Raw genomic sequence first — 72,089 nt, 5'->3', positions numbered from 1 at the left:
CACCATGTGTAAAAAAGCTAAAAATTGTGCAAAACAGAGGGCGCAACTAAAAATTTGCCTAAATTGGCTCGTTGGGTCAGTGTGTGCAACTACGAATTTGAACAAAAAAGCGTCTTCTGTTAAAAAGGTAAAGAAAACAACACCCTGATAAATATTCTCACAGTGTGACCTAAAGATTGTGTAGAAAAAGGGAGGACAACTGTTAATTTTCCTTTATTGGTTTGTGTGGTCAATAATTACCAAGGAACTTCCATTTGCTTTTTTAGATAAAACTTGTGCAAAAAAGCCTGCGCAACTGTGCTGTTGTTTGAAACTGGCTCCAAGTCACACTGCGCAACTGTCGTTTTTGCTTCCAATTTGCCTGTTTTGTTGAAACGCAAAAACTCGTGCAAGACACCGTGCGCAACTGTCCTCTTGCTTGAAATTGGCGTCAAAACACTCTGCGTAAGCGCTGTTTTCCTTGAAATTGGTGCCATGCGTTAAAAAGCTAAAAATTGTGTAAAACAGAGCGTGCAACTGTAAATTTACCTAAATTAGCTTGTTTGGTCAGAAACGTAAGGACATTTTGGAATTTTCAATAGTTGTGCAAAACAGTGTCCTCAATTACGAATTACTAGAAATAAGCGTCATTTGTCAAAAATTTAAAGAAAACAACAACCTGACAAAATATTCTCTCCGTTTCACCCGAAGCCTGCGCGAAAAAGAGCGCACAACTGTAAGTATACTTAAATTGGTATGTAGGGTAAATAATATCTAACGAACTTTGATTTGCTGTTTTAGATAAGACTTCTGCTCAACAGCCTGCGCAACTGTGCTATTGATTGACCTTGTCTCTAAATCACACTGCAGAAGTGTCGTTTTGCTTCAAATTGGCCCCTATTGTTAAGAAGATAAGACTTGCGCCAAACACCTTGCGCAACTGTCCTGTTGCTCAAAATTGGCGAAAAGTCAGAAAAGTGTGGAGAACTTAAGAAGGTCGTTTTCAATTAAACTTGTGCAAAACAGCGTGCGCAACCTTGCTGTTCCTCGAAATTGGCGTCAAAACACGCTGCGCAACTGTCGTTGTGCTGGTGTCAAAAACGTGAACAAAACAACAACCAGAATAAATATTCTCACAATTTTACCTAAAGCTTATGAAGCACAATTGACCTAAATTGGTTTCTGTGGTCAATAATATCCAACAAACTTCAATATGGTTTTTAAGATAAGACGAGTGCAAAACAGAGTGCACAACTGGTTTGTTGCTACAAATCACACAAGGCAAACCACACTGCGCAACTGTCGTTTTGTCTAAAGTTTTCGCCTAAAGTTAAAAAGCCAAACCTTGTGAAAAGACCGTGCGCAACTATCCCGTATTGTTAGGAAGCTAAAACCTGTGCCAAACACCGTGCGCCACTGTCCTGTTGCTCGAAATTGGAGAAAAGTCAAAAACGTGCGGATAATTTTGAAATGTCGTTTTTGATTAAACTTGTCCAAAACAGCGTGCGCAATGTGCTGTTGCTCGAAATTGGCGTTAAAAGACTTTGCGCAACTGTCGTTTTCCTTAAAATTGGCACTATGTGTAAAAAAGCTAAAAATTGTGCAAAACAGAGGGCGCAACTAAAAAGTTGCCTAAATTGGCTCGTTGGGTCAGTGTGCGCAACTACGAATTTGAACAAAAAAGCGTCTTCTGTTAAAAAGGTAAAGAAAACAACACCCTGATAAATATTCTCACAGTGTGACCTAAAGCTTGTGTAGAAAAAGGGAGGACAACTGTTAATTTTCCTTTATTGGTTTGTGTGGTCAATAATATCCAAGGAACTTCCATTTGCTTTTTAAGATAAAACTTGTGCAAAAGAGCGTGCGCAACTGTGCTGTTGTTTGAAACTGGCTCCAAGTCACACTGCGCAACTGTCGTTTTTGCTTCCAATTTGCCTGTTTTGTTGAAACGCAAAAACTTGTGCAAGACACCGTGCGCAACAGTCCTCTTGCTTGAAATTGGCGTCAAAACACTTTGCGTAAGCGTTGTTTTTTTTGAAATTGGTGCCTTGCGTTAAAAAGCTAAATATTGTGTAAAACAGAGCGTGCAACTGTAAATTTACCTAAATTGGCTTCTTAGGTCAGAAACGTAAGGACACTTTTAAATTTCCAATGGTTGTGCAAAACAGTGTGCGCAACTACCAATTGCTAGAAATTAGCGTCATTTGTCAAAAATTTAAAGAAAACAACAACCTGTCAAAATATTCTCACCGTTTGACCTGAAGCTTGCGCGAAAAAGAGCGCACAACTGTAAGTATACTTAAATTGGTATGTAGGGTAAATAATATCTAACGAACTTTGATTTGCTGTTTTAGATAAAACTTGCGCTCACCAGCCTGCGCAACTGTGCTATTGATTGACCTTGTCTCTAAATCACACTGCAGAAGTGTCGTTTTGCTTCAAATTGGCCCCTATTGTTAAGAACCTAAGACTTATGCCAAACACCTTGCGCCACTGTCCTGTTCCTCGAAATTGGAGAAAAGTCAAAAACGTGTGGGAAACGTCGAAATGTCGTTTTCGATTAAGCTTGTGCAAAACAGCGTGCGCAATGAGCTGTTGCTCGAAATTGGCGTTAAAACACTATGCGCAGCTGTCGTTTTGCTTGTGTCAAAAACGTGAAGAAAACAACAACGAGAATAAATTTTCTCAAAATTTTACCTAAAGCTTATGAAGCTTAATTGACCTAAATTGGTTTGTGTGGTCAATAATATCTAACAAACTTTGATATGCTTTTTAAGATAAGACGAGTGCAAAACAGAGTGCACAACTGGTTTGTTGCTCCAAGTCACACAAGGCAAACCACACTGCGCAACTGTCGTTTTGTCTAAAGTTTTCGCCTAAAGTTAAAAAGCTAAATTTTGTGCAAAAGACCGTGCGCCAATATCCCGTATTGTTAGGAAGCTAAAACCTGTGACAAAAACCGTGCGCTACTGTCCTGTTGCTCGAAATGGTAAAAAAGTCAAAAACGGGCGGATAATTTCGAAATGTCGATTTCGATTAAGCTTGTCCTAAAAAGCGTGCACAATGTGCTGTTGCTCGAAATTGGCGTTAAAACACTTTGCGTAACTGTCGTTTTGCTTGAAATTGGTGCCATGTGTAAGAAAGCTGAAAAATGTGCTAAACGGAGGGCGCAACTAAAAATTTGCCTAAATTGGCTCGTTAGGTCAGTGTGCGCAACTACGAATTTGAACAAAAAAGCGTCTTCTGTTAAAAAGGTAAAGAAAACAACACCCTGATAAATATTCTCACAGTGTGACCTAAAGCTTGTGTAGAAAAAAGGAGGACCACTGTAAATTTCCCTTAATTGGTTTGTGTGGTCAATAATATCCAAGGAACTTCCATTTGCTTTTTTAGATAAAACTTGTGCAAAAAAGCGTGAGCAACTGTGCTGTTGTTTGAAACTGGCTCACAGTCACACGGCGCAACTGTCGTTTTTGCTTCCAATTTGCCCGTATTGTTGAAAAGCACAAACTTGTGCAAGACACCGTGCGCAACAGTCCTCTTGCTTGAAATTGGCGTCAAAACACTCTGCGTAAGCGTTGTTTTTTTTTTTTAAATTGGTGCCTTGCGTTTAAAAGCTAAAAATTGTGTAAAACAGAGCGTGCAACTGTAAATTTACCTAAATTAGCTTGTTAGGTCAGAAACGTAAGGACACCTTTAAATTTCCAAAGGTTGTGCAAAACAGTGTGCGCAACTACGAATTGCTTGAAATTAGCGTCATTTGTCAAAAATTTAAAGAAAACAACAACCTGACAAAATATTCTCACCGTTTGACCTGAAGCTTGCGCGAAAAAGAGCGCACAACTGTAAGTATACTTAAATTGGTATGTGAGGTAAATAATATCCAACGAACTTTGAGTTGCTGTTTTAGATAAAACTTGCGCTCAACAGCCTGCGCAACTGTGCTGTTGTTTGACCTTGGTTCTAAATCACACTGCGCAACTGTCGTTTCGCTTCAAATTGGCCTGTCTTGATAAGAAGCTAAATCTTATGCCAAACACCAAAACTGCAACTGTCCTGTTGCTCAAAATTGGCGAAAAGTCAAAAACGTGCGGAGAACTTTAAAATGTCGTTTTCAATTAAGCTTGTGCAAAACGGCGTGCGCAACCTTACTGTTGCTCGAAATTGGCGTCAAAACACTCGGCGGCACTGTCGCTTTGCTTGTGTCAAAAACGTGAAGAAAACAACAACCAGAATAAATATTCTCACAATTTTACCTAAAGCTTATGAAGCACACTTAACCTAAATTGGTTTCTGTGGTCAATAATATCCAACAACCTTCGGTATGCTTTTTAAGATAAGACGAGTGCAAAACAGAGTGCACAACTGGTTTGTTGCTTCAAATCACACAAGGCAAACCACACTGCGCAACTGTCGTTTCGTCTAAAGTTTGCACCTAAAGTTAAAAAGCTAAACCTTGAGCAAAAGACCGCGCACAACTATCCCGTCTTGTTAGGAAGCTGAAAGCTGTGCCAAACACCGTGCGCCACTGTCCTGTTGCTCGAAATTGGAGAAAAGTCAAAAACGTGCGGAAAACGTCGAAATGTCGTTTTCGATTAAGCTTGTCCAAAACAGCGTGCGCAATGTGCTGTTGCTCGAAATTGGCGTTAAAACACATTGCGTAACTGTCGTTTTCCTTGAAATTGGCGCCATGTGTAAAAAAGCTAAAAATTGTGCAAAACAGAGCAAGCAACTAATAATTTGCCTAAATTGACTCGTTGGGTCAGAAACGTAAGGACACTTTTAAATTTCCAGTGGTTGTGCAAAACAGTTTGCGCAACTACCAATTGCTTGAAATTAGCGTCATTTGTCAAAAATTTAAAGAAAACAACAACCTGACAAAATATTCTCACCGTTTGACGTGAAGCTTGCGCAAAAAAGAGCGCACAACTGTAAGTATACTTAAATTGGTATGTAGGGTAAATAATATCGAACGAACTTTGATTTGCTGTTTTAGATAAAACTTGTGCTCACCAGCCTGCGCAACTGTGCTATTGATTGACCTTGTCTCTAAATCACACTGCAGAAGTGTCGTTTCTCTTCAAATTGGCCCCTACTGTTAAGAACCTAAGACTTATGCCAAACACCTTGCGCAACTGTCCTGTTGCTCAAAATTGGCGAAAAGTCAAAAACGTGCGGAGAACTTAAGAAGGTCGTTTTCAATTAAACTTGAGCAAAACAGCGTGCGCAACCTTGCTGTTCCTCGAAATTGGCGTCAAAACACTGTGCGCAACTCTCGTTTGCTGGTGTCAAAAACGTGAAGAAAACAACAACCAGAATAAATATTCTCAGAATTTTACCTAAAGCTTATGAAGTACAATTGACCTAAATTGGTTTGTGTGGTCAATTATATCCAACAAACTTCGATATGCTTTTTAAGATAAGACGAGTGCAAAACAGAGTGCACAACTGGTTTGTTGCTCCAAATCACACAAGGCAAACCACACTGGGCAACTGTCGTTTTGTCTAAGCTTTGCGCCTAAAGTTAAAAAGCTAAACCTTGTGCAAAAGACCGTGCGCAACTATCCCGTATTGTTAGGAAGCTAAAACCTGTGCCAAACACCGTGCGCCACTGTCCTGTTGCTCGAAATTGGAGAAAAGTCAAAAACGTGCGGATAATTTTGAAATGTCGTTTACGATTTAGCTTGTCCAAAACAGCGTGCGCAATGTGCTGTTGCTCGAAATTGGCGTTAAAAGACTTTGCGCAACTGTCGTTTTGCTTGAAATTGGCACCATGTGTAAAAAAGCTAAAAATTGTGCAAAACAGAGGGCGCAACTAAAAATTTGCCTAAATTGGCTCGTTGGGTCAGTGTGCGCAACTACGAATTTGAACAAAAAAGCGTCTTCTGTTAAAAAGGTAAAGAAAACAACACCCTGATAAATATTCTCACAGTGTGACCTAAAGGTTGTGTAGAAAAAGGGAGGACAACTGTAAATTTTTCTTTATTGGTTTGTGTGGTCAATAATTACCAAGGAACTTCCATTTGCTTTTTTAGATAAAACTTGTGCAAAAAAGCCTGCGCAACTGTCCTGTTGTTTGAAACTGGGTCCAAGTCACACTGCGCAACTGTCGTTTTTTGCTTCCAATTTGCCTGTTTTGTTCAAACGCAAAAACTTGTGCAAGACACCTTGCGCAACTGTCCTCTATCTTGAAATTGGCGTCAAAACACTCTGCGTAAGCGCTGTTTTCCTTGAAATTGGTGCCATGCGTTAAAAAGCTAAAAATTGTGTAAAACAGAGCGTGCAACTGTAAATTTACCTAAATTAGCTTGTTTGGTCAGAAACGTAAGGACATTTTGGAATTTTCAATAGTTGTGCAAAACAGTGTCCTCAATTACGAATTGCTAGAAATAAGCGTCATTTGTCAAAAATTTAAAGAAAACAACAACCTGACAAAATATTCTCTCCGTTTTACCCGAAGCCTGCGCGAAAAAGAGCGCACAACTGTAAGTATACTTAAATTGGTATGTAGGGTAAATAATATCTAACGAACTTTGATTTGCTGTTTTAGATAAAACTTCTGCTCAACAGCCTGCGCAACTGTGCTATTGATTGACCTTGTCTCTAAATCACACTGCAGAAGTGTCGTTTTGCTTCAAATTGGCCCCTATTGTTAAGAAGATAAGACTTGCGCCAAACACCTTGCGCAACTGTCCTGTTGCTCAAAATTGGCGAAAAGTCAGAAACGTGCGGAGAACTTAAGAAGGTCGTTTTCGATTAAACTTGTGGAAAACAGCGTGCGCAACCTTGCTGTTCCTCGCAATTGAGGTCAAAACACTCTGCGCAACTGTCGTTGTGCTGGTGTCAAAAACGTGAACAAAACAACAACCAGAATAAATATTCTCACAATTTTACCTAAAGCTTATGAAGCACAATTGACCTAAATTGGTTTCTGTGGTCAATAATATCCAACAAACTTCAATATGGTTTTTAAGATAAGACGAGTGCAAAACAGAGTGCACAACTGGTTTGTTGCTCCAAATCACACAAGGCAAACCACACTGCGGAACTGTCGTTTTGTCTAAAGTTTGCGCCTAAAGTTAAAAAGCCAAACCTTGTGAAAAGACCGTGCGCAACTATCCCGTATTGTTAGGAAGTAAAACCTGTGCCAAACACCGTGCGCCACTGTCCTGTTGCTCGAAATTGGCGAAAAGTCAGAAACGTGCGGAGAACTTCGAAATGTCGTTTTCGATTAAGCTTGTGCAAAACAGCGTGCGCAATGAGCTGTTGCTCGAAATTGGCGTTAAAACACTCTGCGCAACTGTCGTTTTGCTTGTGTCAAAAACGTGAACAAAACAACAACCAGAATAAATATTCTCACAATTTTAGGTAAAGCTTATGAAGCACAACTGACCTAAATTGGTTTCTGTGGTCAATTATATCCAACAAACTTCGATATGCTTTTTAAGATAAGACGAGTGCAAAACAGAGTGCACAACTGGTTTGTTGCTCCAAATCACACAAGGCAAACCACACTGCGCAACTGTCGTTTTGTCTAAGCTTTGCGCCTAAAGTTAAAAAGCTAAACCTTGTGCAAAAGACCGTGCGCAACTATCCCGTATTGTTAGGAAGCTAAAACCTGTGCCAAACACCGTGCGCCACTGTCCTGTTGCTCGAAATTGGAGAAAAGTCAGAAACGTGCGGAAAACTTCGAAATGTCGTTTTCGATTAAGCTTGTGCAAAACAGCGTGCGCAATGTGCTGTTGCTCGAAATTGGCGTTAAAACACTCTGCGCAACTGTTGTTTTGCTTGAAATTGGTGCCATGTGTAAGAAAGCTGAAAATTGTGTTAAACGGAGGGCGCAACTAAAAATTTGCCTAAATTGGCTCGTTAGGTCAGTGTGCGCAACTACGAATTTGAACAAAAAAGCGTCTTCTGTTAAAAAGGTAAAGAAAACAACACCCTGATAAATATTCTCACAGTGTGACCTAAAGGTTGTGTAGAAAAAGGGAGGACCACTGTAAATTTTCCTTAATTGGTTTGTGTGGTCAATAATATCCAAGGAACTTCCATTTTCTTTTTTAGATAAAATTTCTGCAAAAAAGCGTGCGCAACTGTGCTTTTGTTTGAAACTGGCTCCAAGTCACACTGCGCAACTGTCGTTTTTGCTTCCAATTTGCCCGTATTGTTTAAAGGCTAAAACTTGTGCAAGACACCGTGCGCAACTGTCCTCTCGCTTGAAATTGGCGTCAAAACACTCTGCGTAAGCGTTGTTTTTTTTTAAAATTGATGCCTTGCGTTAAAAAGCTAAAAATTGTGTAAAACAGAGCGTGCAACTGTAAATTTACCTAAACTGGCTTGTTAGGTGAGAAACTTAAGGACATTTTGAAATTTCCAATGGTTGTGCAAAACAGTGTGCCCAACTACGAATTGCAAGAAATTAGCGTCATTCGTTAAACATTTGAAGAAAACAACAACCTGACAAAATATTCTCACCGTTGGACCTGAAGCTTGCGCAAAAAAGAGCGCACAACTGTAAGTATACTTACATTGCTATGTGGGGTAAATAATATCCAACGAACTTTGATTTGCTGTTTTAGATAAAACTTGTGCTCAACAGCCTGCGCAACTGTGCTGTTGTTTGACCTTGGTTCTAAATCACACTGCGCAACTGTCGTTTCGCTTCAAATTGGCCTGTCTTGATAAGAAGCTAAAACTTATGCCAAACACCAAAATTGCAACTGTCCTGTCGCTCAAAATTGGCGAAAAGTCAAAGACGTGCGGAGAACTTAAGAAGGTCGTTTTCAATTAAACTTGTGCAAAACAGCGTGCGCAATGTGCTGTTGCTCGAAATTGGCGTTAAAACACTCGGCGCAACTATCGTTTTTCTTGTGTCAAAAACGTGAAGAAAACAACAACCAGAAGAAATATTCTCACAATTTTAGGTAAAGCTTATGAAGCACAATTGACCTAAATTGGTTTGTGTGGTCAATAATATCTAACAAACTTTGATATGCTTTTTAAGATAAGACGAGTGCAAAACAGAGTGCACAACTGGTTTGTTGCTCCAAATCATACAAGGCAAACGACACTGCGCAACTGTCGTTTTGTCTAAAGTTTTCGCCTAAAGTTAAAAAGCTAAACCTTGTGCAAAAGACCGTGCGCAACTATCCCGTATTGTTAGGAAGCTACAACCTGTGCCAAACACCGTGCGCCACTGTCCTGTTGCTCGAAGTTGGAGAAAAGTCAAAAACGTGCGGATAATTTCGAAATGTCGTTTTCAATTAAGCTTGTCCAAAACAGCGTGCGCAATGTGCTGTTGCTCGAAATTGGCGTTAAAAGACTTTGCGCAACTGTCGTTTTGCTTGAAATTTGCGCCTTGTGTTAAAAAGCTATAAATTGTGCAAAACAGAGAACGCAACTAAAAATTTGCCTAAATTAGCTCGTTGGGTCAGTGTGCGGAACTACGAATTTGTACAAAAAAGCGTCTTCTGTTAAAAAGGTAAAGAAAACAACACCCTGATAAATATTCTCACAATGTGACCTAAAGCTTGTGTAGAAAAAGGGAGGACAACTGTAAATTTTCCTTTATTGGTTTGTGTGGTCAATAATATCCAAGGAACTTCCATTTGCTTTTTTAGATAAAACTTGTGCAAAACAGCGTGCGCAACCTTGCTGTTCCTCGAAATTGACGTCAAAACACTCTGCTAACTGTCGTTGTGCTTGTGTCAAAAACGTGAACAAAACAACAACCAGAATAAATATTCTCACAATTTTAGCTAATGCTTATGAAGCACAATTGACCTAAATTGGTTTCTGTGGTCAATAATACCCAACAAAATTCAATATGGTTTTTAAGATAAGACGAGTGCAAAACAGAGTGCACAACTGGTTTGTTGCTCCAAATTACACAAGGCAAACCATACTGCGCAACTGTCGTTTTGTCTCAACTTTGCGCCTAAAGTTAAAAAGCTAAACCTTGTGCAAAAGACCGTGCGCCACTATCCCGTATTGTTAGGAAGCTAAAACCTGTGCCAAACACCGTGCGCCACTGTCCTGTTGCTCGAAATGGTAGAAAAGTCAAAAACGGGCGGATAATATCGAAATGTCGATTTCGATTAAGCTTGTCCAAAAAAGCGTGCACAATCTGCTGTTGCTCGAAATTGGCGTTAAAACACTTTGCGTAACTGTCGTTTTGCTTGAAATTTGGGCCATGTGTAAAAAAGCTAAAAATTGTGCAAAACAGAGGGCGCAACTAAAAATTTGCCTAAATTGGCTCGTTAGGTCAGTGTGCGCAACAACGAATTTGAACAAAAAAGCGTCTTCTGTTAAAAAGGTAAAGAAAACAACACCCTGATAAATATTCTCACAGTGTGACCTAAAGCTTCTGTAGAAAAAGGGAGGACAACTGTCAATTTTCCTTTGTTGGTTTGTGTGGTCAATAATATCCAAGGAACTTCCATTTGCTTTTTTAGATAAAACTTCTGCAAAAAAGCGTGCGCACCTGTGCTGTTGTTTGAAACTGGCTCCAAGTCACACTGCGCAACTGTCGTTTTTGCTTCCAATTTGCCCGTATTGTTGAAACGCAAAAACTTGTGCAAGACACCGTGCGCAACTGTCCTCTTGCTTGAAATTGGCGTCAAAACACTTTGCGTAAGCGTTTTTTTTTTTTTAAATTGGTGCCTTGCGTTTAGAAGCTAAAAATTGTGTAAAACAGAGCGTGCAACTGTAAATTTACCTAAATTAGCTTGTTAGGTCAGAAACGTAAGGACACTTTTAAATTTTCAATGGTTGTGCAAAACAGTGTGCGCAACTACGAATTGCTTGAAATTAGCGTCATTTGTCAAAAATTTAAAGAAAACAACAACCTGACAAAATATTCTCACCGTTTGACCTGAAGCTTGCGCGAAAAAGAGCGCACAACTGTAAGTATACTTAAATTGGTATGTGAGGTAAATAATATCCAACGAACTTTGAGTTGCTGTTTTAGATAAAACTTGTGCTCAACAGCCTGCGCAACTGTGCTGTTGTTTGACCTTGGTTCTAAATCACACTGCGCAACTGTCGTTTCGCTTCAAATTGGCCTGTCTTGATAAGAAGCTAAATCTTATGCCAAACACCAAAACTGCAACTGTCCTGTCGCTCAAAATTGGCGAAAAGTCAAAAACGTGCGGAGAACTTTAAAATGTCGTTTTCAATTAAACTTGTGCAAAACATCGTGCGCAACCTTGCTGTTGCTCGAAATTGGCGTCAAAACACTCGGCGCCAACTGTCGTTGTGCTGGTGTCAAAAACGTGAAGGAAACAACAACCAGAATAAATATTCTCACAATTTTACCTAAAGCTTATGAAGCACAATTGACCTAAATTGGTTTCTGTGGTCAATAATATCCAACAAACTTCAATATGGTTTTTAAGATAAGACGAGTGCAAAACAGAGTGCACAACTGGTTTGTTGCTCCAAATCACACAAGGCAAACCACACTGCGCAACTGTCGTTTTGGCTAAAGTTTGCGCCTAAAGTTAAAAAGCCAAACCTTGTGAAAAGACCGTGCGCAACTATCCCGTATTGTTAGGAAGCTAAAACCTGTGCGAAACACCGTGCGCCACTGTCCTGTTGCTCGAAATTGGAGAAAAGTCAAAAACGTGCGGAGAACTTCGAAATGTCGTTTTCGATTAAGCTTGTGCAAAACAGCGTGCGCAATGTGCTGTTGCTCGAAATTGGCGTTAAAACACTCTGCGCAACTGTCGTTTTGCTTGTGTCAAAAACGTAAAGAAAACAACAACCACAAGAAATATTCTCACAATTTTAGGTAAAGCTTATGAAGCACAATTGACCTGAATTGGTTTCTGTGGTCAATAATATCCGACAAACTTCGATAGGCTTTTTAAGATAAGAGAAGTGCGTGCGCAACCTTGCTGTTGCTCGAAATTGGCGTCAAAATACTCTGCACAACTGTCGTTTTGCTTGTGCCAAAAACGTGAACAAAACAACAACCAGAATAAATATTCTCAAAATTTTACCTAAAGCTTATGAAGCACAATTGACCTAAATTGGTTTGTGTGGTTAATAATATCTAACAAACTTTGATATGCTTTTTAAGATAAGACGAGTGCAAAACAGAGTGCACAACTGGTTTGTTGCTCCAAATCACACAAGGCAAACGACACTGCGCAACTGTCGTTTTGTCTAAAGTTTTCGCCTAAAGTTAAAAAGCTAAACCTTGTGCAAAAGACCGTGCGCCAATATCCCGTATTGTTAGGAAGCTAAAACCTGTGCCAAACACCGTGCGCCACTGTCCTGTTGCTCGAAATTGGAGAAAAGTCAAAAACGTGCGGATAATTTCGAAATGTCGTTTTCGATTAAGCTTGTCCAAAACAGCGTGCGCAATGTGCTGTTGCTCGAAATTGGCGTTAAAAGACTTTGCGCAACTGTCGTTTTGCTTGAAATTTGCGCCTTGTGTTAAAAAGCTAAAAATTGTGCAAAACAGAGAACGCAACTAAAAATTTGCCTAAATTGGCTCGTTAGGTCAGTGTGCGCAACAACGAATTTGAACAAAAAAGCGTCTTCTGTTAAAAAGGTAAAGAAAACAACACCCTGATAAATATTCTCACAGTGTGACCTAAAGGTTGTGTAGAAAAAGGGAGGACAACTGTAAATTTTCCTTTGTTGGTTTGTGTGGTCAATAATATCCAAGGAACTTCCATTTGCTTTTTTAGATAAAACTTCTGCAAAAAAGCGTGCGCACCTGTGCTGTTGTTTGAAACTGGCTCCAAGTCACACTGCGCAACTGTCGTTTTTGCTTCCAATTTGCCCGTATTGTTGAAACGCAAAAACTTGTGCAAGACACCGTGCGCAACTGTCCTCTTGCTTGAAATTGGCGTCAAAACACTTTGGGTAAGCGTTTTTTTTTTTTTTAAATTGGTGCCTTGCGTTTAAAAGCTAAAAATTGTGTAAAACAGAGCGTGCAACTGTAAATTTACCTAAATTAGCTTGTTAGGTCAGAAACGTAAGGACACTTTTAAATTTTCAATGGTTGTGCAAAACAGTGTGCGCAACTACGAATTGCTTGAAATTAGCGTCATTTGTCAAAAATTTAAAGAAAACAACAACCTGACAAAATATTCTCACCGTTTGACCTGAAGCTTGCGCGAAAAAGAGCGCACAACTGTAAGTATACTTAAATTGGTATGTGAGGTAAATAATATCCAACGAACTTTGAGTTGCTGTTTTAGATAAAACTTGTGCTCAACAACCTGCGCAACTGTGCTGTTGTTTGACCTTGGTTCTAAATCACACTGCGCAACTGTCGTTTCGCTTCAAATTGGCCTGTCTTGATAAGAAGCTAAATCTTATGCCAAACACCAAAACTGCAACTGTCCTGTCGCTCAAAATTGGCGAAAAGTCAAAAACGTGCGGAGAACTTTAAAATGTCGTTTTCAATTAAACTTGTGCAAAACAGCGTGCGCAACCTTGCTGTTGCTCGAAATTGGCGTCAAAACACTCGGCGCAACTGTCGTTGTGCTGGTGTCAAAAACGTGAACAAAACAACAACCAGAATAAATATTCTCACAATTTTACCTAAAGCTTATGAAGCACAATTGACCTAAATTGGTTTCTGTGGTCAATAATATCCAACAAACTTCAATATGCTTTTTAAGATAAGACGAGTGCAAAACAGAGTGCACAACTGGTTTGTTGCTCCAAATCACACAAGGCAAACCACACTGCGCAACTGTCGTTTTGTCTAAAGTTTGCGCCTAAAGTTAAAAAGCCAAACCTTGTGAAAAGACCGTGCGCAACTATCCCGTATTGTTAGGAAGCTAAAACCTGTGCCAAACACCGTGCGCCACTGTCCTGCTGCTCGAAATTGGAGAAAAGTCAAAAACGTGCGGAGAACTTCGAAATGTCGTTTTCGATTAAGCTTGTGCAAAACAGCGTGCGCAATGTGCTGTTGCTCGAAATTGGCGTTAAAACACTCTGGGCAACTGTCGTTTTGCTTGTGTCAAAAACGTGAAGAAACTAACAATGAGAATAAATATTTTCACAATTTTAGGTAAAGCTTATGAAGCACAATTGACCTTAATTGGTTTCTGTGGTCAATAATATCCGACAAACTTCGATATGCTTTTTAAGATAAGAGAAGTGCGTGCGCAACCTTGCTGTTGCTCGAAATTGGCGTCAAAATACTCTGCACAACTGTCGTTTTGCTTGTGTCAGAAACGTGAAGAAAACAACAACCAGAATAAATATTCTCAAAATTTTACCTAAAGCTTATGAAGCACAATTGACCTAAATTGGTTTGTGTGGTCAATAATATCTAACAAACTTTGATATGCTTTTTAAGATAAGACGAGTGCAAAAAAGAGTGCACAACTGGTTTGTTGCTCCAAATCACACAAGGCAAACGACACTGCGCAACTGTCGTTTTGTCTAAAGTTTTCGCCTAAAGTTAAAAAGCTAAACCTTGTGCAAAAGACCGTGCGCCAATATCCCGTATTGTTAGGAAGCTAAAACCTGTGCCAAACACCGTGCGCCACTGTCCTGTTGCTCGAAATTGGAGAAAAGTCAAAAACGTGCGGATAATTTCGAAATGTCGTTTTCGATTAAGCTTGTCCAAAACAGCGTGCGCAATGTGCTGTTGCTCGAAATTGGCGTTAAAAGACTTTGCGCAACTGTCGTTTTGCTTGAAATTGGCGCCTTGTGTTAAAAAGCTTAAAATTGTGCAAAACAGAGAACGCAACTAAAAATTTGCCTAAATTAGCTCGTTGGGTCAGTGTGCGCAACTACGAATTTGTACAAAAAAGCGTCTTCTGTTAAAAAGGTAAAGAAAACAACACCCTGATAAATATTCTCACAGTGTGACCTAAAGCTTCTGTAGAAAAAGGGAGGACAACTGTCAATTTTCCTTTGTTGGTTTGTGTGGTCAATAATATCCAAGGAACTTCCATTTGCTTTTTTAGATAAAACTTCTGCAAAAAAGCGTGCGCACCTGTGCTGTTGTTTGAAACTGGCTCCAAGTCACACTGCGCAACTGTCGTTTTTGCTTCCAATTTGCCCGTATTGTTGAAACGCAAAAACTTGTGCAAGACACCGTGCGCAACTGTCCTCTTGCTTGAAATTGGCGTCAAAACACTTTGCGTAAGCGTTTTTTTTTTTTTAAATTGGTGCCTTGCGTTTAGAAGCTAAAAATTGTGTAAAACAGAGCGTGCAACTGTAAATTTACCTAAATTAGCTTGTTAGGTCAGAAACGTAAGGACACTTTTAAATTTTCAATGGTTGTGCAAAACAGTGTGCGCAACTACGAATTGCTTGAAATTAGCGTCATTTGTCAAAAATTTAAAGAAAACAACAACCTGACAAAATATTCTCACCGTTTGACCTGAAGCTTGCGCGAAAAAGAGCGCACAACTGTAAGTATACTTAAATTGGTATGTGAGGTAAATAATATCCAACGAACTTTGAGTTGCTGTTTTAGATAAAACTTGTGCTCAACAGCCTGCGCAACTGTGCTGTTGTTTGACCTTGGTTCTAAATCACACTGCGCAACTGTCGTTTCGCTTCAAATTGGCCTGTCTTGATAAGAAGCTAAATCTTATGCCAAACACCAAAACTGCAACTGTCCTGTCGCTCAAAATTGGCGAAAAGTCAAAAACGTGCGGAGAACTTTAAAATGTCGTTTTCAATTAAACTTGTGCAAAACATCGTGCGCAACCTTGCTGTTGCTCGAAATTGGCGTCAAAACACTCGGCGCCAACTGTCGTTGTGCTGGTGTCAAAAACGTGAAGGAAACAACAACCAGAATAAATATTCTCACAATTTTACCTAAAGCTTATGAAGCACAATTGACCTAAATTGGTTTCTGTGGTCAATAATATCCAACAAACTTCAATATGGTTTTTAAGATAAGACGAGTGCAAAACAGAGTGCACAACTGGTTTGTTGCTCCAAATCACACAAGGCAAACCACACTGCGCAACTGTCGTTTTGGCTAAAGTTTGCGCCTAAAGTTAAAAAGCCAAACCTTGTGAAAAGACCGTGCGCAACTATCCCGTATTGTTAGGAAGCTAAAACCTGTGCGAAACACCGTGCGCCACTGTCCTGTTGCTCGAAATTGGAGAAAAGTCAAAAACGTGCGGAGAACTTCGAAATGTCGTTTTCGATTAAGCTTGTGCAAAACAGCGTGCGCAATGTGCTGTTGCTCGAAATTGGCGTTAAAACACTCTGCGCAACTGTCGTTTTGCTTGTGTCAAAAACGTAAAGAAAACAACAACCACAAGAAATATTCTCACAATTTTAGGTAAAGCTTATGAAGCACAATTGACCTGAATTGGTTTCTGTGGTCAATAATATCCGACAAACTTCGATAGGCTTTTTAAGATAAGAGAAGTGCGTGCGCAACCTTGCTGTTGCTCGAAATTGGCGTCAAAATACTCTGCACAACTGTCGTTTTGCTTGTGCCAAAAACGTGAACAAAACAACAACCAGAATAAATATTCTCAAAATTTTACCTAAAGCTTATGAAGCACAATTGACCTAAATTGGTTTGTGTGGTTAATAATATCTAACAAACTTTGATATGCTTTTTAAGATAAGACGAGTGCAAAACAGAGTGCACAACTGGTTTGTTGCTCCAAATCACACAAGGCAAACGACACTGCGCAACTGTCGTTTTGTCTAAAGTTTTCGCCTAAAGTTAAAAAGCTAAACCTTGTGCAAAAGACCGTGCGCCAATATCCCGTATTGTTAGGAAGCTAAAACCTGTGCCAAACACCGTGCGCCACTGTCCTGTTGCTCGAAATTGGAGAAAAGTCAAAAACGTGCGGATAATTTCGAAATGTCGTTTTCGATTAAGCTTGTCCAAAACAGCGTGCGCAATGTGCTGTTGCTCGAAATTGGCGTTAAAAGACTTTGCGCAACTGTCGTTTTGCTTGAAATTTGCGCCTTGTGTTAAAAAGCTAAAAATTGTGCAAAACAGAGAACGCAACTAAAAATTTGCCTAAATTGGCTCGTTAGGTCAGTGTGCGCAACAACGAATTTGAACAAAAAAGCGTCTTCTGTTAAAAAGGTAAAGAAAACAACACCCTGATAAATATTCTCACAGTGTGACCTAAAGGTTGTGTAGAAAAAGGGAGGACAACTGTAAATTTTCCTTTGTTGGTTTGTGTGGTCAATAATATCCAAGGAACTTCCATTTGCTTTTTTAGATAAAACTTCTGCAAAAAAGCGTGCGCACCTGTGCTGTTGTTTGAAACTGGCTCCAAGTCACACTGCGCAACTGTCGTTTTTGCTTCCAATTTGCCCGTATTGTTGAAACGCAAAAACTTGTGCAAGACACCGTGCGCAACTGTCCTCTTGCTTGAAATTGGCGTCAAAACACTTTGGGTAAGCGTTTTTTTTTTTTTTAAATTGGTGCCTTGCGTTTAAAAGCTAAAAATTGTGTAAAACAGAGCGTGCAACTGTAAATTTACCTAAATTAGCTTGTTAGGTCAGAAACGTAAGGACACTTTTAAATTTTCAATGGTTGTGCAAAACAGTGTGCGCAACTACGAATTGCTTGAAATTAGCGTCATTTGTCAAAAATTTAAAGAAAACAACAACCTGACAAAATATTCTCACCGTTTGACCTGAAGCTTGCGCGAAAAAGAGCGCACAACTGTAAGTATACTTAAATTGGTATGTGAGGTAAATAATATCCAACGAACTTTGAGTTGCTGTTTTAGATAAAACTTGTGCTCAACAACCTGCGCAACTGTGCTGTTGTTTGACCTTGGTTCTAAATCACACTGCGCAACTGTCGTTTCGCTTCAAATTGGCCTGTCTTGATAAGAAGCTAAATCTTATGCCAAACACCAAAACTGCAACTGTCCTGTCGCTCAAAATTGGCGAAAAGTCAAAAACGTGCGGAGAACTTTAAAATGTCGTTTTCAATTAAACTTGTGCAAAACAGCGTGCGCAACCTTGCTGTTGCTCGAAATTGGCGTCAAAACACTCGGCGCAACTGTCGTTGTGCTGGTGTCAAAAACGTGAACAAAACAACAACCAGAATAAATATTCTCACAATTTTACCTAAAGCTTATGAAGCACAATTGACCTAAATTGGTTTCTGTGGTCAATAATATCCAACAAACTTCAATATGCTTTTTAAGATAAGACGAGTGCAAAACAGAGTGCACAACTGGTTTGTTGCTCCAAATCACACAAGGCAAACCACACTGCGCAACTGTCGTTTTGTCTAAAGTTTGCGCCTAAAGTTAAAAAGCCAAACCTTGTGAAAAGACCGTGCGCAACTATCCCGTATTGTTAGGAAGCTAAAACCTGTGCCAAACACCGTGCGCCACTGTCCTGCTGCTCGAAATTGGAGAAAAGTCAAAAACGTGCGGAGAACTTCGAAATGTCGTTTTCGATTAAGCTTGTGCAAAACAGCGTGCGCAATGTGCTGTTGCTCGAAATTGGCGTTAAAACACTCTGGGCAACTGTCGTTTTGCTTGTGTCAAAAACGTGAAGAAACTAACAATGAGAATAAATATTTTCACAATTTTAGGTAAAGCTTATGAAGCACAATTGACCTTAATTGGTTTCTGTGGTCAATAATATCCGACAAACTTCGATATGCTTTTTAAGATAAGAGAAGTGCGTGCGCAACCTTGCTGTTGCTCGAAATTGGCGTCAAAATACTCTGCACAACTGTCGTTTTGCTTGTGTCAGAAACGTGAAGAAAACAACAACCAGAATAAATATTCTCAAAATTTTACCTAAAGCTTATGAAGCACAATTGACCTAAATTGGTTTGTGTGGTCAATAATATCTAACAAACTTTGATATGCTTTTTAAGATAAGACGAGTGCAAAAAAGAGTGCACAACTGGTTTGTTGCTCCAAATCACACAAGGCAAACGACACTGCGCAACTGTCGTTTTGTCTAAAGTTTTCGCCTAAAGTTAAAAAGCTAAACCTTGTGCAAAAGACCGTGCGCCAATATCCCGTATTGTTAGGAAGCTAAAACCTGTGCCAAACACCGTGCGCCACTGTCCTGTTGCTCGAAATTGGAGAAAAGTCAAAAACGTGCGGATAATTTCGAAATGTCGTTTTCGATTAAGCTTGTCCAAAACAGCGTGCGCAATGTGCTGTTGCTCGAAATTGGCGTTAAAAGACTTTGCGCAACTGTCGTTTTGCTTGAAATTGGCGCCTTGTGTTAAAAAGCTAAAAATTGTGCAAAACAGAGAACGCAACTAAAAATTTGCCTAAATTAGCTCGTTGGGTCAGTGTGCGCAACTACGAATTTGTACAAAAAAGCGTCTTCTGTTAAAAAGGTAAAGAAAACAACACCCTGATAAATATTCTCACAGTGTGACCTAAAGCTTGTGTAGAAAAAGGGAGGACAACTGTAAATTTTCCTTTATTGGTTTGTGTGGTCAATAATATCCAAGGAACTTCCATTTGCTTTTTTAGATAAAACTTGTGCAAAACAGCGTGCGCAACCTTGCTGTTCCTCGAAATTGACGTCAAAACACTCTGCTAACTGTCGTTGTGCTTGTGTCAAAAACGTGAACAAAACAACAACCAGAATAAATATTCTCACAATTTTAGCTAATGCTTATGAAGCACAATTGACCTAAATTGGTTTCTGTGGTCAATAATATCCAACAAAATTCAATATGGTTTTTAAGATAAGACGAGTGCAAAACAGAGTGCACAACTGGTTTGTTGCTCCAAATTACACAAGGCAAACCATACTGCGCAACTGTCGTTTTGTCTCAACTTTGCGCCTAAAGTTAAAAAGCTAAACCTTGTGCAAAAGACCGTGCGCCACTATCCCGTATTGTTAGAAAGCTAAAACCTGTGCCAAACACCGTGCGCCACTGTCCTGTTGCTCGAAATGGTAGAAAAGTCAAAAACGGGCGGATAATATCGAAATGTCGATTTCGATTAAGCTTGTCCAAAAAAGCGTGCACAATCTGCTGTTGCTCGAAATTGGCGTTAAAACACTTTGCGTAACTGTCGTTTTGCTTGAAATTTGCGCCATATGTAAAAAAGCTAAAAATTGTGCAAAACAGAGGGCGCAACTAAAAATTTGCCTAAATTGGCTCGTTAGGTCAGTGTGCGCAACAACGAATTTGAACAAAAAAGCGTCTTCTGTTAAAAAGGTAAAGAAAACAACACCCTGATAAATATTCTCACAGTGTGACCTAAAGGTTGTGTAGAAAAAGGGAGGACAACTGTCAATTTTCCTTTGTTGGTTTGTGTGGTCAATAATATCCAAGGAACTTCCATTTGCTTTTTTAGATAAAACTTCTGCAAAAAAGCGTGCGCACCTGTGCTGTTGTTTGAAACTGGCTCCAAGTCACACTGCGCAACTGTCGTTTTTGCTTCCAATTTGCCCGTATTGTTGAAACGCAAAAACTTGTGCAAGACACTGTGCGCAACTGTCGTCTTGCTTGAAATTGGCGTCAAAACACTCTGCGTAAGCGTTGTTTTTTTTTTAAATTGGTGCCTTGCGTTTAAAAGCTAAAAATTGTGTAAAACAGAGCGTGCAACTGTAAATTTACCTAAATTAGCTTGTTAGGTCAGAAACGTAAGGACACTTTTAAATTTTCAATGGTTGTGCAAAACAGTGTGCGCAACTACAAATTGCTTGAAATTAGCGTCATTTGTCAAAAATTTAAAGAAAACAACAACCTGACAAAATATTCTCACCGTTTGAACTGAAGCTTGCGCGAAAAAGAGCGCACAACTGTAAGTATACTTAAATTGGTATGTGAGGTAAATAATATCCAACGAACTTTGAGTTGCTGTTTTAGATAAAACTTGCGCTCAACAGCCTGCGCAACTGTGCTGTTGTTTGACCTTGGTTCTAAATCACACTGCGCAACTGTCGTTTCGCTTCAAATTGGCCTGTCTTGATAAGAAGCTAAATCTTATGCCAAACACCAAAACTGCAACTGTCCTGTCGCTCAAAATTGGCGAAAAGTCAAAAACGTGCGGAGAACTTTAAAATGTCGTTTTCAATTAAACTTGTGCAAAACAGCGTGCGCAACCTTGCTGTTGCTCGAAATTGGCGTCAAAACACTCGGCGCAACTGTCGTTTTACTTGTGTCAGAAACGTGAAGAAAACAACAACCAGAATAAATATTCTCACAATTTTACCTAAAGCTTATGAAGCACACTTAATCTAAATTGGTTTCTGTGGTCAATAATATCCAACAACCTTCGGTATGCTTTTTAAGATAAGACGAGTGCAAAACAGAGTGCACAACTGGTTTGTTGCTCCAAATCACACAAGGCAAACCACACTGCGCAACTGTCGTTTTGTCTAAGCTTTGCGCCTAAAGTTAAAAAGCTAAGACTTGTGCAAAAGACCGTGCGCAACTATCCCGTATTGTTAGGAAGCTAAAACCTGTGCCAAACACCGTGCGCCACTGTCCTGTTGCTCGAAATTGGAGAAAAGTAAAAAACGTGCGGATAATTTCGAAATGTCGTTTTCGATTAAGCTTGTGCAAAACAGCGTGCTCAATGTACTGTTGCTCGAAATTGGCGTTAAAACACTCTGCGCAACTGTCGTTTTGCTTGAAATTGGCACCATGTGTAAAAATGCTAAAAATTGTGCAAAACAGAGGGCGCAACTAAAAATTTGCCTAAATTAGCTCGTTGGGTCAGTGTGCGCAACTACGAATTTGTACAAAAAAGCGTCTTCTGTTAAAAAGGTAAAGAAAACAACACCCTGATAAATATTCTCACAGTGTGACCTAAAGCTTGTGTAGAAAAAGGGAGGACAACTGTAAATTTTCCTTTATTGGTTTGTGTGGTCAATAATATCCAAGGAACTTCCATTTGCTTTTTTAGATAAAACTTCTGCAAAAAAGCCTGCGCAACTCTGCTGTTGTTTGAAACTGGCTCCAAGTCACACTGCGCAGCTGTCGTTTCTGCTTCCAATTTGCCTGTTTTGTTGAAACGCAAACACTTGTGCAAGACACCGTGCGCAACTGTCGTCTTGCTTGAAATTGGCGTCAAAACACTCTGCGAAAGCGCTGTTTTCCTTGAAATTCGTGCCATGCGTTAAAAAGCTAAAAATTGTGTAAAACAGAGCGTGCAACTGTAAATTTACCTAAATTAGCTTGTTTGGTCAGAAACGTAAGGACATTTTGAAATTTTCAATAGTTGTGCAAAACACTGTGCTCAATTACGAATTGCTAGAAATAAGCGTCATTTGTCAAAAATTTAAAGAAAACAACAACCTGACAAAATATTCTCTCCGTTTTACCCGAAGCCTGCGCGAAAAAGAGCGCACAACTGTAAGTATACTTAGATTGGTATGTAGGGTAAATAATATCTACCGAACTTTGATTTGCTGTTTTAGATAAAACTTGTGCTCAACAGCCTGCGCAACTGTGCTATTGATTGACCTTGTCTCTAAATCACACTGCAGAAGTGTCGTTTTGCTTCAAATTGGCCCCTATTGTTAAGAATATAAGACTTGCGCCAAACACCTTGCGCAACTGTCCTGTTGCTCAAAATTGGCGAAAAGTCAGAAACGTGCGGAGAACTTAAGAAGGTCGTTTTCAATTAAACTTGTGCAAAACAGCGTGCGCAACCTTGCTGTTGCTCGAAATTGGCGCCAAAACAGTCGGCGCAACTGTCGTTTTGCTTGTGTCAAAAACGTGAACAAAACAACAACCAGAATAAATATTCTCACAATTCTACCTAAAGCTTATCAAGCACAATTGACCTAAATTGGTTTGTGTGGTCAATATTATCCAACAACCTTCGGTATGCTTTTTAAGATAAGACAAGTGCAAAACAGAGTGCACAACTGGTTTGTTGCTCCAAATCACACAAGGCAAACCACACTGCGCACCTGTCGTTTTGTCTAAAGTTTGCGCCAAAAGTTAAAAAGCCAAACCTTGTGCAAAAGACCGTGCGCAACTATCCCGTATTGTTAGAAAGCTAAAACCTGTGGCAAACACCGTGCGCCACTGTCCTGTTCCTCGAAATTGGAGAAAAGTCAAAAACGTGTGGGAAACGTCGAAATGTCGTTTTCGATTAAGCTTGTGCAAAACAGCGTGCGCAATGAGCTGTTGCTCGAAATTGGCGTTAAAACACTCTGCGCAACTGTCGTTTTGCTTGTGTCAAAAACGTGAACAAAACAACAACCAGAATAAATATTCTCAAAATTTTACCTAAAGCTTATGAAGCACAATTGACCTAACTTGGTTTGTGTGGTCAATAATATCTAACAAACTTCGATATGCTTTTTAAGATACGACGAGTGCAAAACAGAGTGCCCAACTGGTTTGTTGCTCCAAATCACACAAGGCAAACCACACTGCGCCACTGTCGTTTCGTCTAAAGTTTTCGCCTAAAGTTAAAAAGCTAAACCTTGTGCAAAAGACCGTGCGCCACTATCCCGTATTGTTAGGAAGCTAAAACCTGTGCCAAACACCGTGCGCCACTGTCCTGTTGCTCGAAATTGGAGAAAAGTCAAATACGTGCGGATAATTTTGAAATGTCGTTTTCGATTAAGCTTGTCCAAAACAGCGTGCGCAATGTGCTGTTGCTCGAAATTGGCGTTAAAAGACTTTGCGCAACTGTCGTTTTGCTTGAAATTGGCCTCAAAACACTCTGCGTAAGCGTTGCTTTCCTTCAAATTAGTGCCTTGCGTTAATAAGCTAAAAATTGTGTAAAACAGAGCGTGCAACTGTAAATTTACCTAAATTGGCTTCTTAGGTCAGAAACGTAAGGACATTTTGAAATTTCCAATGTTTCTGCAAAACAGTGTGCCCAACTACGAATTGCAAGAAATTAGCGTCATTTGTCAAAAATTTAAAGAAAACAACAACCTGACAAAATATTCTCACCGTTTGACCTGAAGCTTGCGCGAAAAAAAGCGCACAACTGTAGGTATACTTAAATTGGTATGTAGGGTAAATAATATCTAACGAACTTTGATTTGCTGTTTTAGATAAAACTTTTGCTCAACAGCCTGCGCAACTGTGCTATTGATTGACCTTGTCTCTAAATCACACTGCAGAAGTGTCGTTTTGCTTCAAATTGGCCCCTATTGTTAAGAAGATAAGACTTGCGCCAAACACCTTGCGCAACTGTCCTGTTGCTCAAAATTGGCGAAAAGTCAGAAACGTGCGGAGAACTTAAGAAGGTCGTTTTCAATTAAACTTGTGCAAAACAGCGTGCGCAACCTTGCTGTTGCTCGAAATTGGCGTCAAAACACTCGGCGAAACTGTCGTTTTGCTTGTGTCAAAAACGTGAACAAAACAACAACCAGAATAAATATTCTCACAATTCTACTTAAAGCTTATGAAGCACAATTGACCTAAATTGGTTTCTGTGGTCAATAATATCCAACAAACTTCGATATGCTTTTTAAGATAAGACAAGTGCAAAACAGAGTGCACAACTGGTTTGTTGCTCCAAATCACACAAGGCAAACCACACTGCGCACCTGTCGTTTTGTCTAAAGTTTACGCCAAAAATTAAAAAGCCAAACCTTGTGCAAAAGACCGTGCGCAACTATCCCGTATTGTTAGGAAGCTAAAACCTGTGCCAAACACCGTGCACCACTGTCCTGTTGCTCGAAATTGGAGAAAAGTCAAAAACGTGTGGGAAACGTCGAAATGTCGTTTTCGATTAAGCTTGTGCAAAACAGCGTGCGCAATGAGCTGTTGCTCGAAATTGGCGTTAAAACACTATGCGCAACTGTCGTTTTGTTTGTGTCAAAAACGTGAATAAAACAACAACCAGAATAAATATTCTCAAAATTTTACCTAAAGCTTATGAAGCACAATTGACCTAACTTGGTTTGTGTGGTCAATAATATCTAACAAACTTCGATATGCTTTTTAAGATACGACGAGTGCAAAACAGAGTGCACAACTGGTTTGTTGCTCCAAATCACACAAGGCAAACCACACTGCGCAACTGTCGTTTTGTCTAAAGTTTTCGCCTAAAGTTAAAAAGCTAAACCTTGTGCAAAAGACCGTGCGCCACTATCCCGTATTGTTAGGAAGCTAAAACCTGTGCCAAACACCGTGCGCCACTGTCCTGTTGCTCGAAATTGGAGAAAAGTCAAATACGTGCGGATAATTTTGAAATGTCGTTTTCGATTAAGTTTTTTCAAAACAGCGTGCGCAATGTGCTGTTGCTCGAAATTGGCGTTAAAAGACTTTGCGCAACTGTCGTTTTGCTTGAAATTGGCCTCAAAACACTCTGCGTAAGCGTTGCTTTCCTTCAAATTAGTGCCTTGCGTTAATAAGCTAAAAATTGTGTAAAACAGAGCGTGCAACTGTAAATTTACCTAAATTGGCTTCTTAGGTCAGAAACGTAAGGACATTTTGAAATTTCCAATGTTTCTGCAAAACAGTGTGCCCAACTACGAATTGCAAGAAATTAGCGTCATTTGTTAAAAATTTAAAGAAAACAACAACCTGACAAAATATTCTCACCGTTTGACCTGAAGCTTGCGCGAAAAAAAGCGCACAACTGTAGCTATACTTAAATTGGTATGTAGGGTAAATAATATCTAACGAACTTTGATTTGCTGTTTTAGATAAAACTTGTGCTCAACAGCCTGCGCAACTGTGCTATTGATTGACCTTGTCTCTAAATCACACTGCAGAAGTGTCGTTTTGCTTCAAATTGGCCCCTATTGTTAAGAAGATAAGACTTGCGCCAAACACCTTGCGCAACTGTCCTGTTGCTCAAAATTGGCGAAAAGTCAGAAACGTGCGGAGAACTTAAGAAGGTCGTTTTCAATTAAACTTGTGCAAAACAGCGTGCGCAACCTTGCTGTTGCTCGAAATTGGCGTCAAAACACTCGGCGAAACTGTCGTTTTGCTTGTGTCAAAAACGTGAACAAAACAACAACCAGAATAAATATTCTCACAATTCTACTTAAAGCTTATGAAGCACAATTGACCTAAATTGGTTTCTGTGGTCAATAATATCCAACAAACTTCGATATGCTTTTTAAGATAAGACAAGTGCAAAACAGAGTGCACAACTGGTTTGTTGCTCCAAATCACACAAGGCAAACCACACTGCGCACCTGTCGTTTTGTCTAAAGTTTACGCCAAAAATTAAAAAGCCAAACCTTGTGCAAAAGACCGTGCGCAACTATCCCGTATTGTTAGGAAGCTAAAACCTGTGCCAAACACCGTGCACCACTGTCCTGTTGCTCGAAATTGGAGAAAAGTCAAAAACGTGTGGGAAACGTCGAAATGTCGTTTTCGATTAAGCTTGTGCAAAACAGCGTGCGCAATGAGCTGTTGCTCGAAATTGGCGTTAAAACACTATGCGCAACTGTCGTTTTGTTTGTGTCAAAAACGTGAACAAAACAACAACCAGAATAAATATTCTCAAAATTTTACCTAAAGCTTATGAAGCACAATTGACCTAACTTGGTTTGTGTGGTCAATAATATCTAACAAACTTCGATATGCTTTTTAAGATACGACGAGTGCAAAACAGAGTGCACAACTGGTTTGTTGCTCCAAATCACACAAGGCAAACCACACTGCGCAACTGTCGTTTTGTCTAAAGTTTTCGCCTAAAGTTAAAAAGCTAAACCTTGTGCAAAAGACCGTGCGCCACTATCCCGTATTGTAAGGAAGCTAAAACCTGTGCCAAACACCGTGCGCCACTGTCCTGTTGCTCGAAATTGGAGAAAAGTCAAATACGTGCGGATAATTTTGAAATGTCGTTTTCGATTAAGCTTGTCCAAAACAGCGTGCGCAATGTGCTGTTGCTCGAAATTGGCGTTAAAAGACTTTGCGCAACTGTCGTTTTGCTTGAAATTGGCCTCAAAACACTCTGCGTAAGCGTTGCTTTCCTTCAAATTAGTGCCTTGCGTGAATAAGCTAAAAATTGTGTAAAACAGAGCGTGCAACTGTAAATTTACCTAAATTGGCTTCTTAGGTCAGAAACGTAAGGACATTTTGAAATTTCCAATGTTTCTGCAAAACAGTGTGCCCAACTACGAATTGCAAGAAATTAGCGTCATTTGTTAAAAATTTAAAGAAAACAACAACCTGACAAAATATTCTCACCGTTTGACCTGAAGCTTGCGCGAAAAAAAGCGCACAACTGTAGGTATACTTAAATTGGTATGTAGGGTAAATAATATCTAACGAACTTTGATTTGCTGTTTTAGATAAAACTTGTGCTCAACAGCCTGCGCAACTGTGCTATTGATTGACCTTGTCTCTAAATCACACTGCAGAAGTGTCGTTTTGCTTCAAATTGGCCCCTATTGTTAAGAAGATAAGACTTGCGCCAAACACCTTGCGCAACTGTCCTGTTGCTCAAAATTGGCGAAAAGTCAGAAACGTGCGGAGAACTTAAGAAGGTCGTTTTCAATTAAACTTGTGCAAAACAGCGTGCGCAACCTTGCTGTTGCTCGAAATTGGCGTCAAAACACTCGGCGAAACTGTCGTTTTGCTTGTGTCAAAAACGTGAACAAAACAACAACCAGAATAAATATTCTCACAATTCTACTTAAAGCTTATGAAGCACAATTGACCTAAATTGGTTTCTGTGGTCAATAATATCCAACAAACTTCGATATGCTTTTTAAGATAAGACAAGTGCAAAACAGAGTGCACAACTGGTTTGTTGCTCCAAATCACACAAGGCAAACCACACTGCGCACCTGTCGTTTTGTCTAAAGTTTACGCCAAAAATTAAAAAGCCAAACCTTGTGCAAAAGACCGTGCGCAACTATCCCGTATTGTTAGGAAGCTAAAACCTGTGCCAAACACCGTGCACCACTGTCCTGTTGCTCGAAATTGGAGAAAAGTCAAAAACGTGTGGGAAACGTCGAAATGTCGTTTTCGATTAAGCTTGTGCAAAACAGCGTGCGCAATGAGCTGTTGCTCGAAATTGGCGTTAAAACACTATGCGCAACTGTCGTTTTGTTTGTGTCAAAAACGTGAACAAAACAACAACCAGAATAAATATTCTCAAAATTTTACCTAAAGCTTATGAAGCACAATTGACCTAACTTGGTTTGTGTGGTCAATAATATCTAACAAACTTCGATATGCTTTTTAAGATACGACGAGTGCAAAACAGAGTGCACAACTGGTTTGTTGCTCCAAATCACACAAGGCAAACCACACTGCGCAACTGTCGTTTTGTCTAAAGTTTTCGCCAAAAGTTAAAAAGCTAAACCTTGTGCAAAAGACCGTGCGCCACTATCCCGTATTGTTAGGAAGCTAAAACCTGTGCCAAACACCGTGCGCCACTGTCCTGTTGCTCGAAATTGGAGAAAAGTCAAAAACGTGCGGATAATTTCGAAATGTCGATTTCGATTAAGCTTGTCCAAAAAAGCGTGCACAATGTGCTTTTGCTCGAAATTGGCGTTAAAACACTTTGCGTAACTGTCGTTTTGCTTGAAATTTGCGCCATGTGTAAAAAGGCTAAAAATTGTGCAAAACAGAGGGCGCAACTAAAAATTTGCCTAAATTGGCTCGTTGGGTCAGTGTGCGCAACAACGAATTTGAAATAAAAAGCGTCTTCTGTTAAAAAGGTAAAGAAAACAACACCCTGATAAATATTCTCACAGTGTGACCTAAAGCTTGTGTAGAAAAAGGGAGGACAACTGTAAATTTTCCTTTGTTGGTTTGTGTGGTCAATAATATCCAAGGAACTTCAATTTGCTTTTTTAGATAAAACTTGTGCAAAACAGCGTGCGCAACCTTGCTGTTCCTCGAAATTGACGTCAAAACACTCTGCTAACTGTCGTTGTGCTTGTGTCAAAAACGTGAACAAAACAACAACCAGAATAAATATTCTCACAATTTTAGCTAATGCTTATGAAGCACAATTGACCTAAATTGGTTTCTGTGGTCAATAATACCCAACAAAATTCAATATGGTTTTTAAGATAAGACGAGTGCAAAACAGAGTGCACAACTGGTTTGTTGCTCCAAATTACACAAGGCAAACCATACTGCGCAACTGTCGTTTTGTCTCAACTTTGCGCCTAAAGTTAAAAAGCTAAACCTTGTGCAAAAGACCGTGCGCCACTATCCCGTATTGTCAGGAAGCTAAAACCTGTGCCAAACACCGTGCGCCACTGTCCTGTTGCTCGAAATGGTAGAAAAGTCAAAAACGGGCGGATAATATCGAAATGTCGATTTCGATTAAGCTTGTCCAAAAAAGCGTGCACAATCTGCTGTTGCTCGAAATTGGCGTTAAAACACTTTGCGTAACTGTCGTTTTGCTTGAAATTTGGGCCATGTGTAAAAAAGCTAAAAATTGTGCAAAACAGAGGGCGCAACTAAAAATTTGCCTAAATTGGCTCGTTAGGTCAGTGTGCGCAACAACGAATTTGAACAAAAAAGCGTCCTCTGTTAAAAAGGTAAAGAAAACAACACCCTGATAAATATTCTCACAGTGTGACCTAAAGCTTCTGTAGAAAAAGGGAGGACAACTGTCAATTTTCCTTTGTTGGTTTGTGTGGTCAATAATATCCAAGGAACTTCCATTTGCTTTTTTAGATAAAACTTCTGCAAAAAAGCGTGCGCACCTGTGCTGTTGTTTGAAACTGGCTCCAAGTCACACTGCGCAACTGTCGTTTTTGCTTCCAATTTGCCCGTATTGTTGAAACGCAAAAACTTGTGCAAGACACCGTGCGCAACTGTCCTCTTGCTTGAATTTGGCGTCAAAACACTCTGCGTAAGCGTTGTTTTTTTTTTAAATTGGTGCCTTGCGTTTAAAAGCTAAAAATTGTGTAAAACAGAGCGTGCAACTGTAAATTTACCTAAATTAGCTTGTTAGGTCAGAAACGTAAGGACACTTTTAAATTTTCAATGGTTGTGCAAAACAGTGTGCGCAACTACGAATTGCTTGAAATTAGCGTCATTTGTCAAAAATTTAAAGAAAACAACAACCTGACAAAATATTCTCACCGTTTGACCTGAAGCTTGCGCGAAAAAGAGCGCACAACTGTAAGTATACTTAAATTGGTATGTGAGGTAAATAATATCCAACGAACTTTGAGTTGCTGTTTTAGATAAAACTTGTGCTCAACAGCCTGCGCAACTGTGCTGTTGTTTGACCTTGGTTCTAAATCACACTGCGCAACTGTCGTTTCGCTTCAAATTGGCCTGTCTTGATAAGAAGCTAAATCTTATGCCAAACACCAAAACTGCAACTGTCCTGTCGCTCAAAATTGGCGAAAAGTCAAAAACGTGCGGAGAACTTTAAAATGTCGTTTTCAATTAAACTTGTGCAAAACAGCGTGCGCAACCTTGCTGTTGCTCGAAATTGGCGTCAAAACACTCGGCGCCAACTGTCGTTGTGCTGGTGTCAAAAACGTGAACAAAACAACAACCAGAATAAATATTCTCACAATTTTACCTAAAGCTTATGAAGCACAATTGACCTAAATTGGTTTCTGTGGTCAATAATATCCAACAACCTTCGGTATGCTTTTTAAGATAAGACGAGTGCAAAACAGAGTGCACAACTGGTTTGTTGCTCCAAATCACACAAGGCAAACCACACTGCGCAACTGTCGTTTTGTCTAAAGTTTGCGCCTAAAGTTAAAAAGCTAAACCTTGTGCAAAAGACCGTGCGCCACTATCCCGTATTGTTAGGAAGCTAAAACCTGTGCCAAACACCGTGCGCCACTGTCCTGTTGCTCGAAATGGTAGAAAAGTCAAAAACGGGCGGATAATATCGAAATGTCGATTTCGATTAAGCTTGTCCAAAAAAGCGTGCACAATCTGCTGTTGCTCGAAATTGGCGTTAAAACACTTTGCGTAACTGTCGTTTTGCTTGAAATTTGCGCCATGTGTAAAAAAGCAAAAAATTGTGCAAAACAGAGGGCGCAACTAAAAATTTGCCTAAATTGGCTCGTTAGGTCAGTGTGCGCAACAACGAATTTGAACAAAAAAGCGTCTTCTGTTAAAAAGGTAAAGAAAACAACACCCTGATAAATATTCTCACAGTGTGACCTAAAGCTTGTGTAGAAAAAGGGAGGACAACTGTCAATTTTCCTTTGTTGGTTTGTGTGGTCAATAATATCCAAGGAACTTCCATTTGCTTTTTTAGATAAAACTTCTGCAAAAAAGCGTGCGCACCTGTGCTGTTGTTTGAAACTGGCTCCAAGTCACACTGCGCAACTGTCGTTTTTGCTTCCAATTTGCCCGTATTGTTGAAACGCAAAAACTTGTGCAAGACACCGTGCGCAACTGTCCTCTTGCTTGAATTTGGCGTCAAAACACTCTGCGTAAGCGTTGTTTTTTTTTTAAATTGGTGCCTTGCGTTTAAAAGCTAAAAATTGTGTAAAACAGAGCGTGCAACTGTAAATTTACCTAAATTAGCTTGTTAGGTCAGAAACGTAAGGACACTTTTAAATTTTCAATGGTTGTGCAAAACAGTGTGCGCAACTACGAATTGCTTGAAATTAGCGTCATTTGTCAAAAATTTAAAGAAAACAACAACCTGACAAAATATTCTCACCGTTTGACCTGAAGCTTGCGCGAAAAAGAGCGCACAACTGTAAGTATACTTAAATTGGTATGTGAGGTAAATAATATCCAACGAACTTTGAGTTGCTATTTTAGATAAAACTTTTGCTCAACAGCCTGCGCAACTGTGCTGTTGTTTGACCTTGGTTCTAAATCACACTGCGCAACTGTCGTTTCGCTTCAAATTGGCCTGTCTTGATAAGAAGCTAAATCTTATGCCAAACACCAAAACTGCAACTGTCCTGTCGCTCAAAATTGGCGAAAAGTCAAAAACGTGCGGAGAACTTTAAAATGTCGTTTTCAATTAAACTTGTGCAAAACAGCGTGCGCAACCTTGCTGTTGCTCGAAATTGGCGTCAAAACACTCGGCGCAACTGTCGTTTTACTTGTGTCAAAAACGTGAAGAAAACAACAACCAGAATAAATATTCTCACAATTTTACCTAAAGCTTATGAAGCACACTTAACCTAAATTGGTTTCCGTGGTCAATAATATCCAACAACCTTCGGTATGCTTTTTAAGATAAGACGAGTGCAAAACAGAGTGCACAACTGGTTTGTTGCTCCAAATCACACAAGGCAAACCACACTGCGCAACTGTCGTTTTGTCTAAGCTTTGCGCCTAAAGTTAAAAAGCTAAACCTTGTGCAAAAGACCGTGCGCAACTATCCCGTATTGTTAGGAAGCTAAAACCTGTGCCAAACACCGTGCGCCACTGTCCTGTTGCTCGAAATTGGAGAAAAGTCAAAAACGTGCGGAAAACTTCGAAATGTCGTTTTCGATTAAGCTTGTGCAAAACAGCGTGCGCAATGTGCTGTTGCTCCAAATTGGCGTTAAAACACTCTGCGCAACTGTCGTTTTTCTTGAAATTGGCACCATGTGTAAAAAAGCTAAAAATTGTGCAAAACAGAGGGCGCAACTAAAAATTTGCCTAAATTGGCTCGTTGGGTCAGTTTGCGCAACTACGAATTTGAACAAAAAAGCGTCTTCTGTTAAAAAGGTAAAGAAAACAACACCCTGATAAATATTCTCACAGTGTGACCTAAAGCTTGTGTAGAAAAAGGGAGGACAACTGTTAATTTTCCTTTATTGGTTTGTGTGGTCAATAATTACCAAGGAACTTCCATTTGCTTTTTTAGATAAAACTTGTGCAAAAAAGCCTGCGCAACTGTGCTGTTGTTTGAAACTGGCTCCAAGTCACACTGCGCAACTGTCCTTTTTGCTTCCAATTTGCCTGTTTTGTTGAAACGCAAAAACTTGTGCAAGACACCGTGCGCAACTGTCCTTTTGCTTGAAATTGGCGTCAAAACACTCTGCGTAAGCGCTGTTTTCCTTGAAATTGGTGCCATGCGTTAAAAAGCTAAAATTGTGTAAAACAGAGCGTGCAACTGTAAATTTACCTAAATTAGCTTGTTTGGTCAGAAACGTAAGGACATTTTGAAATTTCCAATAGTTGTGCAAAACACTGTGCTCAATTACGAATTGCTAGAAATAAGCGTCATTTGTCAAAAATTTAAAGAAAACAACAACCTGACAAAATATTCTCTCCGTTTTACCCGAAGCCTGCGCGAAAAAAAGGGCACAACTGTAGGTATACTTAAATTGGTATGTAGGGTAAATAATATCGAACGAACTTTGATTTGCTGTTTTAGATAAAACTTGTGCTCAACAGCCTGCGCAACTGTGCTATTGATTGACCTTGTCTCTAAATCACACTGCAGAAGTGTCGTTTTGCTTCAAATTGGCCCCTATTGTTAAGAAGATAAGACTTGCGCCAAACACCTTGCGCAACTGTCCTGTTGCTCAAAATTGGCGAAAAGTCAGAAACGTGCGGAGAACTTAAGAAGGTCGTTTTCAATTAAACTTGTGCAAAACAGCGTGCGCAACCTTGCTGTTGCTCGAAATTGGCGTCAAAACACTCTGCGCAACTGTCGTTTTGCTTGTGTCAAAAACGTGAACAAAACAACAACCAGAATAAATATTCTCACAATTCTACCTAAAGCTTATGAAGCACAATTGACCTAAATTGGTTTGTGTGGTCAATAATATCCAACAAACTTCAATATGCTTTTTAAGATAAGACGAGTGCAAAACAGAGTGCACAACTGGTTTGTTGCTCCAAATCACACAAGGCAAACCACACTGCGCACCTGTCGTTTTGTCTAAAGTTTGCGCCAAAAGTTAAAAAGCCAAACCTTGTGCAAAAGACCGTGCGCCACTATCCCGTATTGTTAGGAAGCTAAAACCTGTGCCAAACACCGTGCGCCACTGTCCTGTTGCTCGAAGTTGGAGAAAAGTCAAAAACGTGCGGATAATTTCGAAATGTCGTTTTCGATTAAGCTTGTCCAAAACAGCGTGCGCAATGTGCTGTTGCTCGAAATTGGCGTTAAAACACTTTGCGCAACTGTCGTTTTGCTTGAAATTGGCGCCTTGTGTTAAAAAGCTAAAAATTGTGCAAAACAGAGAACGCAACTAAAAATTTGCCTAAATTAGCTCGTTGGGTCAGTGTGCGCAACTACGAATTTGTACAAAAAAGCGTCTTCTGTTAAAAAGGTAAAGAAAACAACACCCTGATAAATATTCTCACAGTGTGACCTAAAGCTTGTGTAGAAAAAGGGAGGACAACTGTAAATTTTCCTTTATTGGTTTGTGTGGTCAATAATATCCAAGGAACTTCCATTTGCTTTTTTAGATAAAACTTGTGCAAAAAAGCGTGCGCAACTGTGCTGTTGTTTGAAACTGGCTCCAAGTCACACTGCGCAACTGTCGTTTTTGCTTCCAATTTGCCCGTATTGTTGAAACGTTAAAACTTGTGGAAAACACCGTGCGCCAAAACGCTCTGCTCAACTGTCGTTTTGCTTCTGTCAAAACGTGAAGAAAACAACAACCAGACTAAATATTCTCAAAATTTTACCTCAAGCTTATAAAGAAAAACAAAGAAAAACTACAAATTGACCTAAGTTGGTTTGTGTGGTAAATAATATCCAACAACCTTCGATTTGATTTTTAGATAAGAGGAGTGCAAAACAGAGTGCACAACTGGTTTGTTGCTCCAAATCACACAAGGCAAACCACACTGCGCAAATGTCGTTTTGTCGAAAGTTTGCGCCTAAAGTTAAAAAGCTAAACCTTGTGCAAAAGACCGTGCGCAACTATCCCGTATTGTTAGGAAGCTAAAACCTGTGCGAAACACCGTGCGCCACTGTCCTGTTGCTTGAAATTGGAGAAAAGTCAAAAACGTGCGGACAACTTCGAAATATCGTTTTCGATTGAGCTTGTGCACAACAGCGTGCGCAAATGTGCTGTTGCTCGAAATTGGCGTTAATTCACTCCGCGCAACTGTCTTTTTTCTTGAAATTGGCGCCATGTGTAAAAAAGCTAACAAGTGTGCAAAACGGAGGGTTTAACTAAAAATTGCCTAAATAGGCTCGATAGGTCAGCGTGCGTAACTACGAATTTAAAGAAAAAAGCGTCTTCTTTTTAACAGGTAAAGAAAACAACACCTTAATAAATATTCTCACAGTTTGACCTAAAGCTTGTGTAGAAAAAGGGAGGACAACTGTAAATCTACCTTAATTGGTTTTTGTGGTCAATAATATCCAAGGAACTTCCATTTGCTTTTTTAGATAAAAACTTATGCAAAAAAGCGTGCGCAACTGTGCTGTTGTTTGAAACTGGCTCCAAGTCACACTGCGCAACTGTCGTTTTTGCTTCCAATTTGCCCGTATTGTTGAAACGCAAAAACTTGTGCAAGACACCGTGCGCAACAGTCCTCTTGCTTGAAATTGGCGTCAAAACACTCTGCGTAAGCGTTGCTTTCCTTCAAATTAGTGCCTTGCGTTAATAAGCTAAAAATTGTGTAAAACAGAGCGTGCAACTGTAAATTTACCTAAATTGGCTTGTTAGGTCAGAAACGTAAGGACATTTTGAAATTTTCAATGTTTCTGCAAAACAGTGTGCCCAACTACGAATTGCAAGAAATTAGCGTCATTTGTCAAAAATTTAAAGAAAACAACAACCTGACAAAATATTCTCACCGTTTGACCTGAAGCTTGCGCGAAAAAGAGCGCACAACTGTAAGTATACTTAAATTGGTATGTGGGGTAAATAATATCCAACGAACTTTGATTTGCTGTTTTAGATAAAACTTGTGCTCAACAGCCTGCCCAACTGTGCTGTTGTTTGACCTTGGTTCTAAATCACACTGCGCAACTGTCGTTTCGCTTCAAATTGGCCTGTCTTGAAAAGAAGCTAAATCTTATGCCAAACACCTTGCGCAACTGTCCTGTTGCGCAAAATTGGCGAAAAGTCAAAAACGTGCGGAGAACTTTAAAATGTCGTTTTCAATTAAACTTGTGCAAAACAGCGTGGGCAACCTTGCTAATGCTCGAAATTGGCGTCAAAACACTCGGCGCCACTGTCGTTTTGCTGGTGTCAAAAACGTGAACAAAACAACAACCAGAATAAATATTCTCACAATTCTACCTAAAGCTTATGAAGCACAATTAACCTAAATTGGTTTCTGCAGTCAATAATATCCGACAAACTTCGATATGCTTTTTAAGATAAGAAGAGTGCAAAACAGAGTGCACAACTGGTTTGTTGCTCCAAATCACACAAAGCAAACCACACTGCGCAACTGTCGTTTTGTCTAAAGTTTGCGCCTAAAGTTAAAAGCCAAACCATGTGAAAAGACCGTGCGCAACTATCCCGTATTGTTAGGAAGCTAAAACCTGTGCCAAACACCGTGCGCAACTGTGCTCTTGCTTGAAATTGGCGTCAAAACACTCTGCGTAAGCGTTGTTTTTTTGTTAAGTTCTCCGCACGTTTTTGACTTTTCGCCAATTTTGAGCAACAGGACAGTTGCCCAAGGTGTTTGGCATAAGTCTTAGGTTCTTAACAGTAGGGGCCAATTTGAAGCAAAACCACACTTCTGCAGTGTGATTTAGAGACAAGGTCAATCAATAGCACAGTTGTGCAGGCTGGTGAGCACAAGTTTTATCTAAAACAGCAAATCAAAGTTCGTTCGATATTATTTACCCTACATACCAATTTAAGTATACTTACAGTTGTGCGCTCTTTTTCGCGCAAGCTTCAGGTCAAACGGTGAGAATATTTTGTCAGGTTGTTGTTTTCTTTAAATTTTTGACAAATGACGGTAATTTCAAGCAATTCGTAGTTGCGCACACTGTTTTGCCCAACCATTGGAAATTTAAAAGTGTCCTTACGTTTTTGACCCAACGAGCCAATTTAGGCAAATTTTTAGTTGCACGCTCTGTTTTACACAATTTTTAGCTTTCAAACGCAAGGCACCAATTTACAAAAAAAACAGCGCTTACGCACAGTGTTTTGACGCCAATTTCAAGCAAGAGGACAGTTGCGCACGGTGTCTTGCACAAGTTTTTGCGTTTCAACAATACGGGCAAATTTACAGTTGCACGCTCTGTTTTACACAATTTTTAGCTTTTTAACGCATGGCACCAATTTCAAGGAAAACAGCGCTTACGCAGAGTGTTTTGACGCCAATTTGAAGCAAGAGGACAGTTGCGCACGGTGTCTTGCACAAGTTTTTGCGTTTCAACAAAACAGGCAAATTGGAACCAAAAACGACAGTTGCGCAGTGTGACTTGGAGCCAGTTTCAAACAACAGCACAGTTGCGCAGGCTTTTTTGCACAAGTTTTATCTAAAAAAGCAAAGGGAAGTTCCTTGGTAATTATTGACCACACAAACCAATAAAGGAAATTTTACAGTTGTCCTCCCTTTTTCTACACAAGCTTTAGGTCACACTGTGAGAATATTTATCAGGGTGTTGTTTTCTTTACCTTTTTAACAGAAGACGCTTTTTTGTTTAAAATCGTAGTTGCGCACACTGACCCAACGAGCCAATTTAGGCAAATTTTTAGTTGCGCCCTCTGTTTTGCACAATTTTTAGCTTTTTTACACATGGTGCCAATTTCAAGCAAAACGACAGTTGCGCAGAGTGTTTTAACGCCAATTTGGAGCAACAGCACATTGCGCGCGCTGTTTTGCACAAGCTTAATCGAAAACGACATTTCGAAGTTTTCCGCACGTTTTTGACTTTTCTCCAATTTCGAGCAACAGGACAGTGGCGCACGGTGTTTGGCACAGGTTTTAGCTTCCTAACAATACGGGATAGTTGCGCACGGTCTTTTGCACAAGGTTTAGCTTTTTAACTTTAGGCGCAAAGCTTAGACAAAACGACAGTTGCCCAGTGTAGTTTGCCTTGTGTGATTTGAAGCAACAAACCAGTTGTGCACTCTGTTTTGCACCCGTCTTATCTTAAAAAGCGTACCGAAGGTTCTTGGATATTATTGACCACAGAAACCAATTTAGGTTAAGTGTGCTTCATAAGCTTTAGGTAAAATTGTGAGAATATTTATTCTGGTTGTCGTTTCCTTCACGTTTTTGACACAAGCAAAACGACAGTGGCGCCGAGTGTTTTGACGCCAATTTCGAGGAACAGCAAGGTTGCGCACGCTTTTTTGCACAAGTTTAATTCAAAACGACATTTTAAAGTTCTCCGCACGTTTTTGACTTTTCGCCAATTTTGAGCGACAAGACAGTTGCAGTTTTGGTGTTTGGCATAAGATTTAGCTTCTTATCAAGACAGGCCAATTTGAAGCGAAACGACAGTTGCGCAGTGTGATTTAGAACCAAGGTCAAACAACAGCACAGTTGCGCAGGCTTTTGAGCACAAGTTTTATCTAAAACAGCAACTCAAAGTTCGTTGGATATTATTTACCTCACATACCAATTTAAGTATACTTACAGTTGTGCGCTCTTTTTCGCGCAAGCTTCAGGTCAAACGGTGAGAATATTTTGTCAGGTTGTTGTTTTCTTTAAACAGAGCAAGCAAGTAAAAATTTGCCTAAATTGGCTTGTTAGGTCAGAAACGTAAGGACACTTTTAAATTTCCAATGGTTGTGCAAAACAGTGTGCGCAACTACGAATTGCTTGAAATTACCGTCATTTGTCAAAAATTTAAAGAAAACAACAACCTGACAAAATATTCTCACCGTTTGACCTGAAGCTTGCGCGAAAAAGAGCGCACAACTGTAAGTATACTTAAATTGGTATGTAGGATAAATAATATCGAACGAACTTTGATTTGCTATTTTAGATAAAACTTGTGCTCACCAGCCTGCGCAACTGTGCTATTGATTGACCTTGTCTCTAAATCACACTGCAGAAGTGTCGTTTTGCTTCAAATTGGCCCCTACTGTTAAGAACCTAAGACTTATGCCAAACACCTTGCGCAACTGTCCTGTTGCTCAAAATTGGCGAAAAGTCAAAAACGTGCGGAGAACTTAACAAGGTCGTTTTCAATTAAACTTGAGCAAAACAGCGTGCGCAACCTTGCTGTTCCTCGAAATTGGCGTCAAAACACTGTGCGCAACTCTCGTTTGCTGGTGTCAAAAAAGAGAAGAAAACAACAACCAGAATAAATATTCTCATAATTTTACGTAAAGCTTATGAAGTACAATTGACCTAAATTAGTTTGTTTGGTCAATTATATCCAACAAACTTCGATATGCTTTTTAAGATAAGACGAGTGCAAAACAGAGTGCACAACTGGTTTGTTGCTCCAAATCACACAAGGCAAAGCACACTGCGCAACTGTCGTTTTGTCTAAGCTTTGCGCCTAAAGTTAAAAAGCTAAACCTTGTGCAAAAGACCGTGCGCAACTATCCCGTATTGTTAGGAAGCTAAAACCTGTGCCAAACACCGTGCGCCACTGTCCTGTTGCTCGAAATTGGAGAAAAGTCAAAAACGTGCGGAAAACTTCGAAATGTCGTTTTCGATTAAGCTTGTCCAAACAGCGTGCGCAATGTGCTGTTGCTCGAAATTGGCGTTAAACGACTTTGTGCAACTGTCGTTTTGCTTGAAATTGGCACCATGTGTAGAAAAGCTAAAAATTGTGCAAAACAGAGAACGCAACTAAAAATTTGCCTAAATTAGCTCGTTGGGTCAGTGTGCGGAACTACGAATTTGTACAAAAGAGCGTCTTCTGTTAAAAAGGTAAAGAAAACAACACCCTGATAAATATTCTCACAGTGTGACCTAAAGCTTGTGTAGAAAAAGGGAGGACAACTGTAAATTTTCCTTTATTGGTTTGTGTGGTCAATAATATCCAAGGAACTTCCATTTGCTTTTTTAGATAAAACTTGTGCAAAAAAGCGTGCGATACTGTGCTGTTGTTTGAAACTGGCTCCAAGTCACACTGCGCAACTGTCGTTTTTGCTTCCAATTTGCCTGTTTTGTTGAAACGCAAAAACTTGTGCAAGACACCGTGCGCAACTGTCCTCTTGCTTGAAATTGGCGTCAAAACACTCTGCATAAGCGCTGTTTTCTTTGAAATTGGTGCCATGCGTTAAAAAGCTAAAAATTGTGTAAAACAGAGCGTGCAACTGTAAATTTACCTAAATTAGCTTGTTTGGTCAGAAACGTAAGGACATTTTGAAATTTCCAATAGTTGTGCAAAACAGTGTCCTCAATTACGGATTGCTAGAAATAAGCGTCATTTGTCAAAAATTTAAAGAAAACAACAACCTGACAAAATATTCTCTCCGTTTTACCCGAAGCCTGCGCGAAAAAGAGCGCACAACTGTAAGTATACTTAAATTGGTATGTAGGGTAAATAATATCTAACGAACTTTGATTTGCTGTTCTAGATAAAACTTCTGCTCAACAGCCTGCGCAACTGTGCTATTGATTGACCTTGTCTCTAAATCACACTGCAGAAGTGTCGTTTTGCGTCAAATTGGCCCCTATTGTTAAGAAGATAAGACTTGCGCCAAACACCTTGCGCAACTGTCCTGTTGCTCAAAATTGGCGAAAAGTCAGAAACGTGCGGAGAACTTAAGAAGGTCGTTTTCAATTAATCTTGTGCAAAACAGCGTGCGCAACCTTGCTGTTCCTCGAAATTGGCGTCAAAACACTCTGCGCAACTGTCGTTGTGCTGGTGTCAAAAACGTGAAGAAAACAACAACCAGAATAAATATTCTCACAATTTTACCTAAAGCTTATGAAGCACAATTGACCTAAATTGGTTTCTGTGGTCAATAATATCCAACAAACTTCAATATGGTTTTTAAGATAAGACGAGTGAAAAACAGAGTGCACAACTGGTTTGTTGCTCCAAATCACACAAGGCAAACCACACTGCGCAACTGTCGTTTTGTGTAAAGTTTGCGCCTAAAGTTAAAAAGCCAAACCTTGTGCAAAAGACCGTGCGCCACTATCCCGTATTGTTAGGAAGCTAAAACCTGTGCCAAACACCGTGCGCCACTGTCCTGTTGTTCGAAATTGGAGAAAAGTCAAAAACGTGCGGAGAACTTCGAAATGTCGTTTTCGATTAAGCTTGTGCAAAACAGCGTGCGCAATGTGCTGTTGCTCGAAATTGGCGTTAAAACACTCTGCGCAACTGTCGTTTTGCTTGTGTCACAAACGTGAAGAAAACAACAACCAGAAGAAATATTCTCACAATTTTAGGTAAAGCTTATGAAGCACAATTGACCTAAATTGGTTTCTGTGGTCAATAATATCCGACAAACTTCGATATGCTTTTGAAGATAAGAGAAGTGCGTGCGCAACCTTGCTGTTGCTCGAAATTGGCGTCAAAATACTCTGCACAACTGTCGTTTTGCTTGTGTCACAAACGTGAAGAAAACAACAACCAGAAGAAATATTCTCACAATTTTAGGTAAAGCTTATGAAGCACAATTGACCTAAATTGGTTTCTGTGGTCAATAATATCCGACAAACTTTGATATGCTTTTTAAGATAAGAGAAGTGCGTGCGCAACCTTGCTGTTGCTCGAAATTGGCGTCAAAATACTCTGCACAACTGTCGTTTTGCTTGTGTCAAAAACGTGAAGAAAACAACAACCCGAATAAATATTCTCAAGATTTTACCTAAAGCTTATGAAGCACAATTGACCTAAATTGGTTTGAGTGGTCAATAATATCTAACAAACTTTAATATGTTTTTTAAGATAAGACGAGTGCAAAACAGAGTGCACAACTGGTTTGTTGCTCCAAATCACATAAGGCAAACCACACTGCGCAACTGTCGTTTTGTCTAAAGTTTTCGCCTAAAGTTAAAAAGCTAAACCTTGTGCAAAAGACCGTGCGCCAATATCCCGTATTGTTAGGAAGCTAAAACCTGTGCCAAACACCGTGCGCCACTGTCCTGTTGCTCGAAATTGGAGAAAAGTCAAAAACGTGCGGATAATTTCGAAATGTCGTTTTCGATTAAGCTTGTCCAAAACAGCGTGCGCAATGTGCTGTTGCTCGAAATTGGCGTTAAAAGACTTTGCGCAACTGTCGTTTTGCTTGAAATTGGCTCCTTGTGTTAAAAAGCTAAAAATTGTGCAAAAGAGAGAACGCAACTAAAAATTTGCCTAAATTAGCTCGTTGGGTCAGTGTGCGGAACTACGAATTTGTACAAAAAAGCGTCTTCTGTTAAAAAGGTAAAGAAAACAACACCCTGATAAATTTTCTCTCAGTGTGACCTAAAGCTTGTGTAGAAAAAGAGAGGACAACTGTAAATTTTCCTTTATTGGTTTGTGTGGTCATTAATATCCAAGGAACTTCCATTTGCTTTTTTAGATAAAAGTTGTGCAAAACAGCGTGCACAACTTTGCTGTTCCTCGAAATTGGCGTTAAAACACTCTGCGCAACTGTCGTTCTGCTTGTGTCAAAAACGTGAACAAAACAACAACCAGAATAAATATTCTCACAATTTTAGCTAATGCTTATGAAGCACAATTGACCTAAATTGGTTTCTGTGGTCAATAATATCCAACAAACTTCAATATGGTTTTTAAGATAAGACGAGTGCAAAACAGAGTGCACAACTGGTTTGTTGCTCCAAATTACACAAGGCAAACCATACTGCGCAACTGTCGTTTTGTCTCAACTTTGCGCCTAAAGTTAAAAAGCTAAACCTTGTGCAAAAGACCGTGCGCCACTATCCCGTATTGTTAGGAAGCTAAAACCTGTGCCAAACACCGTGCGCCACTGTCCTGTTGCTCGAAATGGTAAAAAAGTCAAAAACGGGCGGATAATTTCGAAATGTCGATTTCGAATAAGCTTATCCAAAAAAGCGTGCACAATGTGCTGTTGCTCCAAATTGGCGTTAAAACACTTTGCGTAACTGTCGTTTTGCTTGAAATTTGCGCCATGTGTAAAAAAGCTAAAAATTGTGGAATACAGAGGGCGCAACTAAAAATTGGCCTAAATTGGCTCGTTAGGTCAGTGTACGCAACAAAGGATTTGAACAAAAAAGCGTCTTCTGTTAAAAAAGAAAAGAAAAGAGGAGTGCAAAACAGAGTGCACAACTGGTTTGTTGCTCCAAATCACACAAGGCAAACCATACTGCGCAACTGTCGTTTTGTTTAAACTTTGCGCCTAAAGTTAAAAAGCTAAATCTTGTGCAAAGGACCGTGCGCCACTATCCCGTATTGTTAGGAAGCTAAAACCTGTGCCAAACACCGTGCGTCACTGTCCTGTTGCTCGAAATTGGAGAAAAGTCAAAAACGTGCGGATAATTTTGAAATGTCGTTTTCGATTAAGCTTGTCCAAAACAGCGTGCGCAATGTGCTGTTGCTCCAAATTGGCGTTAAACGACTTTGTGCAACTGTCGTTTTGCTTGAAATTGGCACCATGTGTAAAAAAGCTAAAAATTGTGCAAAACAGAGGGCGCAACTAAAAATTTGCCTAAATTGGCTCGTTGGGTCAGTGTGCGCAACTACGAATTTGTACAAAAAAGCGTCTTCTGTTAAAAAGGTAAAGAAAACAACACCCTGATAAATATTCTCACAGTGTGACCTAAAGCTTGTGTAGAAAAAGGGAGGACAAATGTAAATTCTTTTTTATTGGTTTGTGTGGTCAATAATATCCAAGGAACTTCCATTTGCTTTTTAAGATAAAACTTGTGCAAAAAAGCCTGCGCAACTGTGCTGTTGTTTGAAACTGGCTCCAAGTCACACTGCGCAACTGTCGTTTTTGCTTCCAATTTCCCGGTTTTGTTGAAACGCAAAAACTTGTGCAAGACACCGTGCGCAACTGTCCTCTTGCTTGAAATTGGCGTCAAAACACTTTGCGTAAGCGTTGTTTTTTTTTGAAATTGGCGCCTTGCGTTAAAAAGCTAAAAATTGTGTAAAACAGAGCGTGCAACTGTAAATTTACCTAAATTGGCTTGTTAGGTCAGAAACGTAAGGACACTTTTAAATTTCCAATGGTTGTGCAAAACAGTGTGCAGAACTACCAATTGCTTGAAATTAGCGTCATTTGTCAAAAATCTAAAGAAATCAACAACCTGACAAAATATTCTCACCGTTTGACCTGAAGCTTGCGAAAAAGAGCGCACAACTGTAAGTATACTTAAATTGGTATGTGGGGTAAATAATATCCAACGGACTTTGATTTGCTTTTTTAGATAAAACTTGCGCTCAACAGCCTGCGCAACTGTGCTGTTGTTTGACCTTGGTTCTAAATCACACTGCGCAACTGTCGTTTCGCTTCAAATTGGCCTGTCTTGATAAGAAGCTAAAACTTATGCCAAACACCTAGCGCAGCTGTCCTGTTGCTCAAAATTGGCGAAAAGTCAAAAACGTGCGGAGAACTTTAAAATGTCGTTTTCCATTAAACTTGTGCAAAACAGCGTGTGCAACCTTGCTGTTTCTCGAAATTGGCGTCAAAACACTCGGCGCAACTGTCGTTTTGCTTGTGTCAAAAACGTGAACTAAACAACAACCAGAATAAATATTCTCACAATTCTACCTAAAGCTTATGAAGCACAATTGACCTAAATTGGTTTGTGTGGTCAATATTAGCCAACAAACTTCGATATGCTTTTTAACATAAGACGAGTGCAAAACAGAGTGCACAACTGGTTTGTTGCTCCAAATCACACAAGGCAAACCACACTGGGCAACTGTCGTTTTGTCTAAAGTTTGCGCCAAAAGTTAAAAAGCCAAACCTTGTGCAAAAGACCGTGCGCAACTATCCCGTATTGTTAGGAAGCTAAAACCTGTGCCAAACACCGTGCGCCACTGTCCTGTTGCTCGAAATTGGAGAAAAGTCAAAAACGTGTGGGAAACGTCGAAATGTCGTTTACGATTAAGCTTGTGCAAAACAGCGTGCGCAATGAGCTGTTGCTCAAAATTGGCGTTAAAACACTATGCGCAACTGTCGTTTTGCTTGTGTCAAAAACGTGAACAAAACTACAACCAGAATAAATATTCTCAAAATTTTACCTAAAGCTTATGAAGCACAATTGACCTAACTTGGTTTGTGTGGTCAATAATATCTAACAAACTTCGATATGCTTTTTAAGATAAGACGAGTGCAAAACAGAGTGCACAACTTGTTTGTTGCTGCAAATCACACAAGGCAAACGACACTGCGCAACTGTCGTTTTGTCTAAAGTTTTCGCCTAAAGTTAAAAAGCTAAACCTTGTGCAAAAGACCGTGCGCCACTATCCCGTATTGTTAGGAAGCTAAAACCTGTGCCAAACACCGTGCGCCACTGTCCTGTTGCTCGAAATTGGAGAAAAGTCAGAAACGTGCGGATGATTTCGAAATGTCGTTTTCGATTAAGCTTGTCCAAAACAGCGTGCGCAATGTGCTGTTGCTCGAAATTGGCGTTAAAAGACTTTGCGCAACTGTCGTTTTGCTTGAAATTGGCGCCTTGTGTTAAAAAGCTAAAAATTGTGCAAAACAGAGAACGCAACTAAAAATTTGCCTAAATTAGCTCGTTGGGTCAGTGTGCGGAACTACGAATTTGTACAAAAGAGCGTCTTCTGTTAAAAAGGTAAAGAAAACAACACCCTGATAAATATTCTCACAGTGTGACCTAAAGCTTGTGTAGAAAAAGGGAGGACAACTGTAAATTTTCCGTTATTGGTTTGTGTGGTCAATAATATCCAAGGAACTTCCATTTGCTTTTTTAGATAAAACTTGTGCAAAAAAGCGTGCGCAACTGTGCTGTTGTTTGAAACTGGCTAAAAGTCACACTGCGCAACTGTCGTTTTTGCTTCCAATTTGCCTGTTTTGTTGAAACGCAAACACTTGTGCAAGACACCGTGCGCAACTGTCCTCTTGCTTGAAATTGGCGTCAAAATACTTTGCGTAAGCGTTGGTTTTTTTGAAATTGGTGCCTTGCGTTAAAAAGCTAAATATTGTGTAAAACAGAGCGTGCAACTGTAAATTTACCTAAATTGGCTTGTTAGGTCAGAAACGTAAGGACACTTTTAAATTTCCAATAGTTGTGCAAAACAGTGTGCGCAACTACTAATTGCTAGAAATTAGCGTCATTTGTCAAAAATTTAAAGAAAACAACAACCTGACAAAATATTCTCACCGTTTGACCTGAAGCTTGCGCGAAAAAGAGCGCACAACTGTAAGTATACTTAAATTGGTATGTAGGGTAAATAATATCTAACGAACTTTGATTTGCTGTTTTAGATAAAACTTGTGCTCACCAGCCTGCGCAACTGTGCTATGGATTGACCTTGTCTCTAAATCACACTGCAGAAGTGTCGTTTTGCTTCAAATTGGCCCGTATTGTTAAGAACCTAAGACTTATGCCAAACACCTTGCGCAACTGTCCTGTTGCTCAAAATTGGCGAAAAGTCAAAAACGTGCGGAGAACTTAAGAAGGTCGTTTTCAATTAAACTTGTGCAAAACGGCGTGCGCAACCTTGCTGTTCCTCGAAATTGGCGTCAAAACACTGTGCGCAACTGTTGTTGTGCTGGTCTCAAAAACGTGAACAAAACCACAACCAGAATAAATATTCTCACAATTTTACCTAAAGCTTATGAAGCACACTTAACCTAAATTGGTTTCTGTGGTGAATAATATCCAACAAACTTCAATATGCTTTTTAAGATAAGACGAGTGCAAAACAGAGTGCACAACTGGTTTATTGCTGCAAATCACACAAGGCAAACCACACTGCGCAACTGTCGTTTTGTCTAAAGTTTGCGCCTAAAGTTAAAAAGCTAAACCTTGAGCAATAGACCGTGCGCAACTATCCCGTACTGTTAGGAAGCTGAAAGCTGTGCCAAACACCGTGCGCCACTGTCCTGTTGCTCGAAATTGGAGAAAAGTCAAAAACGTGCGGAAAACGTCGAAATGCCGTTTTCGATTAAGCTTGTGCAAAACAGCGTGCGCAATCTGCTGTTTCTTGAAATTAACGTTAAAACACTTTGCGGAACTGTCGTTTTGCTTGAAATTTGCGCCCTGTGTAAGAAAGCTAAAAATTGTGAAAACGGAGGGCGCAACTAAAAATTTGCTTAATTTGGCTCGTTAGGTCAGTGTGCGCAACTACGAATTTGAACAAAAAAGCGTCTTCTGTTAAAAAGGTAAAGAAAAAAACACCTTGATAAATATTCTCACAGTGTGACCTAAAGCTTGTGTAGAAAAAGGGAGGACAACTGTAAATTTACCATAATTGGTTAGTGTGGTCAATAATATCCAAGGAACTTCCAGTTGCTTTTTAGATAAAATTTGTGCAAAAAATCGTGCGCAACTGTGCTCTTGTTTGAAACTGGCTCCAAGTCACACTGCGCAACTGTCGTTTTTGCTTCCAATTTGCCCGTATTGTTGAAACTCAAAAACTCGTGCAAGACACCGTGCGCAACTGTCCTCTTGCTTGAAATTGGCGTCAAAACACTCTGCGTAAGCGTTGCTTTCCTTAAAATTGGTGGCTTGCGTTAAAAAGCTAAAAATTGTGTAAAACAGAGCGTGCAACTGTAAATTTACCTAAATTGGATTGTTAGGTCAGAAACGTAAGGACACTTTTAAATTTCCAATGGTTGTGCAAAACAGTGTGCGCAATTACGAATTGCAAGAAATTAGCGTCATTTGTCAAAAATTGAAAGAAAACAACAACCTGATAAAATATTTTTACCGTTTGACATGAAGCTTGCGCGAAAAAGAGCGCACAACTGTAAGTATACTTAAATTGGTATGTGGGGTAAATAATATCCAACGAACTTTGATTTGCTGTTTTAGATAAAACTTGTGCTCAACAGCCTCCGCAACTGTGCTGTTGTTTGACCTTGGTTCTAAATCTACACTGTGCAACTGTCGTTTCGCTTCAAATTGGCCTGTCTTGATAAGAAGCTAAAACTTATGCCAAACACCTTGCGCAACTGTCCTGTTGCTCAAAATTGGCGAAAAGTCAGAAACGTGCGGAGAACTTTAAAATGTCGTTTTCAATTAAACTTGTGCAAAACAGCGTGCGCAACCTTCCTGTCGCTCGAAATTGGCGTCAAAACACTCGGCGCAACTGTCGTTTTGCTTGTGTCAAAAACGTGAACAAAACAACAACCAGAATAAATATTCTCACAATTCTACCTAAAGCTTAGGAAGCACAATTGACCTAAATTGGTTTGTGTGGTCAATAATATCCAACAAACTTCGATATGCTTTTTAAGATAAGACAAGTGCAAAACAGAGTGCACAACTGGTTTGTTGCTCCAAATCATACAAGGCAAACCACACTGCGCAACTGTCGTTTTGTCTAAAGTTTGCGCCAAAAGTTAAAAAGCCAAACCTTGTGCAAAAGACCGTGCGCAACTAACCCGTATTGTTAGGAACCTAAAACCTGTGCCAAACACCGTGCGCCACTGTCCTGTTGCTCAAAATTGGAGAAAAGTCAAAAACGTGCGGATAATTTCGAAATGTCGTTTTCGATTAAGCTTGTCCAAAACAGCGTGCGCAATGTGCTGTTGCTCGATATTGGCGTTAAAAGACTTTGCGCAACTGTCGTTTTGCTTGAAATTGGCGCCTTGTGTTAAAAAGCTAAAAATTGTGCAAAACAGAGAACACAACTAAAAATTTGCCTAAATTAGCTCGTTGGGTCAGTGTGCGGAACTACGAATTTGTACAAAAAAGCGTCTTCTGTTAAAAAGGTAAAGAAAACAACACCCTGATAAATTTTCTCACAGTGTGACCTAAAGCTTGTGTAGAAAAAGAGAGGACAACTGTAAATTTTCCTTTATTGGTTTGTGTGGTCATTAATATCCAAGGAACTTCCATTTGCTTTTTTAGATAAAAGTTGTGCAAAACAGCGTGTACAACCTTGCTGTTCCTCGAAATTGGCGTTAAAACACTCTGCGCAACTGTCGTTGTGCTTGTGTCAAAAACGTGAAGAAAACAACAACCAGAATAAATATTCTCACAATTTTAGCTAATGCTTATGAAGCACAATTGACCTAAATTGGTTTCTGTGGTCAATAATATCCAACAAACTTCAATATGGTTTTTAAGATAAGACGAGTGCAAAACAGAGTGCACAACTGGTTTGTTGCTCCAAATTACACGAGGCAAACCATACTGCGCAACTGTCGTTTTGTCTCAACTTTGCGCCTAAAGTTAAAAAGCTAAACCTTGTGCTAAAGACCGTGCGCCACTATCCCGTATTGTTAGGAAGCTAAAACCTGTGCCAATCACCGTGCGCCACTGTCCTGTTGCTCGAAATGGTAGAAAAGTCAAAAACGGGCGGATAATTTCGAAATGTCGTTTTCGATTAAGCTTGTCCAAAAAAGCGTGCACAATGTGCTGTTGCTCGAAATTGGCGGTAACACACTTTGCGTAACTGTCGTTTTGCTTGAAATTTGCGCCATGTGTAAGAAAGCTAAAAATTGTGCAAAACAGAGGGCGCAACTAAAAATTTGCCTAAATTTTCTCGTTAGGTCAGTGTACGCAACAACGAATTTGAACAAAAAAGCGTCTTCTGTTAAAAAGGTAAAGAAAACAACACCCTGATAAATATTCTCACAGTGTGACCTAAAGCTTCTGTAGAAAAAGGGAGGACAACTGTAAATTTTCCTTTGTTGGTTTGTGTGGTCAATAATATCCAAGGAACTTCCATTTGCTTTTTTAGATAAAAGTTGTGCAAAAAAGCGTGCGCACCTGTGCTGGTGTTTGAAACTGGCTCCAAGTCACACTGCGCAACTGTCGTTTTTGCTTCCAATTTGCCCGTATTGTTGAAACGCAAAAACTTGTGCAAGACACCGTGCGCAACTGTCCTCTTGCTTGAAATTGGCCTCAAAACACTCTGCGTAAGCGTTGTTTTTTTTTTAAATTGGTGCCTTGCGTTTAAAAGCTAAAAATTGTGTAAAACGGAGCGTGCAACTGTAAATTTACCTAAATTGGCTTGTTTGGTCAGAAACGTAAGGACACTTTTAAATTTTCAATGGTTGCGGAAAACAGTGTGCGCAACTACGAATTGCTTGAAATTAGCGTCATTTGTCAAAAATTTAAAGAAAACAACAACCTGACAAAATATTCTCACCGTTTGACCTGAAGCTTGCGCGAAAAAGAGCGCACAACTGTAAGTATACTTAAATTGGTATGTGAGGTTAATAATATCCAACGAACTTTGAGTTGCTGTTTTAGATAAAACTTGTGCTCAACAGCCTGCGCAACTGTGCTGTTGTTTGACCTTGGTTCTAAATCACACTGCGCAACTGTCGTTTCGCTTCAAATTGGCCTGTCTTGATAAGAAGCTAAATCTTATGCCAAACACCAAAACTGCAACTGTCCTGTCGCTCAAAATTGGCGAAAAGTCAAAAACGTGCGGAGAACTTTAAAATGTCGTTTTCAATTAAACTTGTGCAAAACAGCGTGCGCAACCTTGCTGTTGCTCGAAATTGGCGTCAAAACACTCGGCAACACTGTCGTTTTGCTTGTGTCAAAAACGTGAACAAAACAACAACCAGAATAAATATTCTCACAATTTTACCTAAAGCTTATCAAGCACACTTAACCTAAATTGGTTTCTGTGGTCAATAATATCCAACAACCTTCGGTATGCTTTTTAAGATAAGAAGAGTGCAAAACAGAGTGCACAACTGGTTTGTTGCTCCAAATCACACAAGGCAAACCACACTGCGCAACTGTCGTTTTGTCTAAGCTTTGCGCCTAAAGTTAAAAAGCTAAACCTTGAGCAAAAGACCGTGCACAACTATCCCGTATTGTTAGGAACCTGAAAGCTGTGCCAAACACCGTGCGCCACTGTCCTGTTGCTCGAAATTGGAGAAAAGTCAAAAACGTGCGGAAAACGTCGAAGTGTCGTTTTCGCTTAAGCTTGTCCAAAACAGCGTGCGCAATGTGCTGTTGCTCGAAATTGGCGTTAAAACACTTTGCGTAACTGTCGTTTTCCTTGAAATTGGCGCCATGTGTAAAAAAGCTAAAAATTGTGCAAAACAGAGCAAGCAACTAAAAATTTGCCTAAATTGGCTCGTTGGGTCAGAAACGTAAGGACACTTTTAAATTTCCAATGGTTGTGCAAAACAGTGTGCGCAACTACGAATTGCTTGAAATTACCGTCATTTGTCAAAAATTTAAAGAAAACAACAACCTGACAAAATATTCTCACCGTTTGACCTGAAGCTTGCGCGAAAAAGAGCGCACAACTGTAAGTATACTTAAATTGGTATGTGAGGTAAATAATATCGAACGAACTTTGATTTGCTGTTTTAGATAAAACTTGTGCTCACCAGCCTGCGCAACTGTGCTATTGATTGACCTTGTCTCTAAATCACACTGCAGAAGTGTGGTTTTGCTTCAAATTGGCCCCTACTGTTAAGAACCTAAGACTTATGCCAAACACCTTGCGCAACTGTCCTGTTGCTCAAAATTGGCGAAAAGTCAGAAACGTGCGGAGAACTTAACAAGGTCGTTTTCAATTAAACTTGAGCAAAACAGCGTGCGCAACCTTGCTGTTCCTCGAAATTGGCGTCAAAACACTGTGCGCAACTCTCGTTTGCTGGTGTCAAAAACGAGAAGAAAACAACAACCAGAAGAAATATTCTCACAATTTTACCTAAAGCTTATGAAGTACAATTGACCTCAATTAGTTTGTGTGGTCAATTATATCCAACAAACTTCGATATGCTTTTTAAGATAAGACGAGTGCAAAACAGAGTGCACAACTGGTTTGTTGCTCCAAATCACACAAGGCAAACCACACTGCGCACCTGTTGTTTTGTCTAAAGTTTGCGCCTAAAGTTAAAAAGCCAAACCTTGTGAAAAGACCGTGCGCAACTATCCCGTATTGTTAGGAAGCTAAAACCTGTGCCAAACACCGTGCGCCACTGTCCTGTTGCTCGAAATTGGAGAAAAGTCAAAAACGTGCGGAGAACTTCGAAATGTCGTTTTCGATTAAGCTTGTGCAAAACAGCGTGCGCAATGTGCAGTTGCTCGAAATTGGCGTTAAAACACTCTGCGCAACTGTCGTTTTGCTTGTGTCAAAAACGTGAAGAAAACAACAACCAGAATAAATATTCTCACAATTTTAGGTAAAGCTTATGAAGCACAATTGACCTAAATTGGTTTCTGTGGTCAATAATATCCGACAAACTTCGATATGCTTTTTAAGAGAAGAGAGGTGCGTGCGCAACCTTGCTGTTGCTCGAAATTGGCGTCAAAATACTCTGCACAACTGTCGTTTTGCTTGTGTCAAAAACGTGAAGAAAACAACAACCAGAATAAATATTTTCAAAATTTTCCCTAAAGCTTATGAAGCACAATTGACCTAAATTGGTTTGTGTGGTCAATAATATCTAACAAACTTTGATATGCTTTTTAAGATAAGACGAGTGCAAAACAGAGTGCACAACTGGTTTGTTGCTCCAAATCACACAAGGCAAACCACACTGCGCAACTGTCGTTTTGTCTAAAGTTTTCGCCTAAAGTTAAAAAGCTAAACCTTGTGCAAAAGACCGTGCGCCACTATCCCGTATTGTTAGGAAGCTAAAACCTGTTCCAAACACCGTGCGCCACTGTCCTATTGCTCGAAATTGGAGAAAAGTCAAAAACGTGCGGATAATTTTGAAATGTCGTTTTCGATTAAACTTGTGCAAAACAGCGTGCGCAATGTGCAGTTGCTCGAAATTGGCGTTAAAATACTCTGCGCAACTGTTGTTTTGCTCGAAATTAGCGCCATGTGTAAGAAAGCTGAAAATTGTCCTAAACGGAGGGCGCAACTAAAAATTTGCCTAAATTGGCTCGTTACGTCAGTGTGCGCAACTACGAATTTAAACAAAAAAGCGTCTTCTGTTAAAAAGGTAAAGAAAACAACACCCTGATAAATATTCTCACAGTGTGACCTAAAGCTTCTGTAGAAAAAGGGAGGACCACTGTAAATTTTCCTTAATTGGTTTGTGTGGTCAATAATATCCAAGGAACTTCCATTTGCTTTTTTAGATAAAACTTGTGCAAAATAGCCTGCGCAACTGTGCTGTTGTTTGAAACTGTCTCCAAGTCACACTGCGCAACTGTCGTTTTTGCTTCCAATTTGCCCGTATTGTTGAAACGTTAAAACTTGTGGAAGACACCGTGCGCCAAAACACTCTGCTCAACTGTCGTTTTGCTTCTGTCAAAACGTGAAGAAAACAACAACCAGACTAAATATTCTCAAAGTTTTACCTCAAGCTTATGAAGAAAAACAAAGAAAAACTACAAATTGACCTAAGTTGGTTTGTGTGGTAAATAATATCCAACAACCTTCGATTTGATTTTTATATAAGAGGAGTGCAAAACAGAGTGCACAACTGGTTTGTTGCTCCAAATCACACAAGGCAAACCACACTGCGCAAATGTCGTTTTGTCGAAAGTTTGCGCTTAAAGTTAAAAAGCTAAACCTTGTGCAAAAGACCGTGCGCAACTATCCCGTATTGTTAGGAAGCTAAAACCTGTGCGAAACACCGTGCGCCACTGTCCTGTTGCTTGAAATTGGAGAAAAGTCAAAAACGTGCGGACAACTTCGAAATGTCGTTTTCGATTGAGCTTGTGCACAACAGCGTGCGCAAATGTGCTGTTGCTCGAAATTGGCGTTAATTCACTCCGCGCAACTGTCGTTTTGCTTGACATTGGCGCCATGTGTAAGAAAGCTAACAAGAGTGCAAAACGGAGGATCTAACTAAAAATTGCCTAAATAGGCTCGATAGCTCAGCGTGCGCAACTACGAATTTAAAGAAAAAAGCGTCTTCTTTTTAACAGGTAAAGAAAACAACACCTTGATAAATATTCTCACAGTCTGACCTAAAGCTTGTGTAGAAAAAGGGAGGACAACTGTAAATCTACCTTAATTGGTTTGTGTGGTCAATAATATCCAAGGAACTTCCATTTTCTTTTTTAGATAAAATTTCTGCAAAAAAGCGTGCGCAACTGTGCTGTTGTTTGAAACTGGCTCCAAGTCACACTGCGCAACTGTGGTTTTTGCTTCCAATTTGCCCGTATTGTTGAAAGGCTAAAACTTGTGCAAGACACCGTGCGCAACTGTCCTCTCGCTTGAAATTGGCGTCAAAACACTCTGCGTAAGCGTTGCTTTCCTTGAAATTGGTGCCTTGCGTTAAGAAGCTAAAAATTGTGTAAAACAGAGCGTGCAACTGTAAATTTACCTAAATTGGCTTGTTAGGTGAGAAACGTAAGAACATTTTGAAATTTCCAATGGTTGTGCAAAAGAGTGTGCCCAACTACGAATTGCAAGAAATTAGCGTCATTCGTTAAACATTTGAAGAAAACAACAACCTGACAAAATATTCTCACCGTTTGACCTGAAGCTTGCGCGAAAAAGAGCGCACAACTGTAAGTATACTTAAATTGGTATGTGGGGTAAATAATATCCAACGAACTTTGATTTGCTGTTTTAGATAAAACTTGTGCTCAACAGCCTGCGCAACTGTGCTGTTGTTTGACCTTGGTTCTAAATCACACTGCGCAACTGTCGTTTCGCTTCAAATTGGCCTGTCTTGATAAGAAGCTAAAACTTATGCCAAACACCAAAACTGCAACTGTCCTGTCGCTCAAAATTGGCGAAAAGTCAAAGACGTGCGGAGAACTTAAGAAGGTCGTTTTCAATTAAACTTGTGCAAAACAGCGTGCGCAATGTGCTGTTGCTCGAAATTGGCGTTAAAACACTGGGCGCAACTATCGTTTTTCTTGTGTCAAAAACGTGAAGAAAACAACAACCAGAATAAATATTCTCAAAATTTTACCTAAAGCTTATGAAGCACAATTGACGTAAATTGGTTTGTGTGGTCAATAATATCCAACAAACTTCGATATGCTTTTTAAGATAAGACAAGTGCAAAACAGAGTGCACAACTGGTTTGTTGCTCCAAATCACACAAGGCAAACCACACTGCGCAACTGTCGTTTTGTCTAAAGTGTGCGCCTAAAGTTAAAAAGATAAACCTTGTGCAAAAGACCGTGCGCAACTATCCCGTATTGTTAGCAAGCTAAAATCTGTGCCAAACACCGTGCGCCACTGTCCTGTTGCTCGAAATGGTAGAAAAGTCAAAAACGGGCGGATAATTTCGAAATGTCGATTTCGATTAAGCTTGTCCAAAAAAGCGTGCACAATGTGCTGTTGCTCGAAATTGGCGTTAAAACACTTTGCGTAACTGTCGTTTTGCTTGAAATTTGCGCCATGTGTAAAAAAGCTAAAAATTGTGCAAAACAGAGAACGCAACTAAAAATTTGCCTAAATTGGCTCGTTAGGTCAGTGTGCGCAACAACGAATTTGAACAAAAAAGCGTCTTCTGTTAAAAAGGTAAAGAAAACAACACCCTGATAAGTATTCTCACAGTGTGACCTAAAGCTTCTGTAGAAAAAGGGAGGACAACTGTAAATTTTCCTTTGTTGGTTTGTGTGGTCAATAATATCCAAAGAACTTCCATTTGCTTTTTTAGATAAAACTTGTGCAAAAAAGCGTGCGCAACTGTGCTGTTGTTTGAAACTGGCTCCAAGTCACACTGCGCAACTGTGGTTTTTGCTTCCAATTTGCCCGTATTGTTGAAACGCAAAAACTTGTGCAAGACACCGTGCGCAACTGTCCTCTTGCTTGAAATTGGCGTCAAAACACTCTGCGTAAGCGTTTTTTTTTTTTAAATTGGTGCCTTGCGTTTATTAAATTAGCTTGTTAGGTCAGAAACGTAAGGACACTTTTAAATTTTCAATGGTTGTGCAAAACAGTGTGCCCAACTACGAATTGCTTGAAATTAGCGTCATTTGTCAAAAATTTAAAGAAAACAACAACCTGACAAAATATTCTCACCGTTTGACCTGAAGCTTGCGCAAAAAAGGAGCGCACAACTGTAAGTATACTTAAATTGGTATGTGAGGTAAATAATATCCAACGAACTTTGAGTTGCTGCTTTAGATAAAACTTCTGCTCAACAGCCTGCGCAACTGTGCTGTTGTTTGACCTTGGTTCGAAATCACGCTGCGCAACTGTCGTTTCGCTTCAAATTGGCCTGTCTTGATAAGAAGCTAAATCTTATGCCAAACACCAAAACTGCAACTGTCCTGTCGCTCAAAATTGGCGAAAAGTCAAAAACGTGCGGAGAACTTTAAAATGTCGTTTTCAATTAAACTTGTGCAAAACAGCGTGCGCAACCTTGCTGTTGCTCGAAATTGGCGTCAAAACACTCGGCGCCACTGTCGTTTTGCTTGTGTCAAAAACGTGAAGAAAACAACAACCAGAATAAATATTCTCACAATTTTACCTAAAGCTTATGAAGCACACTTAACCTAAATTGGTTTCTGTGGTCAATAATATCCAACAACCTTCGGTATGCTTTTTAAGATAAGACGAGTGCAAAACAGAGTGCACAACTGGTTTGTTGCTCCAAATCACACAATGCAAACCACACTGCGCAACTGTCGTTTTGTCTAAAGTTTGCGCCTAAAGTTAAAAAGCCAAACCTTGTGAAAAGACCGTGCGCAACTATCCCGTATTGTTAGGAAGCTAAAACCTGTGCCAAACACCGTGCGCCACTGTCCTGTTGCTCGAAATTGGAGAAAAGTCAAAAACGTGCGGAGAACTTCGAAATGTCGTTTTCGATTAAGCTTGTGCAAAACAGCGTGCGCAATGTGCTGTTGCTCGAAATTGGTGTTAAAACACTCTGCGCAACTGTCGTTTTGCTTGTGTCAAAAACGTGAATAAAATAACAACCAGAATAAATATTCTCACAATTTTAGGTAAAGCTTATGAAGCACAATTGACCTAAATTGGTTTGTGTGGTCAAAAATATCCGACAAACTTCGATATGCTTTTTAAGATAAGAGAACTGCCAGCGCAACCTTGCTGTTGCTCGAAATTGGCGTCAAAATACTCTGCACAACTGTCGTTTTGCTTGTGTCAAAAACGTGAAGAAAACAACAACCAGAATAAATATTTTCAAAATTTTACCTAAAGCTTATGAAGCACAATTGACCTAAATTGGTTTGTGTGGTCAATAATATCTAACAAACTTCGATATGCTTTTTAAGATAAGACGAGTGCAAAACAGAGTGCACAACTGGTTTGTTGCTCCAAATCACACAAGGCACACCACACTGCGCAACTGTCGTTTTGTCTAAACTTTGCGCCTGAACTTAAAAAGCTAAACCTTGTGCGAAAGACCGTGCGCCACTATCCCGTATTGTTAGGAAGCTAAAACCTGTGGCAAACACCGTGCGCCACTGTCCTGTTCCTCGAAATTGGCGAAAAGTCAAAAACGTGTGGGAAACGTCGAAATGTCGTTTTCGATTAAGCTTGTGCAAAACAGCGTGCGCAATGAGCTGTTGCTCAAAATTGGCGTTAAAACACTATGCGCAACTGTCGTTTTGCTTGTGTCAAAAACGTGAACAAAACTACAACCAGAATAAATATTCTCAAAATTTTACCTAAAGCTTATGAAGCACAATTGACCTAACTTGGTTTGTGTGGTCAATAATATCTAACAAACTTCGATATGCTTTTTAAGATAAGACGAGTGCAAAACAGAGTGCACAACTTGTTTGTTGCTGCAAATCACACAAGGCAAACGACACTGCGCAACTGTCGTTTTGTCTAAAGTTTTCGCCTAAAGTTAAAAAGCTAAACCTTGTGCAAAAGACCGTGCGCCACTATCCCGTATTGTTAGGAAGCTAAAACCTGTGCCAAACACCGTGCGCCACTGTCCTGTTGCTCGAAATTGGAGAAAAGTCAAAAACGTGCGGATGATTTCGAAATGTCGTTTTCGATTAAGCTTGTCCAAAACAGCGTGCGCAATGTGCTGTTGCTCGAAATCGGCGTTAAAAGACTTTGTGCAACTGTCGTTTTGCTTGAAATTGGAGCCTTGTGTTAAAAAGCTAAAAATTGTGCAAAACAGAGAACGCAACTAAAAATTTGCCTAAATTAGCTCGTTGGGTCAGTGTGCGGAACTACGAATTTGTACAAAAGAGCGTCTTCTGTTAAAAAGGTAAAGAAAACAACACCCTGATAAATATTCTCACAGTGTGACCTAAAGCTTGTGTAGAAAAAGGGAGGACAACTGTAAATTTCCGTTATTGGTTTGTGTGGTCAATAATATCCAAGGAACTTCCATTTGCTTTTTTAGATAAAACTTGTGCAAAAAAGCGTGCGCAACTGTGCTGTTGTTTGAAACTGGCTAAAAGTCACACTGCGCAACTGTCGTTTTTGCTTCCAATTTGCCTGTTTTGTTGAAACTCAAACACTTGTGCAAGACACCGTGCGCAACTGTCCTCTTGCTTGAAATTGGCGTCAAAACACTTTGCGTAAGCGTTGGTTTTTTTGAAATTGGTGCCTTGCGTTAAAAAGCTAAATATTGTGTAAAACAGAGCGTGCAACTGTAAATTTACCTAAATTGGCTTGTTAGGTCAGAAACGTAAGGACACTTTTAAATTTCCAATAGTTGTGCAAAACAGTGTGCGCAACTACTAATTGCTAGAAATTAGCGTCATTTGTCAAAAATTTAAAGAAAACAACAACCTGACAAAATATTCTCACCGTTTGACCTGAAGCTTGCGCGAAAAAGAGCGCAAAACTGTAAGTATACTTAAATTGGTATGTAGGGTAAATAATATCTAACGAACTTTGATTTGCTGTTTTAGATAAAACTTGTGCTCACCAGCCTGCGCAACTGTGCTATGGATTGACCTTGTCTCTAAATCACACTGCAGAAGTGTCGTTTTGCTTCAAATTGGCCCCTATTCTTAAGAACCTAAGACTTATGCCAAACACCTTGCGCAACTGTCCTGTTGCTCAAAATTGGCGAAAAGTCAAAAACGTGCGGAGAACTTAAGAAGGTCGTTTTCAATTTAACTTGTGCAAAACGGCGTGCGCAACCTTGCTGTTCCTCGAAATTGGCGTCAAAACACTGTCCGCAACTGTTGTTGTGCTGGTCTCAAAAACGTGAACAAAACAACAACCAGAATAAATATTCTCACAATTTTACCTAAAGCTTATGAAGCACACTTAACCTAAATTGGTTTCTGTGGTGAATAATATCCAACAAACTTCAATATGCTTTTTAAGATAAGACGAGTGCAAAACAGAGTGCACAACTTGTTTGTTGCTGCAAATCACACAAGGCAAACGACACTGCGCAACTGTCGTTTTGTCTAAAGTTTTCGCCTAAAGTTAAAAAGCTAAACCTTGTGCAAAAGACCGTGCGCCACTATCCCGTATTGTTAGGAAGCTAAAACCTGTGCCAAACACCGTGCGCCACTGTCCTGTTGCTCGAAATTGGAGAAAAGTCAGAAACGTGCGGATGATTTCGAAATGTCGTTTTCGATTAAGCTTGTCCAAAACAGCGTGCGCAATGTGCTGTTGCTCGAAATTGGCGTTAAAAGACTTTGCGCAACTGTCGTTTTGCTTGAAATTGGCGCCTTGTGTTAAAAAGCTAAAAATTGTGCAAAACAGAGAACGCAACTAAAAATTTGCCTAAATTAGCTCGTTGGGTCAGTGTGCGGAACTACGAATTTGTACAAAAGAGCGTCTTCTGTTAAAAAGGTAAAGAAAACAACACCCTGATAAATATTCTCACAGTGTGACCTAAAGCTTGTGTAGAAAAAGGGAGGACAACTGTAAATTTTCCGTTATTGGTTTGTGTGGTCAATAATATCCAAGGAACTTCCATTTGCTTTTTTAGATAAAACTTGTGCAAAAAAGCGTGCGCAACTGTGCTGTTGTTTGAAACTGGCTAAAAGTCACACTGCGCAACTGTCGTTTTTGCTTCCAATTTGCCTGTTTTGTTGAAACGCAAACACTTGTGCAAGACACCGTGCGCAACTGTCCTCTTGCTTGAAATTGGCGTCAAAATACTTTGCGTAAGCGTTGGTTTTTTTGAAATTGGTGCCTTGCGTTAAAAAGCTAAATATTGTGTAAAACAGAGCGTGCAACTGTAAATTTACCTAAATTGGCTTGTTAGGTCAGAAACGTAAGGACACTTTTAAATTTCCAATAGTTGTGCAAAACAGTGTGCGCAACTACTAATTGCTAGAAATTAGCGTCATTTGTCAAAAATTTAAAGAAAACAACAACCTGACAAAATATTCTCACCGTTTGACCTGAAGCTTGCGCGAAAAAGAGCGCACAACTGTAAGTATACTTAAATTGGTATGTAGGGTAAATAATATCTAACGAACTTTGATTTGCTGTTTTAGATAAAACTTGTGCTCACCAGCCTGCGCAACTGTGCTATGGATTGACCTTGTCTCTAAATCACACTGCAGAAGTGTCGTTTTGCTTCAAATTGGCCCGTATTGTTAAGAACCTAAGACTTATGCCAAACACCTTGCGCAACTGTCCTGTTGCTCAAAATTGGCGAAAAGTCAAAAACGTGCGGAGAACTTAAGAAGGTCGTTTTCAATTAAACTTGTGCAAAACGGCGTGCGCAACCTTGCTGTTCCTCGAAATTGGCGTCAAAACACTGTGCGCAACTGTTGTTGTGCTGGTCTCAAAAACGTGAACAAAACCACAACCAGAATAAATATTCTCACAATTTTACCTAAAGCTTATGAAGCACACTTAACCTAAATTGGTTTCTGTGGTGAATAATATCCAACAAACTTCAATATGCTTTTTAAGATAAGACGAGTGCAAAACAGAGTGCACAACTGGTTTATTGCTGCAAATCACACAAGGCAAACCACACTGCGCAACTGTCGTTTTGTCTAAAGTTTGCGCCTAAAGTTAAAAAGCTAAACCTTGAGCAATAGACCGTGCGCAACTATCCCGTACTGTTAGGAAGCTGAAAGCTGTGCCAAACACCGTGCGCCACTGTCCTGTTGCTCGAAATTGGAGAAAAGTCAAAAACGTGCGGAAAACGTCGAAATGCCGTTTTCGATTAAGCTTGTGCAAAACAGCGTGCGCAATCTGCTGTTTCTTGAAATTAACGTTAAAACACTTTGCGGAACTGTCGTTTTGCTTGAAATTTGCGCCCTGTGTAAGAAAGCTAAAAATTGTGAAAACGGAGGGCGCAACTAAAAATTTGCTTAATTTGGCTCGTTAGGTCAGTGTGCGCAACTACGAATTTGAACAAAAAAGCGTCTTCTGTTAAAAAGGTAAAGAAAAAAACACCTTGATAAATATTCTCACAGTGTGACCTAAAGCTTGTGTAGAAAAAGGGAGGACAACTGTAAATTTACCATAATTGGTTAGTGTGGTCAATAATATCCAAGGAACTTCCAGTTGCTTTTTAGATAAAATTTGTGCAAAAAATCGTGCGCAACTGTGCTCTTGTTTGAAACTGGCTCCAAGTCACACTGCGCAACTGTCGTTTTTGCTTCCAATTTGCCCGTATTGTTGAAACTCAAAAACTCGTGCAAGACACCGTGCGCAACTGTCCTCTTGCTTGAAATTGGCGTCAAAACACTCTGCGTAAGCGTTGCTTTCCTTAAAATTGGTGGCTTGCGTTAAAAAGCTAAAAATTGTGTAAAACAGAGCGTGCAACTGTAAATTTACCTAAATTGGATTGTTAGGTCAGAAACGTAAGGACACTTTTAAATTTCCAATGGTTGTGCAAAACAGTGTGCGCAATTACGAATTGCAAGAAATTAGCGTCATTTGTCAAAAATTGAAAGAAAACAACAACCTGATAAAATATTTTTACCGTTTGACATGAAGCTTGCGCGAAAAAGAGCGCACAACTGTAAGTATACTTAAATTGGTATGTGGGGTAAATAATATCCAACGAACTTTGATTTGCTGTTTTAGATAAAACTTGTGCTCAACAGCCTCCGCAACTGTGCTGTTGTTTGACCTTGGTTCTAAATCTACACTGTGCAACTGTCGTTTCGCTTCAAATTGGCCTGTCTTGATAAGAAGCTAAAACTTATGCCAAACACCTTGCGCAACTGTCCTGTTGCTCAAAATTGGCGAAAAGTCAGAAACGTGCGGAGAACTTTAAAATGTCGTTTTCAATTAAACTTGTGCAAAACAGCGTGCGCAACCTTCCTGTCGCTCGAAATTGGCGTCAAAACACTCGGCGCAACTGTCGTTTTGCTTGTGTCAAAAACGTGAACAAAACAACAACCAGAATAAATATTCTCACAATTCTACCTAAAGCTTAGGAAGCACAATTGACCTAAATTGGTTTGTGTGGTCAATAATATCCAACAAACTTCGATATGCTTTTTAAGATAAGACAAGTGCAAAACAGAGTGCACAACTGGTTTGTTGCTCCAAATCATACAAGGCAAACCACACTGCGCAACTGTCGTTTTGTCTAAAGTTTGCGCCAAAAGTTAAAAAGCCAAACCTTGTGCAAAAGACCGTGCGCAACTAACCCGTATTGTTAGGAACCTAAAACCTGTGCCAAACACCGTGCGCCACTGTCCTGTTGCTCAAAATTGGAGAAAAGTCAAAAACGTGCGGATAATTTCGAAATGTCGTTTTCGATTAAGCTTGTCCAAAACAGCGTGCGCAATGTGCTGTTGCTCGATATTGGCGTTAAAAGACTTTGCGCAACTGTCGTTTTGCTTGAAATTGGCGCCTTGTGTTAAAAAGCTAAAAATTGTGCAAAACAGAGAACACAACTAAAAATTTGCCTAAATTAGCTCGTTGGGTCAGTGTGCGGAACTACGAATTTGTACAAAAAAGCGTCTTCTGTTAAAAAGGTAAAGAAAACAACACCCTGATAAATTTTCTCACAGTGTGACCTAAAGCTTGTGTAGAAAAAGAGAGGACAACTGTAAATTTTCCTTTATTGGTTTGTGTGGTCATTAATATCCAAGGAACTTCCATTTGCTTTTTTAGATAAAAGTTGTGCAAAACAGCGTGTAAAAACCTTGCTGTTCCTCGAAATTGGCGTTAAAACACTCTGCGCAACTGTCGTTGTGCTTGTGTCAAAAACGTGAAGAAAACAACAACCAGAATAAATATTCTCACAATTTTAGCTAATGCTTATGAAGCACAATTGACCTAAATTGGTTTCTGTGGTCAATAATATCCAACAAACTTCAATATGGTTTTTAAGATAAGACGAGTGCAAAACAGAGTGCACAACTGGTTTGTTGCTCCAAATTACACGAGGCAAACCATACTGCGCAACTGTCGTTTTGTCTCAACTTTGCGCCTAAAGTTAAAAAGCTAAACCTTGTGCTAAAGACCGTGCGCCACTATCCCGTATTGTTAGGAAGCTAAAACCTGTGCCAATCACCGTGCGCCACTGTCCTGTTGCTCGAAATGGTAGAAAAGTCAAAAACGGGCGGATAATTTCGAAATGTCGTTTTCGATTAAGCTTGTCCAAAAAAGCGTGCACAATGTGCTGTTGCTCGAAATTGGCGGTAACACACTTTGCGTAACTGTCGTTTTGCTTGAAATTTGCGCCATGTGTAAGAAAGCTAAAAATTGTGCAAAACAGAGGGCGCAACTAAAAATTTGCCTAAATTTTCTCGTTAGGTCAGTGTACGCAACAACGAATTTGAACAAAAAAGCGTCTTCTGTTAAAAAGGTAAAGAAAACAACACCCTGATAAATATTCTCACAGTGTGACCTAAAGCTTCTGTAGAAAAAGGGAGGACAACTGTAAATTTTCCTTTGTTGGTTTGTGTGGTCAATAATATCCAAGGAACTTCCATTTGCTTTTTTAGATAAAAGTTGTGCAAAAAAGCGTGCGCACCTGTGCTGGTGTTTGAAACTGGCTCCAAGTCACACTGCGCAACTGTCGTTTTTGCTTCCAATTTGCCCGTATTGTTGAAACGCAAAAACTTGTGCAAGACACCGTGCGCAACTGTCCTCTTGCTTGAAATTGGCCTCAAAACACTCTGCGTAAGCGTTGTTTTTTTTTTAAATTGGTGCCTTGCGTTTAAAAGCTAAAAATTGTGTAAAACGGAGCGTGCAACTGTAAATTTACCTAAATTGGCTTGTTTGGTCAGAAACGTAAGGACACTTTTAAATTTTCAATGGTTGCGGAAAACAGTGTGCGCAACTACGAATTGCTTGAAATTAGCGTCATTTGTCAAAAATTTAAAGAAAACAACAACCTGACAAAATATTCTCACCGTTTGACCTGAAGCTTGCGCGAAAAAGAGCGCACAACTGTAAGTATACTTAAATTGGTATGTGAGGTTAATAATATCCAACGAACTTTGAGTTGCTGTTTTAGATAAAACTTGTGCTCAACAGCCTGCGCAACTGTGCTGTTGTTTGACCTTGGTTCTAAATCACACTGCGCAACTGTCGTTTCGCTTCAAATTGGCCTGTCTTGATAAGAAGCTAAATCTTATGCCAAACACCAAAACTGCAACTGTCCTGTCGCTCAAAATTGGCGAAAAGTCAAAAACGTGCGGAGAACTTTAAAATGTCGTTTTCAATTAAACTTGTGCAAAACAGCGTGCGCAACCTTGCTGTTGCTCGAAATTGGCGTCAAAACACTCGGCAACACTGTCGTTTTGCTTGTGTCAAAAACGTGAACAAAACAACAACCAGAATAAATATTCTCACAATTTTACCTAAAGCTTATCAAGCACACTTAACCTAAATTGGTTTCTGTGGTCAATAATATCCAACAACCTTCGGTATGCTTTTTAAGATAAGAAGAGTGCAAAACAGAGTGCACAACTGGTTTGTTGCTCCAAATCACACAAGGCAAACCACACTGCGCAACTGTCGTTTTGTCTAAGCTTTGCGCCTAAAGTTAAAAAGCTAAACCTTGAGCAAAAGACCGTGCACAACTATCCCGTATTGTTAGGAACCTGAAAGCTGTGCCAAACACCGTGCGCCACTGTCCTGTTGCTCGAAATTGGAGAAAAGTCAAAAACGTGCGGAAAACGTCGAAGTGTCGTTTTCGCTTAAGCTTGTCCAAAACAGCGTGCGCAATGTGCTGTTGCTCGAAATTGGCGTTAAAACACTTTGCGTAACTGTCGTTTTCCTTGAAATTGGCGCCATGTGTAAAAAAGCTAAAAATTGTGCAAAACAGAGCAAGCAACTAAAAATTTGCCTAAATTGGCTCGTTGGGTCAGAAACGTAAGGACACTTTTAAATTTCCAATGGTTGTGCAAAACAGTGTGCGCAACTACGAATTGCTTGAAATTACCGTCATTTGTCAAAAATTTAAAGAAAACAACAACCTGACAAAATATTCTCACCGTTTGACCTGAAGCTTGCGCGAAAAAGAGCGCACAACTGTAAGTATACTTAAATTGGTATGTGAGGTAAATAATATCGAACGAACTTTGATTTGCTGTTTTAGATAAAACTTGTGCTCACCAGCCTGCGCAACTGTGCTATTGATTGACCTTGTCTCTAAATCACACTGCAGAAGTGTGGTTTTGCTTCAAATTGGCCCCTACTGTTAAGAACCTAAGACTTATGCCAAACACCTTGCGCAACTGTCCTGTTGCTCAAAATTGGCGAAAAGTCAGAAACGTGCGGAGAACTTAACAAGGTCGTTTTCAATTAAACTTGAGCAAAACAGCGTGCGCAACCTTGCTGTTCCTCGAAATTGGCGTCAAAACACTGTGCGCAACTCTCGTTTGCTGGTGTCAAAAACGAGAAGAAAACAACAACCAGAAGAAATATTCTCACAATTTTACCTAAAGCTTATGAAGTACAATTGACCTCAATTAGTTTGTGTGGTCAATTATATCCAACAAACTTCGATATGCTTTTTAAGATAAGACGAGTGCAAAACAGAGTGCACAACTGGTTTGTTGCTCCAAATCACACAAGGCAAACCACACTGCGCACCTGTTGTTTTGTCTAAAGTTTGCGCCTAAAGTTAAAAAGCCAAACCTTGTGAAAAGACCGTGCGCAACTATCCCGTATTGTTAGGAAGCTAAAACCTGTGCCAAACACCGTGCGCCACTGTCCTGTTGCTCGAAATTGGAGAAAAGTCAAAAACGTGCGGAGAACTTCGAAATGTCGTTTTCGATTAAGCTTGTGCAAAACAGCGTGCGCAATGTGCAGTTGCTCGAAATTGGCGTTAAAACACTCTGCGCAACTGTCGTTTTGCTTGTGTCAAAAACGTGAAGAAAACAACAACCAGAATAAATATTCTCACAATTTTAGGTAAAGCTTATGAAGCACAATTGACCTAAATTGGTTTCTGTGGTCAATAATATCCGACAAACTTCGATATGCTTTTTAAGAGAAGAGAGGTGCGTGCGCAACCTTGCTGTTGCTCGAAATTGGCGTCAAAATACTCTGCACAACTGTCGTTTTGCTTGTGTCAAAAACGTGAAGAAAACAACAACCAGAATAAATATTTTCAAAATTTTCCCTAAAGCTTATGAAGCACAATTGACCTAAATTGGTTTGTGTGGTCAATAATATCTAACAAACTTTGATATGCTTTTTAAGATAAGACGAGTGCAAAACAGAGTGCACAACTGGTTTGTTGCTCCAAATCACACAAGGCAAACCACACTGCGCAACTGTCGTTTTGTCTAAAGTTTTCGCCTAAAGTTAAAAAGCTAAACCTTGTGCAAAAGACCGTGCGCCACTATCCCGTATTGTTAGGAAGCTAAAACCTGTTCCAAACACCGTGCGCCACTGTCCTATTGCTCGAAATTGGAGAAAAGTCAAAAACGTGCGGATAATTTTGAAATGTCGTTTTCGATTAAACTTGTGCAAAACAGCGTGCGCAATGTGCAGTTGCTCGAAATTGGCGTTAAAATACTCTGCGCAACTGTTGTTTTGCTCGAAATTAGCGCCATGTGTAAGAAAGCTGAAAATTGTCCTAAACGGAGGGCGCAACTAAAAATTTGCCTAAATTGGCTCGTTACGTCAGTGTGCGCAACTACGAATTTAAACAAAAAAGCGTCTTCTGTTAAAAAGGTAAAGAAAACAACACCCTGATAAATATTCTCACAGTGTGACCTAAAGCTTCTGTAGAAAAAGGGAGGACCACTGTAAATTTTCCTTAATTGGTTTGTGTGGTCAATAATATCCAAGGAACTTCCATTTGCTTTTTTAGATAAAACTTGTGCAAAATAGCCTGCGCAACTGTGCTGTTGTTTGAAACTGTCTCCAAGTCACACTGCGCAACTGTCGTTTTTGCTTCCAATTTGCCCGTATTGTTGAAACGTTAAAACTTGTGGAAGACACCGTGCGCCAAAACACTCTGCTCAACTGTCGTTTTGCTTCTGTCAAAACGTGAAGAAAACAACAACCAGACTAAATATTCTCAAAGTTTTACCTCAAGCTTATGAAGAAAAACAAAGAAAAACTACAAATTGACCTAAGTTGGTTTGTGTGGTAAATAATATCCAACAACCTTCGATTTGATTTTTATATAAGAGGAGTGCAAAACAGAGTGCACAACTGGTTTGTTGCTCCAAATCACACAAGGCAAACCACACTGCGCAAATGTCGTTTTGTCGAAAGTTTGCGCTTAAAGTTAAAAAGCTAAACCTTGTGCAAAAGACCGTGCGCAACTATCCCGTATTGTTAGGAAGCTAAAACCTGTGCGAAACACCGTGCGCCACTGTCCTGTTGCTTGAAATTGGAGAAAAGTCAAAAACGTGCGGACAACTTCGAAATGTCGTTTTCGATTGAGCTTGTGCACAACAGCGTGCGCAAATGTGCTGTTGCTCGAAATTGGCGTTAATTCACTCCGCGCAACTGTCGTTTTGCTTGACATTGGCGCCATGTGTAAGAAAGCTAACAAGAGTGCAAAACGGAGGATCTAACTAAAAATTGCCTAAATAGGCTCGATAGCTCAGCGTGCGCAACTACGAATTTAAAGAAAAAAGCGTCTTCTTTTTAACAGGTAAAGAAAACAACACCTTGATAAATATTCTCACAGTCTGACCTAAAGCTTGTGTAGAAAAAGGGAGGACAACTGTAAATCTACCTTAATTGGTTTGTGTGGTCAATAATATCCAAGGAACTTCCATTTTCTTTTTTAGATAAAATTTCTGCAAAAAAGCGTGCGCAACTGTGCTGTTGTTTGAAACTGGCTCCAAGTCACACTGCGCAACTGTGGTTTTTGCTTCCAATTTGCCCGTATTGTTGAAAGGCTAAAACTTGTGCAAGACACCGTGCGCAACTGTCCTCTCGCTTGAAATTGGCGTCAAAACACTCTGCGTAAGCGTTGCTTTCCTTGAAATTGGTGCCTTGCGTTAAGAAGCTAAAAATTGTGTAAAACAGAGCGTGCAACTGTAAATTTACCTAAATTGGCTTGTTAGGTGAGAAACGTAAGAACATTTTGAAATTTCCAATGGTTGTGCAAAAGAGTGTGCCCAACTACGAATTGCAAGAAATTAGCGTCATTCGTTAAACATTTGAAGAAAACAACAACCTGACAAAATATTCTCACCGTTTGACCTGAAGCTTGCGCGAAAAAGAGCGCACAACTGTAAGTATACTTAAATTGGTATGTGGGGTAAATAATATCCAACGAACTTTGATTTGCTGTTTTAGATAAAACTTGTGCTCAACAGCCTGCGCAACTGTGCTGTTGTTTGACCTTGGTTCTAAATCACACTGCGCAACTGTCGTTTCGCTTCAAATTGGCCTGTCTTGATAAGAAGCTAAAACTTATGCCAAACACCAAAACTGCAACTGTCCTGTCGCTCAAAATTGGCGAAAAGTCAAAGACGTGCGGAGAACTTAAGAAGGTCGTTTTCAATTAAACTTGTGCAAAACAGCGTGCGCAATGTGCTGTTGCTCGAAATTGGCGTTAAAACACTGGGCGCAACTATCGTTTTTCTTGTGTCAAAAACGTGAAGAAAACAACAACCAGAATAAATATTCTCAAAATTTTACCTAAAGCTTATGAAGCACAATTGACGTAAATTGGTTTGTGTGGTCAATAATATCCAACAAACTTCGATATGCTTTTTAAGATAAGACAAGTGCAAAACAGAGTGCACAACTGGTTTGTTGCTCCAAATCACACAAGGCAAACCACACTGCGCAACTGTCGTTTTGTCTAAAGTGTGCGCCTAAAGTTAAAAAGATAAACCTTGTGCAAAAGACCGTGCGCAACTATCCCGTATTGTTAGCAAGCTAAAATCTGTGCCAAACACCGTGCGCCACTGTCCTGTTGCTCGAAATGGTAGAAAAGTCAAAAACGGGCGGATAATTTCGAAATGTCGATTTCGATTAAGCTTGTCCAAAAAAGCGTGCACAATGTGCTGTTGCTCGAAATTGGCGTTAAAACACTTTGCGTAACTGTCGTTTTGCTTGAAATTTGCGCCATGTGTAAAAAAGCTAAAAATTGTGCAAAACAGAGAACGCAACTAAAAATTTGCCTAAATTGGCTCGTTAGGTCAGTGTGCGCAACAACGAATTTGAACAAAAAAGCGTCTTCTGTTAAAAAGGTAAAGAAAACAACACCCTGATAAGTATTCTCACAGTGTGACCTAAAGCTTCTGTAGAAAAAGGGAGGACAACTGTAAATTTTCCTTTGTTGGTTTGTGTGGTCAATAATATCCAAAGAACTTCCATTTGCTTTTTTAGATAAAACTTGTGCAAAAAAGCGTGCGCAACTGTGCTGTTGTTTGAAACTGGCTCCAAGTCACACTGCGCAACTGTGGTTTTTGCTTCCAATTTGCCCGTATTGTTGAAACGCAAAAACTTGTGCAAGACACCGTGCGCAACTGTCCTCTTGCTTGAAATTGGCGTCAAAACACTCTGCGTAAGCGTTTTTTTTTTTTAAATTGGTGCCTTGCGTTTATTAAATTAGCTTGTTAGGTCAGAAACGTAAGGACACTTTTAAATTTTCAATGGTTGTGCAAAACAGTGTGCCCAACTACGAATTGCTTGAAATTAGCGTCATTTGTCAAAAATTTAAAGAAAACAACAACCTGACAAAATATTCTCACCGTTTGACCTGAAGCTTGCGCAAAAAAGGAGCGCACAACTGTAAGTATACTTAAATTGGTATGTGAGGTAAATAATATCCAACGAACTTTGAGTTGCTGCTTTAGATAAAACTTCTGCTCAACAGCCTGCGCAACTGTGCTGTTGTTTGACCTTGGTTCGAAATCACGCTGCGCAACTGTCGTTTCGCTTCAAATTGGCCTGTCTTGATAAGAAGCTAAATCTTATGCCAAACACCAAAACTGCAACTGTCCTGTCGCTCAAAATTGGCGAAAAGTCAAAAACGTGCGGAGAACTTTAAAATGTCGTTTTCAATTAAACTTGTGCAAAACAGCGTGCGCAACCTTGCTGTTGCTCGAAATTGGCGTCAAAACACTCGGCGCCACTGTCGTTTTGCTTGTGTCAAAAACGTGAAGAAAACAACAACCAGAATAAATATTCTCACAATTTTACCTAAAGCTTATGAAGCACACTTAACCTAAATTGGTTTCTGTGGTCAATAATATCCAACAACCTTCGGTATGCTTTTTAAGATAAGACGAGTGCAAAACAGAGTGCACAACTGGTTTGTTGCTCCAAATCACACAATGCAAACCACACTGCGCAACTGTCGTTTTGTCTAAAGTTTGCGCCTAAAGTTAAAAAGCCAAACCTTGTGAAAAGACCGTGCGCAACTATCCCGTATTGTTAGGAAGCTAAAACCTGTGCCAAACACCGTGCGCCACTGTCCTGTTGCTCGAAATTGGAGAAAAGTCAAAAACGTGCGGAGAACTTCGAAATGTCGTTTTCGATTAAGCTTGTGCAAAACAGCGTGCGCAATGTGCTGTTGCTCGAAATTGGTGTTAAAACACTCTGCGCAACTGTCGTTTTGCTTGTGTCAAAAACGTGAATAAAATAACAACCAGAATAAATATTCTCACAATTTTAGGTAAAGCTTATGAAGCACAATTGACCTAAATTGGTTTGTGTGGTCAAAAATATCCGACAAACTTCGATATGCTTTTTAAGATAAGAGAACTGCCAGCGCAACCTTGCTGTTGCTCGAAATTGGCGTCAAAATACTCTGCACAACTGTCGTTTTGCTTGTGTCAAAAACGTGAAGAAAACAACAACCAGAATAAATATTTTCAAAATTTTACCTAAAGCTTATGAAGCACAATTGACCTAAATTGGTTTGTGTGGTCAATAATATCTAACAAACTTCGATATGCTTTTTAAGATAAGACGAGTGCAAAACAGAGTGCACAACTGGTTTGTTGCTCCAAATCACACAAGGCACACCACACTGCGCAACTGTCGTTTTGTCTAAACTTTGCGCCTGAACTTAAAAAGCTAAACCTTGTGCGAAAGACCGTGCGCCACTATCCCGTATTGTTAGGAAGCTAAAACCTGTGGCAAACACCGTGCGCCACTGTCCTGTTCCTCGAAATTGGCGAAAAGTCAAAAACGTGTGGGAAACGTCGAAATGTCGTTTTCGATTAAGCTTGTGCAAAACAGCGTGCGCAATGAGCTGTTGCTCAAAATTGGCGTTAAAACACTATGCGCAACTGTCGTTTTGCTTGTGTCAAAAACGTGAACAAAACTACAACCAGAATAAATATTCTCAAAATTTTACCTAAAGCTTATGAAGCACAATTGACCTAACTTGGTTTGTGTGGTCAATAATATCTAACAAACTTCGATATGCTTTTTAAGATAAGACGAGTGCAAAACAGAGTGCACAACTTGTTTGTTGCTGCAAATCACACAAGGCAAACGACACTGCGCAACTGTCGTTTTGTCTAAAGTTTTCGCCTAAAGTTAAAAAGCTAAACCTTGTGCAAAAGACCGTGCGCCACTATCCCGTATTGTTAGGAAGCTAAAACCTGTGCCAAACACCGTGCGCCACTGTCCTGTTGCTCGAAATTGGAGAAAAGTCAAAAACGTGCGGATGATTTCGAAATGTCGTTTTCGATTAAGCTTGTCCAAAACAGCGTGCGCAATGTGCTGTTGCTCGAAATCGGCGTTAAAAGACTTTGTGGCAACTGTCGTTTTTGCTTGAAATTGGAGCCTTGTGTTAAAAAGCTAAAAATTGTGCAAAACAGAGAACGCAACTAAAAATTTGCCTATTAGCTCGTTGGGTCAGTGTGCGGAACTACGAATTTGTACAAAAGAGCGTCTTCTGTTAAAAAGGTAAAGAAAACAACACCCTGATAAATATTCTCACAGTGTGACCTAAAGCTTGTGTAGAAAAAGGGAGGACAACTGTAAATTTCCGTTATTGGTTTGTGTGGTCAATAATATCCAAGGAACTTCCATTTGCTTTTTTAGATAAAACTTGTGCAAAAAAGCGTGCGCAACTGTGCTGTTGTTTGAAACTGGCTAAAAGTCACACTGCGCAACTGTCGTTTTTGCTTCCAATTTGCCTGTTTTGTTGAAACTCAAACACTTGTGCAAGACACCGTGCGCAACTGTCCTCTTGCTTGAAATTGGCGTCAAAACACTTTGCGTAAGCGTTGGTTTTTTTGAAATTGGTGCCTTGCGTTAAAAAGCTAAATATTGTGTAAAACAGAGCGTGCA

The sequence above is a fragment of the Porites lutea genome, chromosome 1 (genome assembly GCF_958299795.1).
Source record: "Porites lutea chromosome 1, jaPorLute2.1, whole genome shotgun sequence".
Classification (NCBI taxonomy): domain Eukaryota; kingdom Metazoa; phylum Cnidaria; class Anthozoa; order Scleractinia; family Poritidae; genus Porites; species Porites lutea.
This window is presented reverse-complemented; position numbering follows the sequence as displayed.